This window comes from Perna viridis, chromosome 14, assembly GCF_037379345.1.
Source record: "Perna viridis isolate PV_CMFRI_1.1 ecotype Kerala chromosome 14, ASM3737934v1, whole genome shotgun sequence".
Classification (NCBI taxonomy): domain Eukaryota; kingdom Metazoa; phylum Mollusca; class Bivalvia; order Mytilida; family Mytilidae; genus Perna; species Perna viridis.
In genome coordinates this window covers 27,403,657-27,471,259 of record NC_142458.1, presented here as the reverse complement: position 1 = coordinate 27,471,259, position 67,603 = coordinate 27,403,657, and the positions used below count along the sequence as shown (strand labels likewise).

General features: G+C 33.8%; 3 protein-coding genes and 1 long non-coding RNA gene across 9 annotated transcripts in view; 1 reads left to right on the top strand and 3 right to left on the bottom strand.

The window, feature by feature from the left end:
• Positions 1–8,716, bottom strand: part of LOC148598849 (uncharacterized) — a 17,123-nt gene extending 8,407 nt beyond the window's left edge. For 3 of the 4 annotated variants that reach the window (XR_015918444.1, XR_015918447.1, XR_015918445.1), the window contains exons 1-3: positions 5,357–8,716; positions 3,061–3,247; positions 758–944 (exon numbers count right to left, since the gene is read on the bottom strand). This is a non-coding gene — a long non-coding RNA (uncharacterized LOC148598849). The remainder of the gene's footprint in view (positions 1–757; positions 945–3,060; positions 3,248–5,356) is intronic. The other variant, XR_015918446.1, reaches the window with a different exon arrangement.
• A 16,788-nt stretch (positions 8,717–25,504) lies between these two features.
• Positions 25,505–35,188, bottom strand: LOC148598848 (translin-like). The gene is made up of 6 exons (XM_088561713.1): positions 35,048–35,188; positions 31,937–32,030; positions 31,373–31,469; positions 29,172–29,287; positions 28,146–28,225; positions 25,505–25,757 (listed from the first exon to the last, which is right to left on the bottom strand). The coding sequence occupies exons 1-6, from the start codon at positions 35,114–35,116 to the stop codon at positions 25,521–25,523; spliced, it is 693 nt and encodes a 230-aa protein (XP_088417839.1). The 5' UTR covers positions 35,117–35,188; the 3' UTR covers positions 25,505–25,520.
• A 2,894-nt stretch (positions 35,189–38,082) lies between these two features.
• LOC148598847 (RING finger protein 32-like) lies at positions 38,083–53,539 on the top strand. Its single transcript, XM_088562425.1, has 8 exons — positions 38,083–38,232; positions 41,723–41,894; positions 45,686–45,763; positions 46,276–46,451; positions 48,047–48,171; positions 49,167–49,275; positions 52,209–52,373; positions 53,144–53,539. The coding sequence occupies exons 1-8, from the start codon at positions 38,203–38,205 to the stop codon at positions 53,492–53,494; spliced, it is 1,206 nt and encodes a 401-aa protein (XP_088418551.1). The 5' UTR covers positions 38,083–38,202; the 3' UTR covers positions 53,495–53,539.
• A 3,282-nt stretch (positions 53,540–56,821) lies between these two features.
• On the bottom strand, positions 56,822–64,214 carry LOC148598846 (uncharacterized). 3 transcript variants are annotated; one of them, XM_088562421.1, is made up of 3 exons: positions 64,056–64,214; positions 62,705–62,917; positions 56,822–59,322 (listed from the first exon to the last, which is right to left on the bottom strand). In XM_088562421.1, the coding sequence occupies exons 1-3, from the start codon at positions 64,107–64,109 to the stop codon at positions 58,033–58,035; spliced, it is 1,557 nt and encodes a 518-aa protein (XP_088418547.1). In that variant the 5' UTR covers positions 64,110–64,214; the 3' UTR covers positions 56,822–58,032. The 3 variants fall into 3 exon arrangements, with proteins under 3 accessions (XP_088418547.1, XP_088418549.1, XP_088418550.1); XM_088562423.1 differs by having other exon boundaries at positions 62,705–62,979; positions 64,056–64,211; XM_088562424.1 differs by having other exon boundaries at positions 62,705–62,976; positions 64,056–64,166.
• Between the last annotated feature and the right edge of the window lie 3,389 nt (positions 64,215–67,603).

Here is a 67,603-nt window from a genome sequence, read left to right as displayed (position 1 = left end):
TTTTTTTTTTTTTTTTTGTTTTTTTTTTATTTTTTGTTATCGTACCATGGAAGTAAAATCATTTTGCATCAATTGGCTATTTATACTCTGACTTCTATAAAATCACAGCTTTAAAATACTCTCCATTTTGTCTATTTAATGTCATTTAACAATGTGCTTTCTGCCCTCAGATTACTCTTTATTTGACATTTGGTATAGTCATCCATTTTCTTACATTTACATTTGACTTTGAGAAAAATGGATGCCTCTCTTCATGCCCAAGTGTAAAAATCACTACATCTTAGGTGACTGATGTTTATTGGAATCTGCATTTGGCATATTTCATGTGCACAGACATGGCATTTTATGCACACAGATCCTCATTTTGTCTTGTTCATAAGACATTCCTTTAAGATTAAGGTTGTACCACACAGTCGGAGATACTGGGTCCTATTTATATACCCCGGGGGTCCCACGGGGGGTTTTCAGAGTGTCCATGCAATATCAAGAGATACTTTCTCCATAAAATTCTGCCTAAAAGAAACAGATGCCACCAATTAATAAGTGCATCTTTACTGCAACACAAAAACATGCAGTCTTATGAAAAAGAAAAACATACAAATTATTTCTTAAAATGTTTTTCACACATCTTCTTCTTGAACTAAATTAATGTGTCAAGTTTCATTAAACTTCCATTATAAATGTAGGAGATCTAGCAACCACAAAATAATGTTGCTTCAAATTAAACAACATTCCATAGAAGTAATTTTGAACTTACTTCATGGTAAGGGTGTCATCCCAGGTTGAAAAAGAACCTCATCAGAACTGCACGTCGATGCTTGTTTATCCAGATGTTCATAGACATGCATAGTTCAGGCTTCAGCCATCTGTGTGGTAATAATGCAATCAACTTTTGCTTGTCTTCTCCCACATTTTAAAACACATTTAAAAAGTTGTTAAAAAACCTGAAAGTTAAAGCATTTCAAATAGCACGCACAATTCACGCCATTATTTAGTTACCGATCACGAGTAATAAATAAGTAGATCGAAACTACTTCTCCTTGATCTACGTTGCTAATTCAAGAATTCTACCCCTCGCGATACCTTTCCGACTCGGACGGATTGAAATGATATTAAAAATGAACTTTAACATTTTAAACAGATTTCATCACCATTCTGCTTTACAAGATTTTTTCCGTGGAAACTGGGGTTTGTTTGAGCAACGCATTGACTGTCATCTCCTGGGTGGTGAGTTATTTAGGAAAACAAAGTAGGCAGTTTTCAAATTTTGCTTTCAATGTACCGAGAGAGAAGATCATTTAGGCTAACACGATATATAGACACACGACGCAAAACTCGCTCGAAATTCTGAAGACGAAAAAGATAATTTAGTGATTTAAGCTTAAATGAAATTTTAGGTCAAAAACTTAAGAGGCATATGCACCTGTTTAATTGAGAAATTTTACAAGTTTTATAAAAATGAAATTTTCCTCCAAGCGGTAAATACGAAATGTTGTTTTGGAATAAAGTAACTATTTGTTTACTTGTGAGACATGATAAAGAAGAAAAAAACAGCCAAACATTTTGGAACATCTTACATCTCAACCCATTAAATACCAAATTAACAAAATGGAAGTAATTATGGGGCGGTACAGATATTGCACCATGGCAGCTCATGTATTAAAACTCTGCCAGACTTCACTTCATTTGACAATATTTTGGTACTTTACAAGTCGTACTGGTTTGTAAAGCCCTGGAATACATGTAAACATGTACATCACTCTGTCTTTCGGGTTTATAAGCTTGAACTGAAAATCAGTTCTGTACATAACATACAGTTGATATAATTTAGATTTCTAAATTATCTCAAAACAAAAAATACTATTTTCCAAAATTTCAACCCAAGGCATCCTCATATGGCCTTAAAATATTTGGAAGTGAAAATTTCCTAATCCATATTAACTAAATATGGACAAAGATATCAATTTCAAAAGAAAGTTTCAAGTTCTCATATAAGTTTACAGTTCACAGCCTTTTGAACTCTGTTTTTTTTTCTTCAAGAAAATAGAGTCATACACCAGTGCCAAATGCTGTGTAATCTATGAAAACAAAACAAAAACACATCCAGAAATCACTGAAGTTGGAAAAATGATTGCACTTGAGCAACACTGAACCCCACTTAAACCCTTTCTGTGATCTCAGATTTCCTAAAATAGTGAGCAAATACAAAAATTATTTTCCCAATAAAAACTATACATATTTTAACTGATGTAGCACAACCTGCAACAAATAATTGTGCTCCCATGGTTTTTTTTTTTTTTTTTTTTTTTTTTTTTTTTTCTTTTTTTTTTAATTTTTTGTTATCGTACCATGGAAGTAAAATCATTTTGCATCAATTGGCTATTTATACTCTGACTTCTATAAAATCACAGCTTTAAAATACTCTCCATTTTGTCTATTTAATGTCATTTAACAATGTGCTTTCTGCCCTCAGATTACTCTTTATTTGACATTTGGTATAGTCATCCATTTTCTTACATTTACATTTGACTTTGAGAAAAATGGATGCCTCTCTTCATGCCCAAGTGTAAAAATCACTACATCTTAGGTGACTGATGTTTATTGGAATCTGCATTTGGCATATTTCATGTGCACAGACATGGCATTTTATGCACACAGATCCTCATTTTGTCTTGTTCATAAGACATTCCTTTAAGATTAAGGTTGTACCACACAGTCGGAGATACTGGGTCCTATTTATATACCCCGGGGGTCCCACGGCGGGTTTTCAGAGTGTCCATGCAATATCAAGAGATACTTTCTCCATAAAATTCTGCCTAAAAGAAACAGATGCCACCAATTAATAAGTGCATCTTTACTGCAACACAAAAACATGCAGTCTTATGAAAAAGAAAAACATACAAATTATTTCTTAAAATGTTTTTCACACATCTTCTTCTTGAACTAAATTAATGTGTCAAGTTTCATTAAACTTCCATTATAAATGTAGGAGATCTAGCAACCACAAAATAATGTTGCTTCAAATTAAACAACATTCCATAGAAGTAATTTTGAACTTACTTCATGGTAAGGGTGTCATCCCAGGTTGAAAAAGAACCTCATCAGAACTGCACGTCGATGCTTGTTTATCCAGATGTTCATAGACATGCATAGTTCAGGCTTCAGCCATCTGTGTGGTAATAATGCAATCAACTTTTGCTTGTCTTCTCCCACATTTTAAAACACATTTAAAAAGTTGTTAAAAAACCTGAAAGTAAAAGCATTTCAAATAGCACGCACAATTCACGCCATTATTTAGTTACCGATCACGAGTAATAAATAAGTAGATCGAAACTACTTCTCCTTGATCTACGTTGCTAATTCAAGAATTCTACCCCTCGCGATACCTTTCCGACTCGGACGGATTGAAATGATATTAAAAATGAACTTTAACATTTTAAACAGATTTCATCACCATTCTGCTTTACAAGATTTTTTCCGTGGAAACTGGGGTTTGTTTGAGCAACGCATTGACTGTCATCTCCTGGGTGGTGAGTTATTTAGGAAAACAAAGTAGGCAGTTTTCAAATTTTGCTTTCAATGTACCGAGAGAGAAGATCATTTAGGCTAACACGATATATAGACACACGACGCAAAACTCGCTCGAAATTCTGAAGACGAAAAAGATAATTTAGTGATTTAAGCTTAAATGAAATTTTAGGTCAAAAACTTAAGAGGCATATGCATCTGTTTAATTGAGAAATTTTACAAGTTTTATAAAAATGAAATTTTCCTCCAAGCGGTAAATATGAAATGTTGTTTTGGAATAAAGTAACTATTTGTTTACTAGTGAGACATGATAAAGAAGAAAAAAACAGCCAAACATTTTGGAACATCTTACATCTCAACCCATTAAATACCAAATTAACAAAATGGAAGTAATTATGGGGCGGTACAGATATTGCACCATGGCAGCTCATGTATTAAAACTCTGCCAGACTTCACTTCATTTGACAATATTTTGGTACTTTACAAGTCGTACTGGTTTGTAAAGCCCTGGAATACATGTAAACATGTACATCACTCTGTCTTTCGGGTTTATAAGCTTGAACTGAAAATCAGTTCTGTACACAACATACAGTTGATATAATTTAGATTTCTAAATTATCTCAAAACAAAAAATACTATTTTCCAAAATTTCAACCCAAGGCATCCTCATATGGCCTTAAAATATTTGGAAGTGAAAATTTCTTAATCCATATTAACTAAATATGGACAAAGATATCAATTTCAAAAGAAAGTTTCAAGTTCTCATATAAGTTTACAGTTCACAGCCTTTTGAACTCTGTTTTTTTTTTCTTCAAGAAAATAGAGTCATACACCAGTGCCAAATGCTGTGTAATCTATGAAAACAAAACAAAAACACATCCAGAAATCACTGAAGTTGGAAAAATGATTGCACTTGAGCAACACTGAACCCCACTTAAACCCTTTCTGTGATCTCAGATTTCCTAAAATAGTGAGCAAATACAAAAATTATTTTCCCAATAAAAACTATACATATTTTAACTGATGTAGCACAACCTGCAACAAATAATTGTGCTCCCATGGATTTTTTTTTTTTTTTTTTTTTTTTTTTCTTTTTTTTTAATTTTTTGTTATCGTACCATGGAAGTAAAATCATTTTGCATCAATTGGCTATTTATACTCTGACTTCTATCAAATCAGCTTTAAAATACTCTCCATTTTGTCTATTTAATGTCATTTAACAATGTGCTTTCTGCCCTCAGATTACTCTTTATTCGACATTTGGTATAGTCATCCATTTTCTTACATTTACATTTGACTTTGAGAAAAATGGATGCCTCTCTTCATGCCCAAGTGTAAAAATCACTACATCTTAGGTGACTGATGTTTATTGGAATCTGCATTTGGCATATTTCATGTGCACAGACATGGCATTTTATGCACACAGATCCTCATTTTGTCTTGTTCATAAGACATTCCTTTAAGATTAAGGTTGTACCACACAGTCGGAGATACTGGGTCCTATTTATATACCCCGGGGGTCCCACGGCGGGTTTTCAGAGTGTCCATGCAATATCAAGAGATACTTTCTCCATAAAATTCTGCCTAAAAGAAACAGATGCCACCAATTAATAAGTGCATCTTTACTGCAACACAAAAACATGCAGTCTTATGAAAAAGAAAAACATACAAATTATTTCTTAAAATGTTTTTCACACATCTTCTTCTTGAACTAAATTAATGTGTCAAGTTTCATTAAACTTCCATTATAAATGTAGGAGATCTAGCAACCACAAAATAATGTTGCTTCAAATTAAACAACATTCCATAGAAGTAATTTTGAACTTACTTCATGGTAAGGGTGTCATCCCAGGTTGAAAAAGAACCTCATCAGAACTGCACGTCGATGCTTGTTTATCCAGATGTTCATAGACATGCATAGTTCAGGCTTCAGCCATCTGTGTGGTAATAATGCAATCAACTTTTGCTTGTCTTCTCCCACATTTTAAAACACATTTAAAAAGTTGTTAAAAAACCTGAAAGTAAAAGCATTTCAAATAGCACGCACAATTCACGCCATTATTTAGTTACCGATCACGAGTAATAAATAAGTAGATCGAAACTACTTCTCCTTGATCTACGTTGCTAATTCAAGAATTCTACCCCTCGCGATACCTTTCCGACTCGGACGGATTGAAATGATATTAAAAATGAACTTTAACATTTTAAACAGATTTCATCACCATTCTGCTTTACAAGATTTTTTCCGTGGAAACTGGGGTTTGTTTGAGCAACGCATTGACTGTCATCTCCTGGGTGGTGAGTTATTTAGGAAAACAAAGTAGGCAGTTTTCAAATTTTGCTTTCAATGTACCGAGAGAGAAGATCATTTAGGCTAACACGATATATAGACACACGACGCAAAACTCGCTCGAAATTCTGAAGACGAAAAAGATAATTTAGTGATTTAAGCTTAAATGAAATTTTAGGTCAAAAACTTAAGAGGCATATGCATCTGTTTAATTGAGAAATTTTACAAGTTTTATAAAAATGAAATTTTCCTCCAAGCGGTAAATATGAAATGTTGTTTTGGAATAAAGTAACTATTTGTTTACTTGTGAGACATGATAAAGAAGAAAAAAACAGCCAAACATTTTGGAACATCTTACATCTCAACCCATTAAATACCAAATTAACAAAATGGAAGTAATTATGGGGCGGTACAGATATTGCACCATGGCAGCTCATGTATTAAAACTCTGCCAGACTTCACTTCATTTGACAATATTTTGGTACTTTACAAGTCGTACTGGTTTGTAAAGCCCTGGAATACATGTAAACATGTACATCACTCTGTCTTTCGGGTTTATAAGCTTGAACTGAAAATCAGTTCTGTACACAACATACAGTTGATATAATTTAGATTTCTAAATTATCTCAAAACAAAAAATACTATTTTCCAAAATTTCAACCCAAGGCATCCTCATATGGCCTTAAAATATTTGGAAGTGAAAATTTCCTAATCCATATTAACTAAATATGGACAAAGATATCAATTTCAAAAGAAAGTTTCAAGTTCTCATATAAGTTTACAGTTCACAGCCTTTTGAACTCTGTTTTTTTTTTCCTCAAGAAAATAGAGTCATACACCAGTGCCAAATGCTGTGTAATCTATGAAAACAAAACAAAAACACATCCAGAAATCACTGAAGTTGGAAAAATGATTGCACTTGAGCAACACTGAACCCCACTTAAACCCTTTCTGTGATCTCAGAGTTCCAAAAAGAGTGAGCAAATACAAAAATTATTTTCCCAATAAAAACTATACATATTTTAACTGATGTAGCACAACCTGCAACAAATAATTGTGCTCCCATGTTTTTTTTTTTTTTTTTTTTTTTTTTTTTTTCTTTTTTTTTAATTTTTTGTTATCGTACCATGGAAGTAAAATCATTTTGCATCAATTGGCTATTTATACTCTGACTTCTATAAAATCACAGCTTTAAAATACTCTCCATTTTGTCTATTTAATGTCATTTAACAATGTGCTTTCTGCCCTCAGATTACTCTTTATTTGACATTTGGTATAGTCATCCATTTTCTTACATTTACATTTGACTTTGAGAAAAATGGATGCCTCTCTTCATGCCCAAGTGTAAAAATCACTACATCTTAGGTGACTGATGTTTATTGGAATCTGCATTTGGCATATTTCATGTGCACAGACATGGCATTTTATGCACACAGATCCTCATTTTGTCTTGTTCATAAGACATTCCTTTAAGATTAAGGTTGTACCACACAGTCGGAGATACTGGGTCCTATTTATATACCCCGGGGGTCCCACGGCGGGTTTTCAGAGTGTCCATGCAATATCAAGAGATACTTTCTCCATAAAATTCTGCCTAAAAGAAACAGATGCCACCAATTAATAAGTGCATCTTTACTGCAACACAAAAACATGCAGTCTTATGAAAAAGAAAAACATACAAATTATTTCTTAAAATGTTTTTCACACATCTTCTTCTTGAACTAAATTAATGTGTCAAATTTCATTAAACTTCCATTATAAATGTAGGAGATCTAGCAACCACAAAATAATGTTGCTTCAAATTAAACAACATTCCATAGAAGTAATTTTGAACTTACTTCATGGTAAGGGTGTCATCCCAGGTTGAAAAAGAACCTCATCAGAACTGCACGTCGATGCTTGTTTATCCAGATGTTCATAGACATGCATAGTTCAGGCTTCAGCCATCTGTGTGGTAATAATGCAATCAACTTTTGCTTGTCTTCTCCCACATTTTAAAACACATTTAAAAAGTTGTTAAAAAACCTGAAAGTTAAAGCATTTCAAATAGCACGCACAATTCACGCCATTATTTAGTTACCGATCACGAGTAATAAATAAGTAGATCGAAACTACTTCTCCTTGATCTACGTTGCTAATTCAAGAATTCTACCCCTCGCGATACCTTTCCGACTCGGACGGATTGAAATGATATTAAAAATGAACTTTAACATTTTAAACAGATTTCATCACCATTCTGCTTTACAAGATTTTTTCCATGGAAACTGGGGTTTGTTTGAGCAACGCATTGACTGTCATCTCCTGGGTGGTGAGTTATTTAGGAAAACAAAGTAGGCAGTTTTCAAATTTTGCTTTCAATGTACCGAGAGAGAAGATCATTTAGGCTAACACGATATATAGACACACGACGCAAAACTCGCTCGAAATTCTGAAGACGAAAAAGTTAATTTAGTGATTTAAGCTCGAATGAAATTTTAGGTCAAAAACTTAAGAGGCATATGCACCTGTTTAATTGAGAAATTTTACAAGTTTTATAAAAATGAAATTTTCCTCCAAGCGGTAAATACGAAATGTTGTTTTGGAATAAAGTAACTATTTGTTTACTTGTGAGACATGATAAAGAAGAAAAAAACAGCCAAACATTTTGGAACATCTTACATCTCAACCCATTAAATACCAAATTAACAAAATGGAAGTAATTATGGGGCGGTACAGATATTGCACCATGGCAGCTCATGTATTAAAACTCTGCCAGACTTCACTTCATTTGACAATATTTTGGTACTTTACAAGTCGTACTGGTTTGTAAAGCCCTGGAATACATGTAAACATGTACATCACTCTGTCTTTCGGGTTTATAAGCTTGAACTGAAAATCAGTTCTGTACATTACAGTTGATATAATTTAGATTTCTAAATTATCTCAAAACAAAAAATACTATTTTCCAAAATTTCAACCCAAGGCATCCTCATATGGCCTTAAAATATTTGGAAGTGAAAATTTCCTAATCCATATTAACTAAATATGGACAAAGATATCAATTTCAAAAGAAAGTTTCAAGTTCTCATATAAGTTTACAGTTCACAGCCTTTTGAACTCTGTTTTTTTTTCTTCAAGAAAATAGAGTCATACACCAGTGCCAAATGCTGTGTAATCTATGAAAACAAAACAAAAACACATCCAGAAATCACTGAAGTTGGAAAAATGATTGCACTTGAGCAACACTGAACCCCACTTAAACCCTTTCTGTGATCTCAGATTTCCTAAAATAGTGAGCAAATACAAAAATTATTTTCCCAATAAAAACTATACATATTTTAACTGATGTAGCACAACCTGCAACAAATAATTGTGCTCCCATGGATTTTTTTTTTTTTTTTTTTTTTTTCTTCTTTGTTATCATACCATGGAAGTAAAATCATTTTGCATCAATTGGCTATTTATACTCTGACTTCTATAAAACCACAGCTTTAAAATACTCTCCATTTTGTCTATTTAATGTCATTTAACAATGTGCTTTCTGCCCTCAGATTACTCTTTATTTGACATTTGGTATAGTCATCCATTTTCTTACATTTACATTTGACTGAGAAAAATGGATGCCTCTCTTCATGCCCAAGTGTAAAAATCACTACATCTTAGGTGACTGATGTTTATTTCATATGCACAGACATGGCATTTTATGTATACAGTTCCTCATTTTTTTTCTTGTTCAGAAGACAATCCTTAGAGAAAAGGTTGTACCACACAGTCTGAGATATTTATGTCTAGTTTAGTGCCAATTAACTGAAGCAATTTGGCCAGCATCTACATATAGTCTTGCTTTATGCATATATACACATAAAGGAAAGAAACCAAATCTCATTCTTTAAATTTCAACCAGTTTTTAAATGACTAAATTTAAAAAGATATACAATTTACTGGACTCTAATAGAATTTCAAACAATTGATGGCAAAGTACTATTTGGGGAACATGGCAGCTGATGACTACTACAGTCAACAGAAAAACACTGCCTGAGTTCACTTCACCTGACCCTTTTGATTATTGATGATGAAAAAAAGATTTTGTTACACCACACATTGGTGTGTGAGGCCTGGCCCTGGAACACATCTCTGGTAAGTTCAGCCGGACTCCTCCATATATACATTTTTGCATTATAATTTACCGGTAGATATCTTTTCCCTTTGTATTAGTATTATAATATGTAAACAGAATTTAACTGACATCTGTACTCATGTCTTACAGTTTCCAGAACTTGCATGGCATTCATAATTTTAAAATCTCGGTACAAATCTTGAAATGTTTTACATTCACATCCACATACAAATACTTAAGAAATACTGTAAGCAATCTCACAAAATTATATCCACCTCAGTGCCAATTGAACTCAAGCATTTTGGACTGTAAATTGGAAGATCTTCCTTTGCCAGTATCTACAGTAAATTATTAACCTACAGGAGGAGTTCAAGGCTAAAGGATGGTAAACATTGAAGTTGAATTATCGCCTTTGTATCTGTACACAGCACACAGTTCATATATGTTCTTTGTGATGAGGAAAAAGGATATTTTTACCATACAAAAAATTCAAAAACATTTTAACACAATACAACTTCATACAGCCTTAAAATATGTGAAATTGAAATTTTAAAATCCGTATAAATATTGACATACATTGTAAATATCAATTTCATACTCCTCCATACAACCCCATTTATTTACTTCAACACCATCTTTCTTTACTTGGATATGTAATTGATAATGCACATCTACATACTTATGAAGAACAGTGAGCAAACTCATAAAATGATACAAGCAGTTCCAAGTGAACTATATGACCTAAGGAGTTTGGCTGAGGAGGTGGAAAAATTTGATTTAGCCTCCTAAATGTATCATTCAATAGTGTAGTTTACTTGCTATATACACACCTAACACCTCTAACTAGCTCTTTTTTAAGATGCAGAAGTTGCATGTACTTTTAACTTACTTCATGGTTAGGGTATCATTTAAAGTTGTAAAAGAATATCATCAGAACTGCATGTGGATGCTTACAAATACATCAGTTTATTCATGCTTCAGTAATCTGTGTTGTACCATTACTATTCCTGTAATTAAAAATAACAATTAATACTATTTTATGTACCTCAATTTTGCCAGTCAACCCCAACAGCATGTTCTCCACTGCTGAGACAGAATAATGACCTGAACAAACTACTTAAAGCAAACATTTGGCCTTCTTGTACATACACTGTAGTTATTGATGGATTTTCTACTTCACAAATTTACAAGATGTTGCCATGTCAACAAACCTGGAAACGAGACGCACAGTACAATTTATCAAGAAAAAAGCAACAAACCAAATATAGAAGCATTCCCCAGAGTTCATTCGAGAAAGTTGCAAAAGGGCATCAGTGGCCCCTTTGACAGTAAAACAGTGGGTCATTTTCAGAAAAGAAGGGGGCCAATATGACTGTATGACGGGGTCATTTATAGATAACAGGAGAGTTTCAACCAACAAACAAAATGTTTGTATACACTTCATAATTTCATTGTAAGGTGAGAGACCTCCATTAATGAATAAACATATATTAGTAGATGTTGATTATTTATCATACATTCTGCTGATTCAAATTGTCATTTATTTTGATGTTGCAGCACCACTTACAATCTTTCTGATCTTATCAGGATTATATCCCACCCAGGCCCTCAGACATTCAGTTTTCAATTATACTCAAAATTCTCCAGATTTGCCAGCTGTGTCCATATTTATTGGTTGCTGTTGGGGGAAACAAGCATATTCCCTGCAAGACCGCCTGCAGTTTCTTAAAGTCATTTTGAACAGCATGCCAAAAAAGTTTTAAACTTTCGTTTTTCCTGTTTACTAAAGAACGGTCAAGGCCATTGGCGCTGTAAGGAACGGAAAAATGTCCTCACATGGAACCAATAAAAATGGAAAATTCAGAGATTGACCTTTGGAGTGCTGTGCGCCGAGAGGGCCCCATACTGCACCCTTTGTGTACCATACATAAAATATTTGCGCCAATGGCGCAAGGTCATGGTCTGGAATGAACACTGATTCCTTCTCGTATAAGATGAGAAATCTATTACAAATAATTCTGTTACACATCAACTATATACAATTGCACAGTATATAGGAAATAGGCCACAAACCTGACAGGGGGTGGCAGGGTCTGACAGGGGATGGCAGGGTCTGACAGGTCTGACAGGGGGTGGCAGGGTCTGACAGAGGGCGGCAGGGTCTGACAGGGGATGGCAGGGTACTAATGTTATCATCTTTAAGTACCGGTAACATCTGTTAGACTTAGTATTCCCTCTAAGAGAAGCTGAGAGATCTGTTATAAAAATTTCCATTATAGACAAAGTGATTGCAATATGGTACAAATCCAAATATTAAAAACAGAATCAGGATTATACTCTCCACACAGAGTTGTTTTTCATCTGGATCTCTTATGAACAATGAAAGTAAAATGTACCCATTGTATACCTTGAACACAGTTTATGATCACAATTAAATTTCACCAGTGCAAGAACTTTGTATGTGTATAGGGATTTCAACAAGTCAGAAAAAAACTGTTCAATCTTTGCTAAATGAATGAATGGTACAATATGTGTTAAATACCAAACAAAAGAAGCACATATCACAAGCTTTAAATCTTGGTGATAATAAACATAGCATTCAGCCAGAAGTGATCTAGATACATTGTATTATGCCTTCAGCAAAATAAAGAAAAAGATTATCTAGAACCAACAGAAACATCAATTTGAAATAAATTGATCAATGACATGAATAAAACTAAGAAAGAAAACAAATTACTAAATAAGGCAACAGAAGGACTCTGTACAGAAAATGAACAATTAGGAGATATCCACATAAACCTGTTCCTGCTAAACAGTGCTCATCACTAACATGTTTAGTAAACAAGTTCAAGAAAATTAACACTTGAAACAGAAAAAATGCATCATAAAATAAATTATCACAGAGATATGTCTCAGCTCTCCCACAATAGACCCTCCTATTCAAAACTTGATATTCCTAATTTCAATAGACTGTGACAGCAGGGCATAAACCACTAGTTGATACAGTGATGCTAGTTAAACTGCATACCAATTATAATTGATGAAGCATAAGTGGTTCATATCAAACTGACCTTATTAGGAAACTTTATATTAATATCTTAACATGAATGCCAATGTATGAAAAGTAATACCTTAGTTAAGTATTGCCTTTCACAACATTATTTACAGGCAAGACAAAATGATTACTTCTTTTCAGGTAAGCATTACACCATTACCTAATAAAGGATATCCTAACCAGCCAATGAATCAGTTATTGCAACAATCTTGTAGATTTAAAGAATTTCCATAAAAGGAATAATTTCATTTTTTTCCTATTGAATTTTGTACAAATGTTGCTGCTTTTTGTAATTAAAAAAATAGTGACTGATTAAAAAAAAAACCATAGTAAAATTATCATACTATGAAATCACTTTGTAATAAATATAAAATAGAGATATGTCTTACCTGTCGCATATGGTTGAAGATTTCTACATTTGAAAGTGGTTGCGGGGCATATGCATGAAACAGATAAGGAGTATTTTGTAGTGATGCTAACAAAACTATTTACTAAATACCATTGATTTACATTTAAGTATCATGCCAAGTATCCTAACACAAGGAACCAGAGTGACAGAACGAATGCTGAGCTGTTTGGAAAGACAGTTTCAAAGTCAATAAACTGTGACTGTGGGGATATCGTAACACATGAAACAGAATATGTTCTGTGTGGTTGAAAATATTTTTACCACGAAATTACGAAAATAAATATTAAGACCCCATAGTCCCAGAGACCTACTACAAGTCAGTAGTCCCCTTATTCATGTATACAATAGATAATCAAAAACCTTAAATTTGCCTCTCCAGACTAACTTTTGCCCCTAAGAAATATTGAAATTTCTAAGTTCAACTGTATACAAGTACCTCTAATTTCTGCAATATTTTACAAAAAAAAAAGCTCAGCCAACGTGGTGTGATACAGCCACAGCCAATTGCAGTGTTCGCCTTTAGCAATTAGTTTGAAGCCCAGGGCTAGTAAAAATTGATTCAGGTTAGTGAAATGGGTACTTTTCTTGTTTTCGGCTAGTTGAATCCTATACTGCCCTCTATTATTAGCGCATGTTGATTGAGAATTTTGAAGGAAAGGACTGTAGTGGAACTCTATTTACTATGGGCACCATTAGCATACATATGTACATGTAGGGACTAATAGTTTATTTGGTTTGGACACAATATACATGTACATGTAGCACGAAATTTTAAATTCAATTGACAAAGAAAAAAGTTCTGCTTTACAGATGCTTATCGAAAACCTTTACCTATAATCCCTAAAAGTAAACAAGAGATAACCGAGATCTGATTGAAAAATTCAGACTGAGATTTTCATAAGGCAAATAAACTCTGAATTAAAAACTTCGCAGAGCACAGCATTATAAGACAAACCCTGAACAACTGCGGTGATTGTAGACACAATTTTAGTTTTTGACACTTGAGCATAGAATTTTATAATTCATCACAACAGATTTGGTTACTCTATTACGCAAAATTTGGAATTCAATTACTTTTTCTTTTCAATTCGACCAAAAACAAAAAGTCAATATTTACAATTTTTTAGGTGTGGTCCCACTGACCCCTTATAACTGGATAACCGTAAAGTTATCTGAAATATGATTGAAAATGCAGGCAGGGATTTTCATAAGGAATCTAATAAAAAAATTTCAAATTAGACCAAAAAAGTCACTTTTTAGGAGTAGCGCCTTTGACGCCTTTTAACTCGAAAACAGTTCAAAATGCATTAAAGCTGCTGGTACATTTCTTTACCAGAAAAAAATGAGGAACATAATAAAAAGGAATAATCAAAATTGGTAGAAAAACAGATTCTACATGGGTTTCATTAAACATCTATTTTTACCCTTTATAGCCCTTTTTCTAAAATGGTAGGAGCTGTCTGACCTCTATGTTTTATTTTTAGTAACAACAGCCAGGTTTTTAAACAGATAAAAAATACAAACAGTCAGTTTGTGCAGGATACTCTATGAAAAAATCATATTAAGTTTCATCCAAATCCATTAAATAGTTTCAGAGGAGAAGATGTTTGAAGAGTCGTTAACGACGATGACAGACGCCAATTGATGGCAATAGCTCACATCGCCTATGGCCAGGTGAGCAAATAAATAAATAATATTAGGGTAATTACCATGAAAACTAATTATAAATGAATTCACTTATGTCCAAAAACTATACTGTTGACATTTAACTGTTTTTCAATGAATATATGTTACAGTGGATGAAAAAACAGGGTAGGCAGGTAAAATCAGTTAGTTTACATCAACACCTAGAGCTTATATAGTTACAAACTATAAAATGATAGTTTAGCAGCATCTCATGAAAAATACCAAGAAAAGGCAAAAAAAAAATGGGTAGGTAAGGTAATCTTACTGTTAAACAGACATTTCTCTCTTGGCCTTGTTAATTTTTAATTTAATAACTTATATATGTGTGTGTGTGTGTGTGTGTAGGACGCTGGACTTTGTGCAGGCGGTGTTGCCATAGATATCACAGCAGTACGAGTTCGAGTCCCGCAGATGGAACAACCAAAAATTTGTATCGCAAATTTGACAGTTCTAACATCATTGGGAATTGGGAATTTTTTATAGACTACTCGGCCAGCTGGGCTATATAACGACCAAAAATTTGCATCCCAAATTTGACAGTTCTAACGTTTACACATCTTCCCTGTATCAATTTGATCCGATGGAGCTGTGTAGCTAATAGAGTCACTTGTACCAAACAATTTTGTTTTGTTTCACATTTTGTTCTATTTTCACCACCTCACCTGAACAGGCTCAAAATAATGAGGCTCCCAGCAGCCTGAATTGCTCACCTGGTTAAATTTTTGCCTTTCAAGGGCTATAACTCTAACAAGGAGTTGTCCAACAATTTTGACTCCATGAAGACTTTGGTAGGACTTATCATAAGGATCATTTCATCAATTGCATGTTTCATTCTATCTATTATAGTTTTCAAGACTTGACTGAAACACTGAAAACTGCTAAAACGTAATGTTTTGCCTTTCAAAAAGCAAGGGGAATAGCTCTTAAATGGAGTTAACTGACAACTTTGATCCCTGGAGACTTTTGTAGGCCTTATAATTAGAATCATTTCAGAAACAGAAGTTTCTCTCATAATTTCCAAGATATTGGCTGAAAACTGCAAAAAAAAGAAGTCATTTTTCACCTCTTAAGGGCAATAACTTACATGGAGTCCTTTGACAACTTTGATCCCCTGGAGACTTTTGTAAGCCTTATAATAAGGAATATTTCAGCAATTGAAAGATAATGGCTAAACCTAACAGTTTTGGAGACATTAAAAAAAAACTACTGTCTGGCCACTATATTCTATTTTTAGTAACGACAGCCATGTTTTTTTAACTGATCAAAAATTCAAACGGTCATTTTATTAAGGATACCCTAGAAAACAAAAATACCAACTTTCATTGAATTCTGTATAGTACATGTAGTTACTGAGAAGATTTTTAAAAGTAATAACATCAAAAACAGCAAAACATGTCCAAATAGGGAAATTACTCCAACATGGGTAAACAGTTTTCCACCAAATTTTGGCCACAGATAGATCTCATCAAGCAAAATACCTTCATCACTGTCAGAATTTTGTTAAACCTAATGGATTTGGAGATATATGCAAAAATCTGCTGTCTGATCCCTATTTTCTATTTTTAGTAACAGTGGTCATGCTTTTTAACCAATCAAAAATCCAAATGCTCATTTTGAGTAGGATACCCTAAAAAAACACATTAAATTTCATTGAATTCAGTACAGTAGTTCTGAGGAGAAGATTTTTGAAATTAAAAACAGCAAAAAACGTCCAAAAAGGGCAATAACTCCAACATAGGTGAACACCTACAGCCAGGTAAGCTTAAAAGGGGTTGGCAGGCTTAATGTACATCCCATTCAAATTGTGAAAAATGAATTATTTTTGCATTAAATCTGGACTTTCCACAAATTCTACAGTCAAAATTTTCTTGCCTTGCCTTGTGCTTTTTTTTATTTACCCTCCCCCTTTTCTAACCTGAAAAGCTGGATCTGCCCCGGTGAAATCCTAGATCTACCCCTTTCCAACTATCTCATTTCATTTTAAGGAAAGAAACCGGGCAAAATGGAAGTACTCTTCCCATTAATTTGAAACACACACCGTTGACTTTAAAAATTATACTTTCCCGAAGTAAAAAAACATGCTAAAAGGAAACAAATGTATTGCTCCTTAAGCAGTTACGTGACATACCTTATCGATAACATTTGCTGTGACTGTGAGTATTCACTGGGTCAACTTCGAACGGCGCGAAAAACTGTTTCTATACTCGGACGTTTCCGCTACTTTAAATCAAGGTTCAACAGAGCACCAGTACAGGGATCACCTGATTCGTCTGAGGCATTGTTGTCCTATGATTCTAATACATGTATACATGTCACAGTAGAAAATAATAAGATTGGGTCTCGTAAATAAGTATGGCCACTGCTAAAAATGGAGCCGTCTAAGGATATATAATTGTATTCTTAAAGTAGATATTATGGTACTTTATTCACAAAACTGAATTGCAAATAAATTCGAGCTAAGTAATAAACTCTCAAACATAATAGGTGATAGTAACAATTCGTAACCTGGGATATTCAATAACATGCAATGCACGTAACATGCATAATCTATATATAAAGTATTTCCCGCAATGTGAACTAACTTGGTGACTATGAATTATGCAAATGTTCGAATCATAGTTTAATTAATATTCAATTTCCGAAGTTTAAATCTTTCTATTCAGAATATAGACGTTCTAGTCTCAATATACTAAAATCCAATTGCAACCTCTCTAAATTATTAACTAATAAACCAAAATGAATTTAACAAATAGGAAACTAAGGTAACTACCAGTTCAGACTGCAATGTAACTCCTCCGCCCTACATGTGACTAACTACTGGACAATGAATATTGTCCGATTCCATTTAAATACCAGTGAAGTGCGGGTGCTCGTGCAATTAGCTTAGCGCGCGAACGCATATACCGTTAAATATAGTCCGTTCATAAATTAAAGTCCGTTACTTCATACCGTCCCGTCAAATTCGTTAATATGAATGAATGAATGAATGAATGAATGAAAATCGAATGAATAAATAAATAAATGAATAAATGAATAAATGGATGGATGGATGGATGGATGTATGAATGAATTAATGATAAAAGGTTATCATGCAAATCAACCCGGTGACACACAACCCCTGAGTCAAAAAGAATGGGTTCGTGCCTGAACCCTTAAACAATTACATACAATGTATATTCAAAATGGACTAAAATATTCAGTCCACAGCATAGTGAAAAAAAAAATAGTTCACATAATATGAAATTTGTTCATCTTTCCATTGCATGCGGTAAGCACCAATATTCATAGAACAATGAGCAAACCTCGATAATGAGCATCTCAAATTGAAATGTAATATATACAGATATTAAAGGTTGGCTTCATTTTGCTCATACGGCATACGGTCTATCCAATCACTAGTCAAATCAGGACCGCAAATACCTGGACTTAACTAATGGCAAAGTGCGATCCCGACCCCGATGTCCAACGTCATCGTGAAGACCAACTATGGACAGCATGAGTTGGAATATCTTATCATCATTGATACAAACCTTCCGGTGACATACATGACGTGCTTCAAAACTCTGTAGAACACGGCTATGGTAAAAAAGTGATAGTGACACACATAACCAACATTACGTGCATCATATACACAACATCAATTAAAAAATATCAGACTAGTCATGTTATAATCGAAATAAAAATCCCGGAACCTCCATTGTTTTACAACGGACTGGCCATTTATGTCGTTGTTTAACACCGCCCTATCGCTCAGGTTAAAACAATGCAACATAATTTAATGCCCAGCCCTTGGCAAAACAATGAGAAAAAAATGAGTTTCCGTGATTTATTTCTGAAATAAAAGATATTAAAAAGGAGTAATCACTGTTATAGAATAGAAACTGGTCTCAAGGCCGGATACAGACTCTTTGAAATTGGGGTTACCAGCCGAGGTTCCTCGGAAAAAGGGGGTGCAAGGACATTATTTGCCATTTTTGTCAATTTTACAAATGAAAAATTTCAAGGAAAAGGGGGTTCCAACCCCCTGCACCCCCTCTGGATCCGCTGCGGTAGAAGTCAGTATTCTTAGCTGCAAGAGTATGTCAGAAATCTAGGTCACTAAAACAATATCCAAATTTATTCTTATAAGTTACAATTGATGAAGATTTTAGTTTGAATCAGGGGCCCGGAGTGTATATTAAGTCCCCATTTGAATGAATGAGGATTTGTAAGCAGTAATACTATTTGAGGGGGGTAATCCTTTAAATATCATGAAATCATTTTGTTTCCATATTTGAACTATTCTTTGTGTTCCCTGACATGTTAGCCTGTTATTCAAATTACAGATTTTCGTCTAGGAAATTAAATATTAGATTTTTTTGGTCGTTTCCGAGTTTTTTTTTTACTGATCTTAATCGACTCATAAAAGATCACCGACAAAGACTCTCAAAACATCACCGACAAAGACTCACAAATCTAAGACACTTACCTTTAAGACAACTCCAAGACTAGTTAGTCTCGCCACGATATCACATAAAGCCACTTATCTAGATAAATTTCCTGGACAAGTGAGTCTCACCACGAATTCACGATCCAATTGCAAGTCAAAGGTCTAGAGAAAACTGTAAGACCAATGAGTCTCGCCACAGACTCACAAAACCAGATACTAATATCGAGACAACTCCTACACAAGTGCATGAGTATAAAATACGCACTCTTAAAACAAAGCCACTATTCTAGATACAAATCTAGTATCACCATAGCTTCACGAAACTGAGCCACTGATCTACAGACAACTATATAACAAACTAGTCTCACCACGGATTCACAAAACCAAGACTATAATCTAAAGACAACTCCAAGACGAGTGAATCTCAACACAGACTCACCAAACCAAGACTCTAATCCGTAGACAACTCCAAGACAAGTAAGTTTCAACATGAACTCTAAACTAAACACAACCCTATGTTAAGACAAAAGAATCTCTCCAATGGCTGGTCACAGATCCAACCTTAAGCCACCAATATTGAAACAACATACAGAAGGATGAGAGAAAAAGACGCTAACTAAAGACAGAAAACTATGACCGCACTATGCCCCCATGGGAAGAAGGCCAAGGAAAATATGACATGTATCCTATTTTGGCATGCCTACCTAGCATGGTTGATACCCCGGGTTGAACTTCTGTTTACTGATTTTCTGCGATACCAACCAGTGCTGATAAAGGTATTGGACCTGTAATGTGTTACACCGGTGCTGGTCTTTTTATGTTCAGACTGCACTCATCATTGAATTCTAAGAGTCCTCTGTCATGTTTGACTGATACTGATACATTAAGTGTAAAGTCTTGTATCATGTTTGACCAATAATAGTTGACTGGCACTAACTTTTGAACTCTGACCTAACTTTGCTTTGATCATGTATTATCGGCACTGATTCTTGAAGTCTTGATTAGTCTTGTTTCATGTTTTGTCGGCACTGGTCGGTACTTCAAGTCTAAAGTCCTGTATTGTGTTTTGCCAGATATTATCTAATAGTGTTTGAAATGATGTAAGAACATATATTTTTAATTATTTCAAATGATTTTTTTTTCGTAAAAAATGAGTATGGTATAATTAAGAACATTATTATTTTTTTTATTTTTTTTAATATGGCAAGAAAAAGTGCTTGTTGACCCCCAATTATTGTTTTGAAATATGAGGGAATTTTATCTATCAGTTTTTTTTAGAACTGAACGAAATATTGAAAATTCCCAACATATTCCGTATGTAGTAAAATGGTTCAATTACTAGTATCAAAAATCAACTTCGGTGACCTGTGTTTCTTTTACATCAAAATTGTAAAGTATGTTAATACAGGGTCTTCTAAGTTGAGACTGTAAAAATTATCAACTAGAAATATTACGTATTATCTAATATAGATATTTAAAAAAATAACTGAAAATAGTGACAATAAGAAGGTGCATAAAAAGAATAAATTTACAAATATACACAATGTGTCTAGTAATAAGACCTGGGATCAGCTGTTTTTACCGATGACGCAGCATTTACATTTGTGAGTGGTAATGAATTCTATGAAACTTTGCACAGAGGAAAAAAAAATTTTTTTCTCTTTCGTTCTAATGTCGACCATATTGTGGATGGCTTACCAAGTCTGTTACACTGTGGTACTGGCTATGGGGAGGGCACTCCAATACTTCTTTAATAGGGGTACCGCTGGCATCCTGTAGCTCCACCCTATTCACATATTATGCTTTTGGAAAAATATAGACCTTTTCATATGTGTATATACGGAGTGTTACCTTAGTTATAATACACTGGGACATAGAATAACAATATTCATCATGTATTTATATTATTCTACAAATACGATGTATCATGTATTTCATGATAAGACAATGATGGTTTTAACTATCCATATAATTCGTAATGTAAACTTTATTGACATCATATATTCAAGTTTGTTTTTTTTCACCTATTCACATTTTTCAGGGGCGTAGCTGCCTACACGCAAATACGCAGTAACAAAAATAAAAACGCACATTTTGAAGATGAAATATAGGTTATTTATCACATATGCATACTATGAACGTAGTATAGGCTCTGAAAAACTGGCTCAAAAATCGTTAAAATTCAGGAGTTTCCCTGAGGGCTTGCCTTGCCGGACTCACTGGGGGCCTTGAGCGACCCCCCCCCCCAAGGACCCCTCGCCGTAATTATGCGTACAACTAAAACAGGCCTAGCTACGCCCCTGTTTTTGCAAGCTGGGAAATGGCACTTATTCCAGCGGCACGTCCTATCGCCTTCTATATCGAGGTAACTATATGTTGGTGACATGTCTTGCTACGGTTCAAACTTGTTCAATTTTTATTCTTACTTCCTATGTCTGAGGTGACCATATACTTAAGCAGTACTCTAGTTTGGATATTACCATTGGTTTGTGCGCTTTTTGTTTCAGTGTTTTGAATTTGCAGGCTTCTTTTTTTTAGCTATGATCTTAGCATCTAAGAGCCTAAGACTGGTTATGTGGTGTTTAACTGACATTGAATAAGAAATAATGACATGCATAAATCACCTCCAGTCTGATTTTTATAAAGTCTGATATCTAAAATATTTAGTACCTTTTAAGTTAATTAGTTGAATGTTTCTTTTAGCGTTGATATTGTTTAATCAACGTTAACAAAATTTAATGTTATAGGAGGTGAAAATTTGGTACAGAACTTGCTCTCCTTACCTACATCCACCATAGTTTCGAAAATCGACAAAAAACTGAAACAAGTTTTCTTGTATTGCTTGAATTCCCATAAAAGGAAAGTATGAAACATTGGATGTGTGTGAACTCATACTTTTGATGAGAAAGTATACTTGAACCAACTTGCACACATTCTTTTTTATTTTACAATCATTTTTTTCACTCATCCGTTTTATGAACTTTTAAAATATAATTTGCATGAGTTACGAGTTATGATTTTTTTCTCACATATAACAATGTTTCTATTCAAGTTGTAATTATTTTGCTTAAGAAAATAGTATATGAATGATTGATGTTACATTAATCCGGGCATTCTATGACCCCCTCCTCATAAGTCCGGGGATTTTATAATCCCCTTCTCATTAGTTCCAGCATTCTATGATCCTCTTCTCATTAGTCCGGGCATTCTGTTATCCTCTTCTCATTAGTCCGGGCATTCTGTGATCCCCTTCTCATTAGTCCGGGCATTCTGTGATCCCCTTCCCATTAGTACGGGCATTCTATGATCCTCTTCTCATTAGTCCGGGCATTCTGTGATCCTCTTCTCATTAGTCCGGGCATTCTGTTATCCTCTTCTCATTAGTCCGAGCATTCTGTGATCCCCTTCCCATTAGTCCGGGCATTCTATGATCCTCTTCTCATTAGTCCGAGCATTCTGTGATCCCCTTCCCATTAGTCCGGGCATTCTATGATCCTCTTCTCATTAGTCCGGGCATTCTGTGATCCTCTTCTCATTAGTCCGGGCATTCTGTTATCCTCTTCTCATTAGTCCGAGCATTCTGTGATCCCCTTCTCATTAGTCCGGGCATTCTGTTATCCTCTTCTCATTAGTCCGAGCATTCTGTGATCCCCTTCCCATTAGTCCGGGCATTCTATGATCCTCTTCTCATTAGTCCGGGCATTCCGTGATCCTCTTCTCATTAGTCCGGGCATTATATGATCCTCTTCTCTTTTTTGTTTGTGGATATTGATATACATGTAAAGCTACAAATCAATATCCAAATAAAAACGACGGTGGGTAATATCAGAACATGTGGACCAGATGGATTGGAATTAAAATTCATGTAAGTTTATTTTATTAGCAATCTAAAAAAATAGTTTTGGGGAAAAAAGTCAAAAGCACTTGAAATATAGCCATATTTGTGATATTTGAATTTTTTTTTTTGTAATGGAGTTATCTCCCCTTATCCATGCTTTTTCTTGAACTTTAGATCACCTATATTGAACAAGAGGCTCCCAGGAGCGTGAATCGTCCTGGTTATTTTTTTTTCTTTTTGTCTTTCAATGGCAATAACTCTATCAAGGAGCTGTCCGACAATTTTGACTCGATGAACATTTTGGTAGGACTTATCATAAGGATCATTTTCATCAGTTGAAAGTTTCATTCTATTTATTATGGTTTTCAAGATATTGGGTGAAAACTGCTAAAAACATATTTTTTTTCCTTTCAAGGGCAATAAGTCATCCAACAAGTTTGATTGACACTAACTTTTGTAGGTCGTATCATAAGGATCATTTCAGCAATTGAAGGTTTCATTGTATCTATCCTAGTTTTAAAGATATTGGCTGAAAACTGTAAAAAAAATCATTTTTCACCTCTCAAGAGCAATAACTCTTAAAAGGAGTCGCCTGACAACTTTGATCTGTGGAGACTTTTGTAAGCCTTATAATAAGGATCATTTCAGCAATAAAAAGAATTTGGCAAAACCAAACTGTGTTGGAGATACATATGCAAAGATCTATTGTCTGACCCTTATGTTCTAATTTTAGAAATGACGGCCATTTTCTTTTGGGGGGGAATAAAAAATCCCACAACAGTTTTATATAGGATACCCCAAGGAACATTCATAGCAAGTTTGGTTCCAGCTGGTCAAGTGGTATCAGAAAAGAAGATTTTTGAAAGAAATAACATTGAAGAAGGGCAATAACTCCAACATGGCTGAACAAATTAAATTTTTTACCTTAGATATATCTCATCATGCTGGACACTATCAGTGTCAGAATTTGGCTAAACATAATGGATTTGGAGATATATGCAAAAAAATACTGTCTGACCCCTGTTCTATTTTAAGAAATGGCAGAGGTTTTTCAACGAATCAAAAATCCCCACACCAGTTCTATGCAGGATATCCCAAGGAACATTCATACCAACTTTGGTTCCAGCTGGTCAAGTAGTGTCAGAGGAGAAGATTTTTGAAAGAAATAAAATTACAAAAAAAAAACCAAAAAAAAAACCCTAGAAAAAGTCCATAACACCAAAAAGGCTAAACAGATTAACACGAAAATTGACTATTGGTAGATCTCATTATGCTGCACACTTTTACCTAATGTCAGAATTTGACTAAACATAATTTTTTTATTAGATATATGCAAAAAAAACTACTGCCTGACCCTTATGTTCTATTTGTAATAATGGCGGCCATGTTTTTGGCGACAACTAAAAATCCTGACATTAATTTTATGCTGGATACTGAATTTAGACAACTTATAACCAAACTGAGGTAATTAATGGTAATGGAAACTGGTTGTTATAAGAATGTTCCAAGAGCAAATAGATTATGCTCTCAATCAAAGAAAATTGATGAGGAGTATTTATTGAATGTGAACAAAATGTAGCATTGAGAGATCAACTTTTTCCTATATAAGTAATATTGTAACATTATGTAGTACTGATCAACCATTCAATTTACTAAAAAACACTATTTAATCCAAAAATTGAACCTTTGTCTCAAATAGGAGACTATATAAAGCAATTTGTAGAAATGCCATTTTGAGGTGCATGTTGGTCAAGAGTTCTCTCCTATATTTAGAGGTATAGTTTAATCTTCTTTTTGTCATCTATTGTGTCTTTTTTGGTATTTGCTTGATCCATAGGGTTTAATTTTGCAAAAAAAAAATAAATAAAAAAATAAATTTCTAAATGGTTAGGATCATGACACAGAAAATCAGTCTTAACTTTCCAGTTACAGTATGGAACTTTCTGGTGAAATATTACTTAGATCCATCAACCAATACACAAGTTATTAACAAACTTCAGTGGGCATGAAGTATGATTGCTGCACACCATTAACCAATCCAAAAATATTTACATCACAGTAACTTCAGTGTAACATTATCATTGAAAATTGCTAATGTTTTTAGTATGTAGGCAGCAGCAAGAGATAGATATAGATAATATCAGACAATAGAGCAATGGAAAAATAATAAAGCTGCAGATAAATTATTTTTATTTCTCACATTCTTGTTCCATTGCCTCTACACGGTTAAGTCCCCTGATAGTCAGATCATAAACTATTTCTTCAACTTTCTTCAAGTCATATTTCAGAACATCAAATCTTTTTCTGAGGGAGTCATTTTTCAAATTTAAAAGTCTGAACCCAGCATCAAGTTCTGCTATAAATTTAGCTATACGTAATGGTCTACTGTAATCTCCTGCTGTGACAGAGTTAACTGCTAATCTTGCCTGAAATGACAATGATAGATACTTCAATTAGTTGCATTGATGTATTGGTAAAATTTATACATAGAACCATCATCAATATGAACTAATACAAATGGCTGTTTCAATATAAATGAAAGAACATATTAAATTAACATTTAGTATTACAACAACAAAAAAAAATATCCTAGATTCTTATCTCTTTACGACTCAATTTTTTCAGCCCCTCAAAAAAAATTTATTTTGATTTTTTTGTCTAATTTTTGTCAATTTCTTGAAAATTAAGACTTTTTCACTTAAATTGATAAAAATAAAAATTCAATTAGCCCAACCTATTCAAAGTTAGATGAGAATCTAGGAATTTTTTTTATTATGGCCTATAATGAATCAATACAGATAGTGATTTCATAGCTTGGGTTTCCAATATATTTCTTTAAATTATTTTCCATAATACTATGCTTAGATTGATTTTATGATTTATTTCATTGAAACATCTTATTTTTACCTGCAATATACATGATATCACATTTGATTAGTCACATTATCTAAGCAACATCCTATATATAAATGGAGTATGAAACATAAAGGGCTCCAAATTGTTCTGTCAGATGTGCTATTTAATTGGTAAGTGACTGATTGAACATTTTAAGGCAGGCCTAGAGTACATGTTCTCACACATTCCTGATGGTCAAGAAATCAAAGATAAGATCATGGAGGTACTTAACCAATAAAGTAATTATATCACATACAAACAGCTCCATCCCGCACCAGCAACAAAGTCTAAAATCATATCAAGACGAAGCTTAAGGTGCTACTTTAATTTCAGTGACCAGTTTCTAAAATTTTCCCAATAGTCAAATTATAAGGCAAGTTTGTATTGTGCTGGAAGTATACAAATGTAGCAAATTGACTTCCTTTGGTCTTATGACCAACTGACATCCTAAAAAGATTGTACATTTCTGATCCTACTATAAATCATACAACTAAGTTCTTTGCTGAATTTGTTTAAGCACACCATTTATACCAACTAATTTTACCAGCTAACAATAATTGTTCTTCATATAGTATGTGTGGTTTACCCTGCTACTACTTCCACATCTAAAGGTTAATATATGCTTAAATAGTAAAGACAGAGCTAATAACCAATGTAGTAGACATGTCATCCAGTAAGTCAGATAACCAGTTATAAGATTCAGAACCATTAAATCAGTCAGTAGTGACTTCAAATATAAGTTTAACTGATAATTTGAAACAAGTGTCAGTGTGACTTAGACCGTATAAGTACTAGTCCACATAAAATTCAGACACTGCCAATGGTTAAGTAATTCATGGTGTAGAAAACCCAACAAACAAACGACGGATTTTCAGTTTACATATTCTATACTTTCACATAATGATAATCATTTCTGCATTCAGATCTGCACTTTTTACAAAATCATACATTTATCTCCCAATACAATTAACCAAATAAAACCAAGTCTAGAACCATAACTCTGGCAAAGTGCAAATTACATGTACAATCTACATGTATATAATTTTGATTTCAAAAGCACAACAATCAAATGAAAAACTAAGACTGGTCATGTGATCAGTTACTGTTTCAGAACAAGAAATAAGACTGAATTTGGCAGGTTCTTGACATGCATTAATCACCTTGTGTCCAATTTATAGAAGGACTGCTACTCAACAATTGTGGCTTTAAAAACAGTAATGGTAATAGATAACAATCCATACTAAGTTTTATGCAAATGACCTTTAAAATCCTGAACTTTAAAGTGATTTTAATCTAGGTACTATGGAGAGAATCACAAACCACTGAGTCTAAAATTCGTAGAAACTACAGAGAACTTATATAAGTAAAATTGAAGAGCAGGTAATATCAAAATAAATAACAATATTCGATTGTTCAACTCCAATATTAAGACCATCCTGGCTGTGAGACTTGGAAAAATACCTCATAAATAAGTTTCAAGTCTTCAACTGCTTACGACAAATACTGAAGATCAAATAGCCCAAGAAACACAATTGTGGATCTATGGGAGAAGACCAAACAACTCTCTATAGAGTTACATGTAGAACTGAGGAAGTGGAAATGGCGCTGAATAGATCACACCTTACAAAATCCAGCAAACTCAATCACCAGACAAGTGTTGCAATGGAACCCTCAAGGAAAAAGAAGTGATGGATGGCCAAGAAACACATGGAGAAGAAATCTACAAGCTGAAATGATCGCAGAGGGTTAATGTTACAAGTGGCAAGACATGGTCAGACTAGCACATAACAGAACTGCCGGTAGATGGAGGAGTGTTGTTGGTGACCTATATGCACCCCGTTGGTAACAAAGGCATAAGCAAGTAAGCAAACATCTTTGTAATAAACCATAATAAGGACATCAATACTATCAATACTAACCAGTTCACTGGCTAACTGTAATACACCATGAAGATAATCATCTAAATCCATGTGGAAACCGTCCTCTCTTTTAACACATACTGTCAATTAGAGAAAAAAATACATGTTAACATTGGAATCAGTATAATGACAGGACAACCTGCATTGATCTCTCACAATTATCTTCACTCTCTTTTAACACATACTGTCAATTAGAGAAAAAAATACATGTTAACATTGGAATCAGTATAATGACAGGACAACCTGCATTGATCTCTCACAATTATCTTCACTCAGCAAATGGTTAACTTTGGATCCTCCACTTCGTAATATTGATTTGAACATGAAAATGTAGTAATGAAATATTACATAATGTATTTAACTCTAAACTAGAGGCTCTAGAGAGCCTGAATCGCTCACCTAATCAAAAATAGTCTTATTAGCTTTCTTAAGCTGTACTTTTAACCTTACCATATTATTGTCACAAGAATCATTTAATCAATAGGGAGCATCCTAGTTAAGCACCCGGTTTTCATGGTATAAAGTAAATCTCTAATAGTCATTTTTTGACTCTTAAAGGGCAACAACTCAAACATTGAGCATCAGATTTTTATGAAAATTTTGCATAGTGCCACCTCACCGTGCTGATCAATTTCTCCTGTGAAAATTTGGCTAAACCCATTGGTTTTTGAGTAATTTCAACAAATCCTCAATTTTGAGTATTGTTTTTGACAGATAAAAAATTGTAAAGGATATCCCAACACTATTTCATGTTATGTTTGGTTACACTGCATCCTACAAGTTGTCTCACAGGAGAAGATTTTCAGAGTTGGAAATGTAAAATTCAGGAAAAAAATCCATTTCAGGAACCGTAACTCATTCATCGGTCTAGGTCAAACTCATCACGCTGAAAAATTTTACCTCCTGCCAAGTACACCTTAAGATTTCACAGCAGTAAAAATCACATCTTCAAGGGAAAAAAATCAACAAAGCTACAATGGTACGTGCAACCAAATGATAAAAGGCCAGTTTTTGTTTTCACTATACCTCCCACTGTTTTTGCTGCCTCTTCTCTTGATATGAGCTCCTCTGTTTCAAGGTATTTCATAAATGCTGTCAAGAAGCTTAACCTCTGCATTACCATCTTCCAATGGTCATGGAACCTGCAATATAAATACGTAGTATGAGCTCGTAGGTTTATTAGGAAGGAAGTCGACATAAATGTAAAAGCAGTGGCTACCACCCATGCCAGTGGTAAAAAATCATACTTGTAGTGTCCTGAGAATATCAAAATGTGGAAGTTTTTTTAAATTGATTGAATCACTGATTGTAGTTTAATGTCCTATGGCAGATATTTCATGCATTTAGGATGAGAACAATTGACCAAATGAACAGACCTTGTTTTGTACTAGTCAAACACCATTAGCCCCAACTTTATCATGTTCAATTTTCTACCTCACAGCTTGCAGGTAGGCATGTCACCCCATTTAAATGTGTTATTACAATTCTAAAAAGTTGTCCTTCTAACTTTATTATACTTCCTGTCAATTTGCTGAATTTTCATTGGTTCAATACATGAATAATATTCTGCTCTATCACATGTCTCAGAGAGTGGTAGTCAGTTGTATGAAGGAGTCAATATGCACTATGTCAATATCAATAACTGATATAACACTGATTAATAGACATATTTATTTTTTTTGTTAAATAACTAAATACAAGTAAACTTAAAACAGAAAAAAAGGAAAACAAAAAATAACCATCTTTTTAATATTTCTGTTTGTGAGCAGGGAAAAGGTTAATCACCCATAAATTAAATAAAGGTCACAAAAAGGGGTATGATCCAGTTTATGTTTACAATTTCAAATAAATGCAAAGAAAATAAAACAATCTGAATGAAGAAAATAAAGACAAAAGACAAACATAAAATACTGATTGTTAATGCTTCCTTTGATAAAGAATGACAATGGAACATTCAGTATAATAAGATAAATAACTTATAGCTTAGAGGGTGATAGTTTGATATGCATCAGGAAGACAATGATTTTCTCAGGGTAACACTCTGCTCTATCACCCTCTTAGCTACATGAGACGCATAAGTGACTAAAGCTTTCAAAATTCTGAAAAAAACCTGCATGTTATTTATATGTTATTAGAAAGGGTCAACATAAAATTAAAAGCAGTGGCTACTAGTACCACCAACAAATATACATCTTTGCATTGGAATAATATACAGTTCAAAATTGCGATGGGATCATGAGCATTATCTTCAGTATGTTGCTTTTGCTTCAGAGAGGGAGCCATGATGCTAGGGGGGATTTTAGCAAGCTGCAACAATGTTAATTGACCAACTCACATTTGTCTTTTTTCTAATTTCTTACAATTTATTAATTGTTTATAAAGATGTCCACAACAATAAAAATTTATTTCACTAAGTTACCAGACAATAGAAAATAAGATCATATTTCAGCCAGTATCCCCCTTCCTGCCCTGTTGGATTGAACTTCCTATTGGCCATGTGATTCTCACACTGTTCAAAACAATTCATTTTTGTGAAAATAAGAAAATGGACATACTTTGCCCATTAGAGATTTTACTGTCAGAGCCAAACTAGATATTTTATGCTTAGAAAAATTAAATTCATGTTTAAAAGTTGTCATTTTCAGCATATTAAGTAAATTGCAAAAATGTAAGGTACCAAGAGAGATAACTCTAATTGAAACTCACCTGCTAAGCCTTGATCCAGTCATTATTAATCCACACAAATAATTCAGTAAAATTATTGGTACATATATTTGACATAAAAAATGATAAATATTCTGGACATTTTCATCCCAAAATTCTGAAAAATGTGAGGATATGGACCACCAGACATTAGGTCAGGAGACAATCAATTATCTGTAGGCAATTTTACTAGACATTTTCATTGGTCAGAAAGCATTTCGACTGTTACAATTAAATTGCCTTTTTCTTAATTTAAGTAAATACATTACACCATAGAAATGTTAGGTAACATGTATATGTAGTTGTAGTCAAAATTGAACCTCCCACAAGCTGCCTCCTGTTTACTGTTAAAAAAATAGGGAGCAAGTAGGAGAAAAAGGCAAAAAATCTTATTTCCTTTTAAATAGGTAAACAACTCAACAAAGTATTTATATTAATGGTCATTCATATATGGTTCAGCTTAATGGACTTGGTAAAAAAGAAATCAGCAATGTAGGGTTCTACTTTCTGTTACCATGAATTACCTGTAGTATTGGTTTGCTGGAATAATTGCTGCCAATTTTTTAATCTCCTCCACCACACAGGTAAATTCTGGTTTCAGTCTGTCGCATAATGCAGTGGCTGAAACAGAATCAGAATTTAAATACTACATGAAATTCACTACATCCACTGCTAATAAAAACCTAATACAAATACATGTACCATTATTTCAGATAACTGCAACATTTTTGGCATCCACAAGGTTTTAAACAGGTGAGAATTTATAGTAGTAGCTGTGCTATATAAAGGTGCTAAAGCAACTATTGCCATTGCCTCCAATAGACAGACAGACAGACAAGATGATGGAAAAATAGCTCAATTCTAACAAGTTGGGGTATAAATATTTTTTGTAGATTTTAAACAGTAAATTATCGATAAAAAATATGACAATAGACCACTTACTTGCTCTTTCCATTTTTAATCAAAAATAAACTTATTTTATAGATCTTGCACTAATGGTTTTTCTCTGTAAGTATTTACTATTATGTTGTATAGGTTACATGTATATGCTTGCGTGTTTGTTAAGAATCTTGAAGTGTAATACCCACTATTTCTTATCTGGTTTGTCTGATGGACTTGCTGAATCTGTGTGTGAATTTCTCTGGTTTTCTGTTCCACATCACGTACACATACACGGATTTCCTACAAAATGCATTTAAAATATGCTTGAAATATAATTCAGTTTACACAAAATGTATATGTGTATATGGCATGATAAAATAAAACAGCAAATTTTATAAAAATACTTGTGGGAAAGTGATTTAGAAACATGTAGTGTACTTATAATTAAAATAACAAATATGAAAATTTATTAATGAACTTTCTGCAACAGAGCATGGTACTGCACCATGACCTTTATACACTTTTTTATGTACAAATGTACCAGTAGCTGCATGTATTTATGAGAGCTTGGCAGGGGACGATTCTTGAGAGGGAAAAAAGACATTTTTTGCTGTTTTGGATTTAGATATGCACAAAATATAATAACCCTGCTGCTATAGAAAGTATGTTAATATTTTGTGTCAATTCATTATTAATACTAACATTATATTTTTCACAGAAATACTAAAGGAATTAAAAAAACTTTACTGTGAGCACAACTCAATAGGTGATATTCCCTGCTGCCATTCTGAGAAGCCATATGGATTTTATACAGATTCTGTAGGGACTTTTCACTATTTCGCTAACTATATATATATTTATTTAATAACTGGCCAAAATTGAATTTCTTTGAAAAATTGTATAAAGAACACTTATCCAACATTCTTTCTTATTTCAAAAAGAAAATTTGGGCTCATTTAACATTTTCCTTGTAATATCAAAAGAACTCAAATTTCCATTCCATACAAGTGTTTTAAGAATGAGGGTTAATTACGACAGGATGTAGTTAATGAAGGTGACACTTCTTAATTGGCTTGGGGTAATTTATTAACAAGAGTGGAAATCTTAAAGGGCCATTAAGATAATTGTAAATAGGCACTAAGGGGTACTCTATAGGGGCAGAGGGACACGGGTGTGATAGGGGCCGGGCGGGACACCCCTCCATTTTGCCCTAGCTAAGACACTGGGAAGTATCCTTTTGTTGTTTCATTCTTTCAAAAATGGTGTTCCTCTTTCGTCTATCCCGGACTTAACTTTTTATGAGAAACTAGTGTTTCTAGAAAAGCAGAGGACATTTACACTACCGGTGCACCTGTCCATGGTCCCAGAGTTGCTCATTTGCTATTCTTACTTTGTATTATTTTAGTTACTTTATGTTCTTTGTAGTGATTGTCCGTTTTCCATGTCTGGTCTTTGTCCCTGGATTACATTTTTTTTATTTCTACTAGAATCTTGGTTCCCTTGGTTAGTCTGTCCATAAAATTTTGATACATGTAGATCAAATCGGAATCCATTTTCTACTTGTCAATCATCTTAGGATAACCATGATCAGCTAATTGCTTTTCCATGATTATCAACGGTCATAAAATTTCTCCCTTACCTGTTTAGACAGCAATTAAGACCTTTTGTCAGATTTATGGCTTTTCAAATTAACATGAAAAGGAACAAGGGCATTTTGGGTCAAGTTAAAACTGCAGAAGGGTAGGGCCAAGGGCCAAGGGCAGAAGAGTGCAAACAAGTGCAAACAAGTGCAAGGAGGGAGCAACCAAGGGCAAGAAGGGCATGTGCCCTTCTAAATTGGGCTAACGAGACCATTGACATTTTATTGTAGTGGACAAATCCTTCTTTTGGAATCAGTATTTACACTTACAATGTGACACGAAGTGAATTTGGGTCAATGTCTACTGACATATTCATGTTTTGCTTGATGTCTATTGATATATTCGGTGCAATGTATCTATATATTCTAATTTGACAATAATTCTAATCATGAGATTCTTCATGCTAATAGCCGTTTTTGATTGCTCGAGAACGTCGTTGCCAGAAAGTTCATACATGCATGAACTTCGCCACATTATACATACATGCATGAACGCCAGTCAACTTGAAACCAATATGGCGGCCGTGTAGTTCGAAAGAGTGTGGCAACGCACTGAACGGCATAATATAGCTGTAAGAATACAGTTTTGTACATGCATATTGATTTTACCGAGTAATTTTCAGCTCGGGGAAAGAAACTTATAACTGGGTCTGACTGAACCCTTGAAAACACCTTGTAATTTTCCTTCTTCCTTCATGTATTTCCTTAATAATTATATTCCTGTTGAATTGTTTACATCTCGTATTTTTCAATGCCAACCATCACTTTGTCCATGCTGCCTTCACTGTTGTTGTGCAGCTGGTTATGTGTAAATATTTGTCCGCGCTCCCATGTATACAAATATACTCCTGTGTGCAAAGGAATGTGTGTGTATTGAAGCGTAAACATAAACACAGTGTATCAATATAACCGACTGAGGCTCTCATATTATAACTTTGACTGTTGGATAGAATTTTAAGGATTAAACAGCTATTTTCTGTCTTTCATGCATGTATGAACGGATCTCTCCACTCCCAAACATTACATGAACTGCCTTTGAGATTGGGAGCTCTGAGATCTGTTTATACATGCATGAACGACCGAAAATAGCTGTTCAATCCTATAATGAATTCCAAATAGACTCCCTTAGAGGCATAAACGTAAGATATAAAAAGTCAGATGTAACAAGCCTGTACTTGAATACTGGAAACTGGGTAATATTATAATATAATATTAACCGACCATTTCATGTAAAATTCTTGTTCTCATACAAGCAAGAAACACACATGGAACTCACATGTATATTATTATCTTGTTTGAAGCTAGAATTATGATGCTATGGCAGTAAACACAGCACAGATGAATCCCTTTTGGGAATCAGCGCTGGAGATATTTTTTGTTTTGTCTTTAGACCACCACAAATGACTGAAGCCCAAAAGGGATTAAGCACAGATCTGCAGCATAACTGGGAGTATTAATATATAACTATGCAAATCATATGCAATATAAAGTACTGAAATTACGAGTGCAAGAAGTCGCTAACAATATGCCAAAGTTAATAAAAAATTGGCCCTAAAAGTACATGTAGTTGGACCAGCTTGAGTTGTCACTTTACTCGAATAGAACACGCGTTTTTTCTGATTTAGAAATATTGACAGCACGTCTCATGCCGACACAAACATTAAATATGAATGTTCACCTCTCTAAGTTCTTGGTCAGCAGTTAAAAACTTCTGGAAATCTGCAAAAGCATTTGTGATGCTACTCATTGTTTTTTTTTTCTGGTTTTGAGACAATAATTTACAGTTACTTCCCCTTGAAATTTGGGTCTCACTAATTGCCGACAAGAAGCGTCAAGAAGCGAAAAGAAATTGATTTAGCGACAAGACGCGAACTTGGGTCATTGTCTACCCATATATTTATGTTTTGTTCGATGTCTATTGATGTGTTTAGTACAATATCTACTGATATATTGGTTTATGATCAGTGTCTACCGAAATGTTAAGGAGTAATCAAGGGAACCAAGGTTATAGGTCTCTTTCTACTTGCGCGTTCATACAGGACTCACTGTCCGATTCAGTCAAGTCATTGTGTAACCGTTCTCCTCCAATTTTTAGAGAGTATTCCATGTGGCTTATATTGGATGTTTCATTCATGGATTTCAGTGTGGTTTCAAATATTGTAGGACAGACCAATTTAGAGTTATTACAAGTGCCATTTAAAGGAGGAAATTCTTTCTCGCTTTCTATGCTTATGATAGATGTATCAGCACGTATTTTTACCAGTGGTATAAAATGGTCAGGTGTCCCATTAGTCCACATTACAACCAAAGGTTCCTTTGCTTTTCCCTTTAATGGATCAAAGATAACATTAACAGGCGCGTAGCTGAGGCAAAATTGAAGTGTAGGCAAAATTACGTCAGGGGTCTGGGAGCCGCTTAAGGTCCCCAGCAGGTCCAGGGCGAAGCCCCCCACCCCGAAGCTCCGCGGAGATAGCGTTTTAGAGCATCATTTATGCCTCTCCTGGATGTATTTTATCTCCAAAAAAAAGAAAATTGGAAAAATTAAGTGCAGGCAAAAGCTTTTTTGCCTAACGGCAGATACGCGCCTGATTAAGGATACCAACTGACTTATCCATGGACCCATTTTTAGGTGGATAGACTGACTGAATCGGACAGACAATAATTGTTGCTGCCCCTACGATGGCCCAGGCAGATGACCAGCTTTTGTTTGTGGCAGCACTTTTGCATGCCTGATCATATGTATTAGATACAAGTCTTATACGATCATATTTATGAGTGTCATGTTTTGCTTTATTGGTTACACTCAAGTTCAATGCAAGTTAAAACCCTGAGCCGACTTGCTAGATTTTCATTGCCCGTAATATCAACCGACAGTGCATTAAAGAGACAATTTCTATTGCTGCAGACATTGATAGGTTTTCTGTCAATGAAAGACATTTTGTGCTCATTCAGTATCTGTTTAGATACATTGTCTTCTACCAAAGCAGGTTGAGCTGAATAAGTTAAGTCAGTCTCATTATAATGCCTGTCAGAGCTTTGCCCCGCAATAAAACCTTTTCAACTTGCACTGCCTCCGTAAGCAAAAATTTCTACGCGCATATTTCTCTAACCGCGTTAGAGAGAGGTCGTAATCAAAGGTGCCATTTGAGTGACAACAGACGAAGTCTATACTTCTACAATGCGTTAAGATAGTGAACTGGTCTTTCTTTATTTTTTGACATTTATTGTGAAACCATGATTCACGTGATTCACAGTAAACACAAAGGTTTGTGCAATTTTTGCCATAATCTCCACAAAGAAACTTTGCCATTTTGATTCCCTGCCCAAGGGAAAACCCTGTACCAAAGGGTTTGTAATACCGATGGTATTATACAACTTCACTCCCTTGCCCAAGGGGAACCCTGTTCCTAAGGGTTTGGACTAACACCGTTGGTATTAATCTAATAAAATGTTTTTATTCCCTTACCCAAGGGGAAGCCCTGCTCCTGAGGGTATCTATTTATTAACACCGATGGTATTAATGTTAGTGTAACAAAGCGAAACCATATGCAAATACGTAGCAAAGACTCTTACAAACGCACAGAATCGCTCTTTTGCTAGAACCAGAGTGACTGCTTTGGGTCCGGTGTTTATGTTAAAGATGAGTAAAAAGTGTGCCTTCTTCAGCTTGGGTGTATTGAACGCATGTATAAGATGAGTTAAGTTTTGGCTTCAGCCAGTTTGGTAAAAAAAAACAAGTTCTGTACTAGTAACCCTTTGAACGTAAATGACTAATAAAACAGCCACGCTTAGAATCATCAACAGTGTTTTTACTTTACTTAGTTTTCTGGTCTATGGTTTCATAAATTATGATGCTAAAAAACTTATTACGCGCAACATTATTTTTAATTTTTACATCAAAAGAATCAGTGTGTTTGATTCTGAAGGTTACAACAACAATTGTAGCTATCAAAACTCCTGATTGTGAAATAAAAGGGTGTGTGGCTTCTTTTAGGTAATTGATATCATAACTACCTCAATTAATAATTTAACGATCCACGTGCCGGGGAAAGCCCACGAGCCACCATAAGTCAGTAATTAAAACCTTGTTGACTGGTGCGTGGATGAATGTCATAACTTAATTAATCCGATTGGCGGTATGCGTAAATATATCGGAATTTAGAATGATCTTGCATCCTGACATACCTGCATTCTTTAAGAATGATTTCAAATATTTTTTGTAAAAATGAAAACAGCTTATAACATCAAAGAAAGAGATAACATATATATTAATCTTTTGATAAAAACAGCATTTTTAAACTAAAATCTTTGCAAATTACGTTATTTTTCACCCTTTTCATCAATTTATTTCTTTATTATATTTTAAAATGTCATTTAAAATGATATACTTGATTAATGTTAGTTTCTAGAAATTTTAAACCTTATATGGCAATTTTTTACGAAAGACATTAATGTGTATTAATGTCTCTGTTTTTATCAACTTTGCACGTACTTTTTTTTAAAAATATAACCAGGGATTTATAACTTCTTTCAATTATTTCTATTTTTTCATATTTTTATAATTCAGACAGCAAATAAATATAGTCTCTCCTCTAGTCGGTATTTTTTAGTTTCTTGTCGCTAATTCAAACTTCTTGTCGCTTCTTGACTCTTATTGTTGGTAATTACTGAGACCGGAAAATTTTGTCCAATTAAAATTTAGAGTGACTGCGGACCTGTTCTGCATCAAAGATGGAGGACAGCAACACAAATTGGTTATATATATATATATGAAAAAAATAGTTGAAAAAACTCACTTTCTTTTTATTTGAATATTTTTCATTGAAATAAATCATGGCAACTGGCTTCAGAACGAACAAAAAGGTAACTTAATTTCATGATTCATACACAGGCCGAACTTGAAATACAGAGTAACACTAACACTAACAGATGTTTATATTGTATTATTGATATGAATGATTGGTAATGAATCCCAATATTATCGCACCATTTGCTTTGTCAGAACAAATCTTCAATTTTGGTACTTCACGGTCATAAGTGTTTGTTATGTCCTTATTTAAAATATATATGTAAAAATACTGAAAAAAATGCATTTTTACAAAATGTGTTACTATCCAACATTTGATTTTTTAAGTAAAAATCTCCTACATTATAGAAACAGTGTCAGTGGGAGAGAATCTCCCATATGAAATATTTCGAAGGTAAACAGAACTGCTCCCTAGTAATCTTCATAAAAAACACATTGTTGATATTGATGCTTTGTACATGTCTTAAAAGCATAACTATTTGCCCCGTGCAGGTCCGGGTGTTAAAAAAATAGGCCTGCAGCAGCGCTAAGCTTGTTGTATAAGGCGACTAAATAGTGCTCAGAAACCTACCAGGGGGCTAGGCGCTCTGCCCACAGAGCAACTGGGATGTGTGCCCCTGGTGGTGGAATGGGGTACCCCTGGCGTGTTACATGTTGGGGTTGTCAGGCTATAATACAGAAAACCTGACCGCAAACCATAGTGGTGCACCGTGTTGGGAAAGATGCCATGTTCCTCGCACGTTAAAGAACCCTGCTGTGGTATTCGATAGGAGTAGGAACCTTTGCGCTTCGCCACAGGAGGCTAAATTGCCCAACCTTACCCATCCCCCCTTTTTCCAGTGGCAATCAAAATTTGTCGACCCTATTATCCTTGTGACCCATACTTTTTTTTTCATTTCATGTTCATTTTATCATCCATTTCATGTTCATCGTCTGAATATAGCTGAAATATTGCTGCTCGGACGTTAAACCCCAACAAACAAACAAAACAATAAAAGATTTATTTAAAGTCGGTTTTACATATAAGTTATAACAATACAACATAAGCTCTATAGCACTTTTATCTGACCTATGTCTTACTCTGACTTACACAAAGTATAGAGACAGTTGCAATGTAAAACCTGAAATGTTTCTGAAGAGACATAAAATAAATTCATACTATCTTTCAATTTATTAGCACTGTTATTTAATATGAGGAAGGCAGTGCTCTTTAGTGTGAGCAAAGTCCAAAGCAAAATTATCAGGTTCCCTTTTCAACAAATCAGAATATATGTCATTTATCATTTTGCCAAGTTTTTTTTAAACTTATCATCAGTATATACATGTACGTGTATGTGGGAGATTGCAAATATTCATTAAATTATTGGAAGAACTGTTTCAGGTTCGGCGTAGATTGCAGGGGTTGATCTTAAACGGGAAGTATAACATGGATGTCTTGAATGTTTTGTCTAGGCTGTATTTTTACTATTTCTTAATTAATGTATCCAGATATAATGTTTTGCTTGGACAAAAGTTTCTCAAATGTCAGCATGATGAATTTTTAGATTAATTTCTATATTTCAAGAGTGAGCTTTGCCTGCATACTATTAAAGCTCGCTTATTATTCTTTTAACCTTCCAAAAGGTGATTTTACTTCCATTCCAGAAAAGTTAAATTGAGGTCAATTGGGTCAAGGATCTGGTGACATCACAATGGGAGCAAAGGGAACAGAAACTTTATTCAATTACAACAAGAATTTTTAAATGATACATTATATTATAGAAGCATTTCAGATATTTTATTTTCGGAGACATTATTTCCATATTACTATTACTGTTCTTGCACTCGCCTTCAAATTCTTTATCCTTTTTTTTTGTCTAGTATAAAATCATAAACCAGCTTCCACCAGATTTGACGTAAATTGCAAATGTGAAAGCTCTCTATTCAGTTTAAACCTTCCTGTTTGACCTTGACACCCTTGTAATATTATGGTCCTCAGTGTCCTTAGGCCAAATTGACATGCACTTAGAAAGCTGATTAGATCTTTTTTGTATATTTGGTACTGTTGACTGTTTTGGCTATCCCTATCTTGGAGAAAGCTTTGATTTGATTAGTGTTTATTCATTGAAGCTTTCCAAGACTGGTTTGGATCTCAGTCGCATTTACGTATACAATCATCCCTCAATCACATATGAAAATGGAGTTGCCATGATGTTATTTTTAATTTCCCGAATGAATTTTTAAGGTACAAACGGAATATTGATGCTTTTTTCTGGACTTACATTTGTAAGTACATTGGACTCGGTTTATAATACAACCATTTAATCCTTCTGGAGTGTATTACCCATGGGTCGATTTGTCTACTTTTCTTTTGAATGTTCATCATACCTAATAATTATGCATGGCTTGCACAATGAAATATTGATGGATGACTCTATTGTTTGTAGCTGCATGTAAGTTCTTTTACCCTTTTAAAACATGCAACTACATTGTATCTACATTTAAATTATTTTACTTTTTTCAGAAATTTTTATATAGTGACTGTTGGCTTGTATAAGTTAATTTTACAGGCCCATCTCCATTTTGACAAGCCTTGGGCCTTGGTCAACTGCTTAATAGTAAAGATTGCTGTGACTTTTTAACCAACTGTTAGTGATCAAATTTCTGTGAGAGTTAATTACACTGCCTTTTTTCAGTCTCCGTACAATCAAGTTTTCATGGCAGATATCATGGGAGAAAACAATTCTCCTTCAGTCTACTCTTGATTTAATATGTCTCCACTCTCTCTGGTTAAATTAAAATTTTAACATGCTCACTAAAACTCACATGTTGAAATCTTAATTAAACCATCTCAAGTGGAGAAAAATTATAAACTGCACATTACTGAAGGGTAACCTACATGTATAGTGTATATTATGAATACTTGCAGTAAAATATTTTTTCCATTATCTACATGTATATTGTGACATGCAACCCTGCAAACATAATTTTTCTGTTTGATGAAAGTGTCCTTTATTGGCAATACACTTCATTTAATGGCACTATATAAAATACCGCTAAAATAACAATTTGTATCTTAGAAAATCATAAACATGGCTCAGAAGCTTAATACAAGAATAAATCTTGGCTTTTCACAAAAAAAATCAAACTTCTTTTTTAGAATGTAAACAGGTTGATCAACATGATAAATCTAGAAATTCCATTAACATAATTAATAGTAGATTGGGAAGTTGCTGAACAAATTAATCGGGGCAAGAACAAATGTAGCCATTTTTTACAGATCTAATGTTTATTAATTGATAAGTTCCTGTTTTTTTCTTCATTTTGCAATACATTGTTAAATAAAAGGGAATATTGATTTATTGAATATTTGTGGTCTCTTCAAGGCTGATCATGTGAAAATGTTGTGGGGCTAAAATTTGGATTTTTTTATACCAGCCCCTTCATCTTCACTGATAAAATGCTTGATGTAGTATGTGGGTAAGTACATATGGTGCATTGTATTTTTGTTCAAAAAATTTTCATACCTGGTCATTAAAGATTTATTAGAGTATAATTTTTTTACAGGAAGGAAGTTCCTCAACAGTTTTAGCAGCTGTAGCCCTACAAGATCATTTGGTAAAAAACCTGAACCTTAGTGGTCTAGGGAGAATGGGACCAAGACAGGTTGGATTAGGACCTGCAGCTAAAGCTAAACAGAAAAAACAAATCAGATCAGTAGTTGACACAGGCAGGTCAGGTAGGGATATTAAATAACTCCATCTTAGAATCATGCTGAGGATGATTCAATGCCTACATTGAATAATATGTAATATTTAATAGTCAAAAGGTATTTGATTGACCCTTATAAGGAATATCCCCACAATGTGTGATTCCACAGGACAATCTCCTCCACAGATAACTGCTTCCTGTTTTACTGTGCATTACTCAGATACCTTATGATAGGGTAGGAAACTGATTCAAATTCTAGCCAGTCCTGAATACAATTTTCCAATATATTTACTATATGGCTGTATAAATTTTTTCTAAAATTAGCCAGCCCTGCCAGAAAATAGCCAGTCTCGGGCTGGTGGGCAGGCTACTATTTCAAACTCTGCTTATAAACTCTGCTGTACAGGAAAACGTTCATGGGGCATGAGCACTATTCATTACAAATCTGTGAAGATGTGTTAAAAAAATTGTTTCAGGAGTGTACTGTACTAATTTGCATAAAGGGGTGGGGTTTATTGAGTGTGGCAGATACGTAAAGCTTTTAATATGCCCTCTTTGCAGGAGATGCTTTATTTCATAAGAAAATTTTGTAGTGCTATAGTTTAATAGTTATTGTGCAAAATATTGAAGTATTTGTGGAAAATGTTCCTGTACTTTATCATATTAGAACTCCATTAGAATCAAGTTGTAAAATATTTACTAAACCCAGCATTGGATGGGACTTCCCATGTTGATAACCTTGTCTATCACTTAGCCATCTGAATGGTTTCAAGTCTATATATTGTTGTGTAAAAGATGCATAAATTATTTATTGTTATCTTCTGTATGATTCTTAGATGGAACTGTACTTATATGTATTATAGACTTGAATTTTTACAAACAATGAAGTTTGTAAAACTATGAAATACAAAATGTATTTAAAAATATGTTTGTTACATGCATGCTCCTTTAAAAGAGGTGTGGTATTATGTGATTCCCACTGAATAGGTTGTATGTCTGTCCCTTATGGTTTCCAGATAATTACTAGAGGACAGATCAATGAATATTTTTTAAACTTTGCACAGTTGTTAAGAAGCATAAAATAAAGGTTAATTTGAATTTTTAAATTTCAAAATATAGTTATGGATTTAGGCCATTTAAAAAAATTTGCCGTCACCCCTTTTTTAGCTCACCTGGCCACTGGCATAAAACTGATGTGGGGATTTTTCTGTCGAAAAATATGGCCGCTGTTACTAAAAATAGAACATAGGGGTCAGACAGTAGTTTTTCACATTTATCTCCAAAAATGTTGGGTTTAGCCAAATTCTATCTGTGGTCAAATTTTGGTGAAAATCTGTTGACCCTTGTTGGAGTTATTGCCCTTTTTGGACGTTTTTTTGCTGTTTTTAATGTTATTATTGTAAAAAAATCTTCTCCTCCTTTTTTGACTTTTTTTTGCTATTTTGAATGTTATTTCTTTAAAAAATCTTCTCCTCTGACACCACTTGACCAATTGGAACTAAACTTGGTATGAATGTTCCTTGAATAATCATGCATTGAATTGTTGTGGGGATTTTTGATCCGCCGAAAAACATGGCCGCCATTACTAAAAATAGAACATAGGGGTCAGACAGTAGTTTTTCACATATATCTCCTAAACCGTTAGGTTTAGCCAAATTTTGACAGGGTAAAAGTATTCAGCATGATGAGATCTGTCTGTGGTCAAAATGTGGTGAAAATCTGTTGACCCGTGTTGGAGTTATTGCCCTTTTTGGATGTTTTTTTGCTGTTTTTAATGTTATTATTGTAAAAAATCTTCTCCTCAGAAACTACTTTACAGAATTTAATGAAAGTTGGTATTTTTGTTTTAAAGGGTATCCTTAACAAAATGACTGTTTGGATTTTTGATCTGTTATAAAGCATGGCCACTGTTAGAACATAGAACATAGGGGTCAGACAGCAGATATCTGCATATATCTCCGAAATGGTTAGATTTAACCAAATTCTGACTGTGGTCAATTTATTCAGCATGAAGAGATCTATATGTGGTCAAATTTTGGTGAAAATATGTTGATCCATGTTGGATTTATTGCCCTTTTTGGATGTTTTTTTTTTCATTTTTGTTTTATAGGGTATCCTTAACGAAATGACGGATTTTTGATCGCTGAAAAAACATGGCTGCCATTTCTAAAAATAGAACAATGGGTCAGACAGCAGATTTTTTCATACATCTCCAAATCTGTTAGGTTTAGCCAATAGCTTTCAATTGCTGAAATGATCCTATTATAAGGCTTACAAATGTGTGTAATGAATCAAATGGAGTCAAAATTGTATGAAAACTCCTTGTTAGAGTTATTGCCCTTAAAAGGCAAAAATTTAACAAGGTGAGTGATTCAGGCTCCTGGGAGCCTCTTGTTAAATAATATTTTTGAAGGAGAAACAAATTTGTATTTTCAATGGTAATTAAGGTGTAAGGCAACTTATCAAAGCAGGTACATGTAAGTTGTTGGAAAGTAAATCTGGACATAAATTGTTTAAATTCCAACTTCTTTAAAGGTACATGTAAACAGAATTTTTAATGAAAAAATACACATGTGATACACATGTGATCACTTTAACAATGAAATACATATGCAATGACACTTTCATTGTTGAATGGAAAAAAAATCACAAATTAAGTCTGGAACTTCGAAGAAAAGGACTAACTTTATTTTTAAGTTACTTGAGTATAAAGGGCAACTCTTTTGCTGTACCTGTGTATAATGACGTTTTGGGGCCAGCTACAGTCTGCCCTGTGGTATGAGGGTTCTCATTATTCATTGAAGACCATTGGGTGGCCTTGGGCTGAAATTTTCATCCCAGTGGGGTTGTTGTCTCTCACATAAACACCATACCTATTATTGTTATAAGTCACATTTTTCTGATTAAGGGCACAATTAATCTTTTTTATTGCAATTTACTATAACTCACACATAGTATAACATTATTGCCAAAATCTTTAAGAAAAGTAAAGAAATATAAGCATTCCAATGCTTCACAATCATCAATTTGGGTTCTAGAATGTTGAGGGACAAACTTTTCATTGCCTCTTTGTTAACATACTATAGAATTGTCAATCTCATTCAAGTCGGAGATCTGATTTAATGAGATTGTTGAATTGTTGGTAGTTAAGAGAAAAACATTCCATTGATAGACCAATTGGGAGATAGACATCCCATTTGCTCTCAAACTTTAAATACCAGTCCACATAAAATTCATTTACTGCCAATTGTAAAGTAATTCATGGTGAATAAAAACGATGCTTTTTCAATCTAGCTATACTTTCATATAATGATAAGCTTTACTGCATTCAAATCTGCACTTTTTAGAAAATCATACATTCGTGCCCCCTAAAATGTAGCCAAAGCAAGAACAATAACTCTTGCAAAGTGCAAATTTTCCTCAAAAGTGCAACAACCTAACAAAAAACTAGAACTGGTTATGTGGTCTATAGCTGTTTCTGAACAAGAAAAAAATGTTAATGTGGTGGGTTTTTTGACAATGTCAATGACATGCATGAATCATCTCCTGTCTGATTTTCATATAGACTGCTTTTTATAAATAAACATTCCATTGAAAGATTAATTGGAAAATAAACATTCCATTGAAAGATTAATTGGAAAATAAACATTCTATTTGAAGAACTTCAAGAAAAGTCAACAGGAAAGTGATAAATGTTCCATTAATACCATTGGTCAAATACATGTACATGTCCATTGAATTTATTATGTTTTATACATGTACTTGTATTGTACATTCCTGTAATGTCATTAAAACTTCATTCATTTTGATATATTTCAGGAAATGGGAGACTTAAGAAAGACACAATTAAAGAAGAAGAGTATGTGTTGGACCCCAAACCAGCTCCTCTTACATTAGGTAAAACTATAGTTAGTCATTAGATACCAAGCCAACAATCTTTTTCTAATTATTTTTCAGTACCTAATACATGTACATAAGTGCACATACAATTACATGTAGGTACCGGTACTTATACTGTAAACTGACTTACTATTGAGAGTGATTTATTTGTTCTAATTTGGGAAATTAAGAAAAAAGTGTGGAAAGCTATCGCAGGAAATAAGTCTCTTTATAAAGCTATCACAGGAAATAAGTCTTTTCAGGAAATAAGTCTCTTTATAATACAGAATACATCTTTGGGAGAGTATTAGATGCAAAATCAAATATACTTTTTGTAATTGTATTCTAAATTGCAAAAATAAGTAACCATGGAAATAAATTGGTGAACAGCTAATAATTGGAAAAGCAACAATTTTCATGCAGGTGAAAATACATATCTTTTTACACATTTGCAAGAAAAAAAGGTTTATGCTGTTTGTAAGAAGTATGATCAACCTTAAAAGAACAGTTTGGATGTCTTTATTTTGTAGCTCAGAAGCTAGGGTTGATTGAGGCTCCAGACCAGCCTTTGACAGAAACAGACTGGTTGAGAGCAAAGGAAAGATCTAACAAGCGTGATGATTCTATCATGCCATGTGTTATCTGTAAAGAAGATTTTGGACTCAAAGAACAAGTGCTGCTGTCTTGTACACATGTATTCCATAGGGTTAGTGTGTTCAAATCATATAAGGCCAACAAAAAATTCTGTGTTTCTGGTAACCTGACCGACCCTATTTTTTCCCTTCCTACCCTAATTTTTTTATGGTGTCAAAAAAAGAAATATGGATTTTCAGCATTTCCTTCATCGATTTCTTACTTGAATTGCCTTGCTCTCCGATGTTGAGGTTCAAAATTTCTATAAAAAAAAATAAAATGAGACAACATGGTTGTGGCTGCTACAAGTTCAGTATTCAGCAGTGTCATAATAGAGACAGCTCAGATGTCCTGCTAATCTAAAAAAAATTAAAGAAAAAACCTTACCTACCAACCCTATTCTTGAAGGAGATATTACCCGAAACATAGACTTTTTTTAGGCCTAATGGCACAAAATATTGATGCAGGTCATACAAATGGAGAATATTGTCTTCAATGGACTCAACCGATTCTTGTAGAGACAATCATGGGAAGACAAGTTTATACAAATGTCATCCAACAGACATATTTACACTGGTGGATGCCATTTCCTGTTGTTTTCTTATTAAATTATTCTTCAGTTAAAAGATCAATGATGTCACAATTATAAAATTACATTTTTTTATTGACGTCAAAAAGTTAGTATAGGGTAAAATACTTACACAGGTAAAAAAAAAAACGTATGGTAATTACATTCTTCAAAATTAAACTTCTAAATGCTGATAAATGTAAAGAATCATCATCTCTCTTAATGTCTTTTTTTGGCAGAAATAATTTCATTAAACTCGTTTAATGGAGAAACAAATACTTCTTCTGAGATTTTTAAGCTCATTGGTGCAACTTTAAACACTGTTCTCTTTAAAATACCGCTAAGTAAGAATTTAACAACTCAATCATTCATTTTGGTTCAATTATTCATAGCATTGATACATACACATATCTATCCATCTGTCTTTGTTTCACATAATAGTCCTTAGAGGCATTGAATATTAAAATATGTTTTGTACAATATGCTTGTTACTCAGAAGTAGAGGGGATATACTGTTTTACACTTGTCCTTGTTTCCGTTTGTCTATAGTAATTTTTTCTTGTACAGTTTTCTTAGCCACTACTTATTATAGCGACTTGAACTTTTAAGACATTCTTCTTATAGGTAAGCCATATTGTGGGATCCATTTTTGGAAAAATTTTACTACAACTTTTGTTTACCAAGGATTTGTTTATTTTTTTTGACAGTTGATATTTTCATTGCACTTTTTGCAGCACTTTTCTCAGCTTGAAATTTTAATACATTCTTCCTGTAGATATGCCATACGATGGGATTCATTTTAAAAAAAATGTCAACAACTTTCTGTTTATTGAAGACTTTGTTTATTTGCCTCATATATTGTGATCGAAAGCAGGGTGACAGGTATCACTAGCAGGGAATCCCTCACAGATTTCTTGTTCTTGTTACCTTTTATTTTTCATTGTTTTGGGATTTTTTGGCTCAGAGTTAAAGACTTTTTTTATCATAGTTCATCAATTTGTTAATGATGTGTTGTGCCTGCATGAAACAGTGTGCAAGTTTTCATATTCTCCAGCATTAATCTCTCATTATTGTTTTTTTTTGTGTTTATTTCCTCATAGGCATGTTTACAAGCCTTTGAGAGGTTTACAGGTAAGAAGACCTGCCCGATGTGTAGAAAGGAGCAGTATCAGACACGAGTCATTCATGAAGGATCAAAACAGTTCAGAATTAAGTGTGCCTCTAGGTAAATTAGATGTACATGTACTTAATTTAGCAAGGCTAGGTCTTAAAAAAAGATAAGTATGAGAGTATTCTCAACTTTCTTGTAACTCCAAATGCTTGAGATTTTGTAACATCAAGGTCAGTTATTCTCAGACTTAAGTCTTTTTCAGATTTATAGTGTCAAGGCTTGGCTTTAAAGTCGGCAGTAAAAATAGGAAATAATAGCATGCACCTCTTTATTGTACATGGCAAAATGACCAGGGGTAGAGAATTTGACTAAAGAAAATGTAAAGTTTTTATTCTTTATATGTAATTCACAAGATGAAATAACCTCGAATCTATATGTAAAGCAATTTCCAAAATCTCTATACCTTCTATCAAATACCTTCCTGGTAGTTCACAGGAAGTGGCATGGTATATTGTCATACCCTTGAAAAGTTACATGCCTGTTTGTGCATGTGTTCTTGGATGTTTCCTGATAATGACTTTAGATGATATTTAAAGATCTTTTTACAAACTTTGTATGATTATTGAATATTATGAAGTACAGTTCAAGATCAAATCTCAGTCTGATTGGATTATTAAAATGAAAGTAACAGCCATTTTAAGTTGTTTTTAAGTTTTTTTTTTGTTTTTTTTTTGCTCAATTTGAGTTATTCTTTCTTTTGATATTAAAGAATTGTGAAAATTAGTTCATTTTGGGTATTATGGAGTCTAGATAATGTTTAAATTTCATTTTCTGTTATTTTTCCCTGCAATTTTTTTTCTTGATCTTGATATTAAGTACAATTCAATGTGGTGGGGTAATATTTAGTGCCCCATTATTTTACCAAATAAAAGGACTTTTTTAAAGCAGTTTCCATATATTTTAAGTTTCTTTTGCTTCAGAAATTGCATCAGTTGTATAAAGTTAGCCTTTTTACCAGTTTAATGATAAAGTTCAGAATAAATAATTTGCATTACTATTTCTACTTTGTCTTTGCTCATATTGATAATTAAATGTTTTTTTTTTTTCAGAATACAAGCTGCTTGGAGAGGTTATGTTGTTAGATGTTGGTATAAAAAGTTTAGAGAAGCAGTGCCTCCTAAAGATCCTATACTCAGGAAAAAATTCTACCAAGAAAAGGTATGTGATAAGCTTATTATGCCAAGTTATTAAATTGGAGATATAATTACCTTTTCAGTCACTTTGTTTATTGATTTATAAGGGTTCTGTCAAATGGAATGATTTTTTTATTTGTTTTTTTTTAATCCAGACATCACCTCTGAAGTCACCTAAAGGTACTTCAGTATATACTCAATATATCATAATTCTCTGATAAAAAAACCCCCAAATTTTGTCCTGAAATACAGACACAGCCATCATTGTTTATGTATGAAGAGTTGTGGATAGGTTGGAATTACAGAGACATAGACCATTAGCTTTAATATTATACAGCAATACACTTTACGTCTACCGTATTTTCCGGACTATAAGTCAATATTTTTTTTCATCAAAGTGTCAGCCTCGACTTATCGTCCACTTCGACTTATCTAAGAATTTTTCAAGAAAAATGTTAATCAACAATGCTTTTTGTTAGATTTGTTTAGGTCACTTTCGATTGCCTTCAAAATATATGGTAAACTGCAATCAACGGAAATCGTCACTCAGTCAAACCAGCGATTGAATCCGAATCTTACTGATCATTGCTCCTATCTTTTGGAATTAATATGATGATGTTTATAAAAACTCTGAGACTTTGAAACCGTTAAAATAAATAAATAAACTCTAGAAGATATGTTAACAAAACTCTTTTTTTAACTTGGAAAACATTATCGAGTGTTTTGAAGGTATTGGCCCTTTAATATGCAAATTTATACACATTTACGGTATGTTGTAACATATTTGCACGTGGCTCAAATTATAATTCAATTAAGGTGTTATCTAAATGGCTAATTGCAACCAAATTTGCAGGTAACAATTATTTTTTATTGTATTTCATAATACTAGGTAATATTGTTTATTAATTACCGCTTGTAATTATGACCAATTCATCAAACAAATTTCCGGCTTATTTAACACATGGCTGCCCATGTTTGACATGTTTACGATTTCGTACTCATGATGATCTATGGCTTCAGAGCCATTGACACGCCATTCAATAAAAATAATTGAACTCGTGGACAAAGAGCACTTTAACAAAAACACAGATATTTATTTAATTCAGAAATCTTATACTTAGTAACATTGCTGGAATAATATGCTGTTGTCGAAAACCACTCAATTCGGATCTCTGCTGACACGCACACGTCTTATCTGCCGAATTTGACTTATCTATGTTTTTTTCATCGATATTGATCAAAATTAGGTAATTCGACTTATACTCCACATTGACTTATAATCCAAAAAATAAGGTATTTAATATATTACAGCTGTACACTCCACATCTATTGAATAGACTGCAGCTGTACACTCTACATTTATTCAATATACTACAGCTGTACACTCCACATCTATCAAATATACTACAGCTGTACACTCTACATTTATTCAATATACTACAGCTGTATACTCCACATCTTTTGAATAAACTGCAGCTGTACACTCCACATCTATTGAATAGACTGCAGCTGTACACTCCACATCTATTGAATATACTGCGACTGTACACTCCACATCTATTGAATAGACTGTAGCTGTACACTCCACATCTGTTCAGTATACTGCAACTGTACACTCCACTTCTATTCAATATACTACAGCTGTACACTCCACATCTATTGAATAGACTGCAGCTGCAACTGTACACTCCAAATCTATTGAACATTCTACAGCTGCGCACTCCTGATCTATTGAATAAATTGTGTCTGTACAATCCACATCTATTGAATATACTGCGACTGTACACTCCACATCTGTTCAGTATACTGCAACTGTACACTCCACATCTATTGAATAGACTGCAGCTGTACACTCCACATCTGTTCAGTATACTGCGACTGTACACTCCACATCTATTGAATAGACTGCAGTTATACACTCTACATCTATTGAATAGACTGCGACTGTACACTCCACATCTATTGAATAGACTGCAGCTGTACACTCCACATCTATTGAATATACTGCAGCTATACACTCCACATCTACTCAGTATAATCCAGCTATACACTCCACATCTACTCAGTATAATCCAGCTGTACACTCCACATCTACTCAGTATAATCCAGCTGTACACTCCACATCTATTCAATATACTGCAGCTGTACACTCTGTAAACAATTTGAAAATGAGTATATTTAAAGGATGTTCACTGTTCTGTTTAAAAATAAAGATTTTAATGGGTTGTGAAATCTTTAAGATCTTTTATGCTAGAACAATATGAAAAAAATTATGGGTCATTGTGCTCATTTTTGGGGTATAAGCATTTGCAATTATTGCGGGTAAAGGATTTTTTTTTATTTTCCATAGGTTTTGTCTTAGTAGGTTTTATTTTATTAAGGCATCGACCATTTTTACACTGAGCAGAGGCCTGGGAATTTTTTTATGAAAATAAAGTTGTTCCAAATTTGAGCAAAAAAATTTATTTTACTCAATCGTGGACTGAAAAAAAAAAGATTATAATTTATTCCTCCTATTACTTAATGTAGATTTTCAACTAAAAATTTTAACTCCAACGGCTGCTAACACAAAAAAAAAAAAAAAAACAATTATTTACACCCTTGCATGAAAAAAAAAATTCTAGAGACGTTGTCTGTGCCTTAAAAACCCCAAGGAATAACATGGATTTCATAAAAACTTCTCAAAAAACATTTTAAGGTGTGTTTAATGAAATTATAAAAAGAAAAGTGGGTGTCAATGGACAAATAATAAATTTTTGCTATGAAATGAATAAAACCAGAGGAATCTTACCAAAGTGTCAGAACATGAGCAGCAATCATCCTTAATTAGGGTTACCTACTATCTGTCAAGGTTGTAATTTTTCAGTGTACTATCTGTTGACTTATATTTATAAAAAGGGAGAAAATTCAACTTAAAAAATCTTTTTTGTCATCTCATTTGTTGCTTTCTATTTTTAGATGTCAACTATAACAGATAGAATTGTAAGGTCATGTGACTTTAATGTAAACAGCTTCCTTTCTGAGATAGACCAGAGTTTAGAAGCTAGCCGTAATATCTTCCGTAACTTTGAGACATCATTTCGTGGTATTTCTGATGATGAATGGGATCAGATACAATTAAAGGTAAATACAAAGGATCATTTTGGAGGGAGTCATGTGCCCAATCCTCAATGAAAATTGAAAAATACATCAAAAAGTTGATTGCCCATTAAATAAATATTTATCATTAATCTGTGCTTCCAATGCAGTTCTAAGGCTTCTTACAAAACAAAAAACAAAAAACTGCCTTATATACTATGAAAACCCTTAGGTTATTATTCACAGGAATGATTTTTCATCATTTGAAGACTTTTTGATTTGTTATGTTTTAAAATCTCAGTTTTCATTAAACAACTCTTATTTTGTAAATAATATTTTCAAAAGAATTTGAATTTAATTGTGGTTTCAGTCCAGTATCAAAGTGAAACTTGTGGAAATTTATTATTGCATATATGTTAACCGTCTCTTGTTAGAGGGAGACTCCCACAAATTGAAGGAAAACATTAGAATTTCTCATATAAAAATGTAAGATGTGTGGGAAGTTTAGGGTCGAAATTACTTTATATTTTCTGTAAAAAATAATAAATAAGTGAATTTTTTACATTAAAAATTTGTTTTTATATGAAAATCCTCCACTTGAGACAATGTTAACGGGGGAGGGGGGAATCTTCCACATGAACTGTTTTAAAGGTCCAAAGGTTAATTAACAGGTATACGTTATCATTTGTTTAATACCTTGGGCTGACATTTTCATCCTGATGAGGTTTTTTTCTCTTTGACACATACACTATACCTATTCTTGTTATATTATATTTATAGAAATACTTGATTTCTCTGTTATTATTTGTTTGTAGGCAGTAGAGAGAGGAAAGATGGAGTGTCCTATTTGTTTGACTGGTCTGTCTCTCCCTAGTGACATTACAGTGTCTAAAGACACCAAGGTAAAATCTGTCTTTCATTTGACCTCTGTTGACAATGTCAAAAAGAATAAACAAACCTCCACACAGAAAAGTACATCACCAGAAGGGAACAGTGTAAATGGAGGGGGTGATAAGGCAGCTCGGGTAACTGTGTTACTGTCTTGTTCACATGTTTACCATTCCACATGCCTTAACATGTTTGAGGAATTGACTGTTGCTGATAGAAACAGACATTTGTGTCCTGTATGTAGGGCAGCTTATCAGAAGAAGGTCATTAGTGTATGATGGTTTTTGTTATTTGAATTAAAAATATATTTGTGTTGTCTTAAATCTTTGACTCCTCGATTTACATAGAAAAATGATCAGGATGATTTTATCAAACAGTTAAGCTTTTTCGGTAAAAAAGCTTATCTGTTTGATAAAATCATCCTAACACTAAGTTTTGGGAGTATATGTATTAAAATTACCATCCAACAAAAAAGGTTTGAGAAGCATATATTGGAATTACCATGCATGTTTATTTGTTCTACTGATTGTGCTAGCCACAGTCTGTCCACATTCATCTCATAAATGCAATAATGAATTCCTTCTTGACCTTCATGGATTTTGATGAAACTTGAAATGAAGGTTTGACACTTTAATGATGCGCAGCACTTAACATGTTCAGAGTCCTTAACCAGATTTTGTTTGATGAAGCTTCATATGAAATATAGACATTATCTGTAGATGTACATTTCAAGCTTGGTCAATAATTCTTATTGTTTGAAAAAGGAAATAATCTAGCTTTATGTGAACTTATAACAGCTTTTCTACTTAAACCATTCAATGGATCTTAATGATCCTGTTTATGAGTTATCTCCCTTAATTTTGAATTCTACTGTACATTCTATATAATTTTTATCTCCTATGGAAAAGGGTTATATGAAAAGCCTATGTAACCTTCTGTTTACTATGACATTTTAAACAAAATATCAAAAATAAAAATATGTAGGCTTTCCAACCATGAATTACATTTTACATGATTCTTATGTGGAGTGCTACTTAAAATTTAATTTGAACCCCTATTGATGAAGGCAATCATTGAAAGAGATGTAGAATTATAGATTTCATAATGAGTGAAAGTTGAATGTCACAATATATCAGCTCCCTTTATTAATTTCAACATCATAACAAAAAGGCTAAATAATCCACAACAATCAACCACATATCACTGTATCATTATCAGGGGCAGATCCAGGCACTTTGAGAATGAGGAGTGCCAGCTGGGGTTCCTAAAAATGGGGGTGCTATGACATTATTTACCATTTTTTTTGTCAATTTTACACATGAAAATGACACATTTTCCAATAAAAAGGAGGGGTACCCCCAACCCAGGTTCTGCCACTGAATACCGCATATCACATTAAGTACCTGCCTTGTATTGCATATTCCTGAGCTGGTCATAACATGGGGATATATAATAAAGTGTACTTTCTTTTGGCTTTCCTATTTTTTTTAATGATTAAAATTTCCATCCAAAGTTCATGGTAAATATCAAACTATGACATTAAAAACTGTATTTTAATGAAAATTGATGCTTCAGAAACCGCCGATTTTATTATCTCAAAGTAATAGTTAAAGCAGAGACATCTATTTCTAGTTCAATAGTTTTGGTGTTCCAAAGTCTCCGCTTTTTTTTTCTTAAATTCACGAAAAATTTTTTCTCAAAAGTTTCTTTATAGAAATACATTAGTAAAAGATAGATTGAAAGCCTTGTCTGTTTTTAAAAAAAAAAATCTGAAAATTAAAGGTTTACTTTAAAACAATACAAGACGAAGACCAGTGCCTTTCACACATATTGATTCATTCAGAAGTAGATAAAATGCCACATCATTGGAAAGAACTATTCATCTATGTATCAGTCTGATTGTTTATAAGATATTTTTTTCTGTAAGCTAGTCTGTGATATTTAATGTTTGGTGAACATAAATAAAATGTTAATCACAAATGTTTTTATGTCAAAAAATCGATGTTTGTTTTTTGGGGTTTAACGTCCGAGCAGCAATATTTCAGCTATATTCAGACGATGAACATGAAAGGATGATGAAATGAAAAAGGGATGGGACACAAGGACAATGCGGTCGACAAATTTTGATTGCCACTGGAAATTGGGAGAGGTGGGTAGGGTCGGGCAATTTAGCCTCATGTGGCGGAGCCCTATGGTTCTTACTCCGGGAGAATACCACAGTAGGGTTCTTTAACGTGCGAGGAACGTGGCATCTTTCCCAAAACGGTGCACCACTATGGTTTGCGGTCAGGTTTTCCGTATTATAGCCTGACAACCCCAGCATGTAACACGCCAGGGGTACCCCATTCCACCACCTGGGGCACACATCCCAGTTGCTCTGTGGGATCTGAGCACTATTTAGTCGCCTTTTACGACAAGCTTAGCGCTGCTGCAGGCCTATTCTTTGAACTCCCGGACCTGCACGGGATAAAAAAATATATAAAATAATGGTTAAATGTTAACGCTTTTAATGGTGTTAAATGTTAAATATTATCTTAACGGTATGACTGTTACAAATGTCTAATTTCGTTTTTATTTCGTTTTAAGGGGTAAAATTTTCGTCTAAAGTTGCAATGTGAAGTGACCAAATGTGTCATAATAGTTTACGCGTTAACTTGCTTGATTTACACAACCAAAAAAAAGCATACTTGTTTTAACGCGTTAAAACCGAATTTATGACTACACCTTATAACTAAATTTACCGCGTTAATGTTAACGTGTTTTTATGGGTTAAACCCATTTTTAACAGGTTGAATATCAATTCAATTCTATCAGGCAATGATAAAAATTTTACGCGTTACGTTATGCATATGGCCAGTAACACTTGAATTTTAACGTGATAAATTTAATATTTCACTTACGGGTTCGAAATTTAGCTTGACATGGCAAATTTTATTGCGTTAAATATCTTTGTGTTAAGCGAGGAAATTGTTATTTACCGAGTTAAAATTGTTTTTTTTTAAGGTTATCGCGTTTTTGACATAACCGACCAGTAGTTCATCTTTGAACAATCACACTAAGCATGAGTTCTTGCATTTGTGTGTTTTGTAGTTGCTGCTATCGTTTATTTTAGCATAATTTCTTCTAGATGACGACAAGGCTTTTTTACTACATGTATCACTATCAGGCTATGGTACACGCCATCTTTATTTTTTAGATTTATCTGAAGAAGTGTTATCGTTCTGTTACCGTAAGTTTTATTACTTGTCGAAGCTTTCAGAGGTTTTACACTTGTGGGAAGACATATTGAAACTCTGAAACTATTTAAATGTTTTTTATTTAGGTAATAAGCTGGTGCATTTTCACACGCCTTTTCTTGCTTTAAAATGTAAATCATGATCAGTCATGACTTAGTCTAGGAATCGGCCTGTGAGTTCGTCCGATAATTTGTTATTCCACGTATATTTTTTCAGTGCCATATGGACATTGGGCAAAAGTATCCTTACTGCTCCTGTAATGTCAGCTAAAGTCTATTAAGAGTCTCAAAAATAATTTCAAAACAATTATGTGAGAAGCGAAATCTCTATATGCATGCGTACAAAACAGGCGTAAATAGATACAAGAGGTCGGTAAAAAATGATTTACTGTTATTATTAGCAATACATGTACAAGAATGATATTTTAGTATCATGAAATATACGACAAGCAAGAATATTAATGAAAGCACCGAATAAATGTATAATACACGTGTACTTTATATAAAAAAATAAAATTTTAAAATGGTAATGAACATTTTTTGCACCACCTAATCTGATGCGTTGATTTTTGTGACAGAAAAGTGTCCATTTCTTCGACTGTGATTATCACATTTTTTAAATTTACACAGTAATGCCCTAATTACAGTCACGCAATATCAAATGAAAAGAAACAATAAACAATCGTAAAACACACACAGTAGATCACATGCTTTGTCACATTTAAGTGATGAGCCTTCCATGAGGTGGAAATGTTCCATAAAAATGATGGACTGTGAAAACTGTACTTGTAACGTCGAAATTCAAAAAGGATTCTATAAGGTGTTCCGGATTGAAATATTCACCTTTTCCTTCTGTTCATGCGAATTTCACATCTGAGCACAGTCCATGTGAAATTAAAATAATGTTCACAATAAAAAATAGTATCAGAAGAATTCATATGAAGTCAAATTTAATTTGAAATGTCTCCCTTTGAAATAAAACACTAAACTGCCATTTACAGCTGCCATAGAAGGGACACTACCTTATGTCATTTAGGAACGAAAGAAGCGAACTACCGTACTACATTCAATATACTACGGTATAAAGAAAGACGTTATCTTGAGCCGTTTAGACACAGTTCCATCGTGATGGAATGATTTACAAGTTGTTAATTAATATGATGTTGAAAAATCAACTAATCCTTCACCAGCTTTACTCAAACCAATAAAAAAGCAGACGGAACTAAACTTTAAAGAACATTTCAATATGATATTGATGTAGCACGACTATTCACAATTTAGTTCTTAATCTGACGAAATTATAGAATTGTATGCTGCTATTTATTTAGTTTTTATCCCCGTCCTTTATGTACAGTCCGTGTAGGAGACGATGTTAAAATAAAAATGTTGACATGTATATGTTAAAACATTGATAAATGTCTTCAGAATCCCTTTAGAATTCAAATTTACCATGTCTTACTGACCATTTATAATGAACTCAGTATCTAGCCGTATTTGAATACCGTGACATTGTTAAATATCACTAAAAGTTTTGATGAAACAGTTGTCCAAGTTTGAAACGAACTAAGATGGCCGCCATCGTCAAACATCCTCGTTTGTCAGTATAAATGTTAAGAAAGGACATTTTTCTTGTGTTGACGTGGAGTCTGATGAACTGTTCGATCGCTTTGTACAATATATTGTATCTTTAGGGATGCATTCTATGGCGCTGATAGATCGTGATAAACATGGTTTCTTCTCCCTCTTATCAACCTTCAGTAATCCGACAACAACATCTGTCATATTCTCTGTCGGAGTACACACATTAGGGTTGATACTATCTACTTCCATTGATACATCAGAGTTAGCCCCGTAAACATTGCAGGGCAAGTTTTTTGACTCTGTGTTATTCCCATTTGAATTTACATCACTGCCATTTGATATTACGTCATTATTACGCACAATAGTAACGTTTCCTTGTGTACTATCTATACTCTGCTCACAATATGCATTTGATTGGTTAAATCCAACAGAATCATTTGTTCGGTCGGCGAGTGAGTTCTCTTCTGGAATATCTAATAAATATTGTAAACATTCTTCAACAGTTTTACCTCCGACATGCTGGTTACAGCTTCCTTGTGAACTATGTGATGAAACACTCTCAACAGAATTTGGAGGTCTACAATCTGCTTTGCCTTGTAATTCTAGAATATAATTCACAATAGCGGAGTTATCATCAGACACGCTTTCCGTGGATATAGAAACGTCTGAACAAGGCGTGATACACCTTGGATCTGTCGTAGGTGTGGCTGGAGCCGTCACCGACCTACTTGAATCGGGAGAGTTCGAGCTACACGTACTTGAGCAATTTTGTTTACTTTGAGGAAGAGAGAAACATAATGAGTTTAAATCTATATTACCAATCTGAGATTCAGTCTCCATCAATTCAGCAAGATCAGAGGATGAGCTTTGCTGTGATTCGAATGGGAATTTCATCTCAAGAAGATTCAACCCCAGTGTGTTGAGATCACCTGAAGTATTCTCCCCTTGCACTCCTCTTGGTGATATACGTTTTTCTTGATTGATAATCCACTCATTGTTAGTTCTATCTAATGTCTTGTGTAAACTCTGCGTTCCTGTAGCAGTCAGTAAAGAGTAGAGTTTTGATTTAGATGAAAATTGAGTTTGAACTTCTGTAGGTTTCATAACTTTGTTAATATGTCTATCATTAGAATCTTTCAATCTGGACTTTTTCGATTTTATTTTCGATGTTTCACTATTACAGTCCAATTCAACAAATTTCGAGTTCTCCACTTCTATTCGAAAAAGGTTTCCCATTTTCAGAAGTCCCGTCCTTTTTCCTTCGTCGAATTCTTTGCACAGTTTTCGCATCTTGAAAAAAGATAAAATGATAAATAATAACGGTTGGTGTTTCTGACCCGTTTAAGAGTATGGCAGTGGCGAAAATTTGAAGGGGTTAAATGAGCAGAATAAACGCATACTAAATCAACTCGTATTCATTAAAGCACTTGATTTTGACGAAATTTAGTAGGCGACAAACAAATTTCTGGTGATAATTTTGGCCAAAAAATAATGGCTGAAAAAAAGAATTCTGGCCCACATTTTGTTCATGGAAAATAATGAATTTCTAAATTTTTCTTGTATTAATGATATGGAAAACATCTGGTCCGCATTGACCTCTCCTCGGGAGAACCAGACAGTCTGTGCTTTATAATGGAAAACTTCGATACAACACCACTATCTTTTAAAACTCCATTTTGGTCTATTTTTAGAGACAAGACGATTCGCCTCATGATTAAGTTATACATGTAGGCCTATTTATAAAAAAGTTTTCCTGAACCGTGGGCACCCAATGATAATAAATTTGCAAATGATTCCAACAGTTTTTATTTTTATCATCTTGTTTTCAAAGGGAACCTTCAAGTATATTTTACCAGGTACATGTAAGAAAACGCATATAACTATATAATGCTTGTTCCTATATGAACACTGTTGAAGAGTATATACAAAATGATTTTTAAGTACAAGTCTTGTAAAGAATGAGGCAAGACACTCAAAATCGCAACACCTTCAGTTTTAAAATAGTTTTATATTTTCACTCAAGTAAGTCGTCTTTATTTCATGTATTCAATCAATTTTTTTTGCAAGATCGGAGAAAACTGAAAAAGAATCTACTTGTTTTTGTTCTTTGTCTATTCAATGAAATTATTTGAAAAAAAAAGGAATTTAAGGTTTAATCTTAGTTCTAATAATGCAAAAAAGATAGTAAGTATATAGTGACTGGTTTATTGTACTGTATTTTTTTAAATTTTAATTTCACACGTAATTTGCATTGGAAAACGTCGATAACGTTTAAACGTATTTTGAATTCGCATCAATCCGCATTTTCAGAATACGCTTTTGGTTCACACGCGTTAAAACATTTAATTTGCATTGAATTTTGATGAAAACGTCCGTTCACATGACATTTGAATGCAAATCATTAAATTTACATTATCTAAAACGTATACACAGTCAAAGCGAATTCAATAATGCGCATTGTTTTAATTCGCATTAACTCGCGTTGGAAAATTTTTGCGTGTGAAAGCATAACTGAAGAATTCGTATTGAGTGCTCATTATTTGACCTATGAACTCACCATTGTCCTTAAAAAAACGTACAGTAAGTATTGGATGTTGTGTAGTTGAGGAATTAAGTTAGAAACGTGAATTCGAATAAAACATACCATAGGTTGGCGATTTTACTGAGTGAAGGGTGGATCAATTTCGGATGGACGGACGGACGGCCGAATTCTATACTCCACCGCTTTCGCAAAAGGCGGGGGACAAAAAGGGTGTTCCAAGCTATCATTTGCTCATTCATATCAACATTTTCCAATAAAAGAGGGATTGAACATTCCATGCCCGGCCCGGATCATCGCCATGGTTGACGTGTCAGTGACTGGTATGCAAGCCAGGTTTCTAGCGGTGATCGAAAGAATGTAATCCAGGGACAAAACCAGACATGGAAAACAGCAATTTAAATTTTAAACCATGACCCGGAATGCATAACAATCCAAAGACATATCGAATTTAATTGCTACTTCCGATTTCTGATTAAAAAGTTTGCCCTTCACTCTAAACTTGCATCCGGGTGGGTTTTTTTTTCGATTCGAACAAGTATTTGTACCCGAAGAAATGACGCCACGATGACCCCTTGCAAAATATGTAGGAGAAATAGGTAAGGGCACTAATGTCCCAGAAGTGAGCTCAACTTTCTGATCGGCATATGTGAATCCAGAACCTTTATATTACGTGATAAAGAAATACGACATGGAGATTGATTCCTATACTTGGTACATCATATACAGCGAATTTCTCGGGGTATTCTACTCGACGAGGCTCGTGCATATCTACTACATGTACGTCAAAATCCAGGAACAATCGTCTGTGTATTGAGTAGTGTGTATGATATAAGATACGAATCACGCACGAATCTGACAACGTGAACATATAATGTAGACGAATTGACAGTTGTTCGACTAAGGGAGCAACCATTTGATTTTTTAATGAAAGGGGACAGGATTCTGCCATTTTATTTTGAAAAAAGGACCTGGGCCATTTTCCCCAGGATTCTATGGTTCCATAAGTAGGTCCAATTTGATAAGTGTACAGGTTCCAAATTGTCATTGGAGTCTTTAGAAAAAAAAACTTACTGATTCCAAAAATGCATTGAATTATGTGAAAATTTGGATGGATGAAAAGTAAAAAATTTGCGACAGAAATCGTTGAAAATGTATTTTTGACGGTCAAAATAGAACATTTTGTGTCGGGGAAATCACATAGAATTACATCTGCAACCATCACAGTGTATGATTTTTTGCGTAGAATGATTGCAGAAAAACACGTTTTCTACAAGCACAAGATGGTTGGTAATGTGCTTTTAGGTGAAAAAGTGACTTTATCGCTAAAAATATCAAACACTGAAACAGTAAACGTAGTGTAGCTTATTATGGCCATTATTAAAATGTAGTGTCCGTACCTAATGGGATTAATAGTCGTTCACTGCATTTGTTAACAAGCGAAGTTTTTGGTTTGAGTCTGACCCGGGAATATTTTTTTAATGTTAGAAATTAAAATTATATTATTAAAATGCCATTTTTTTACTTCCGATAATCGATTCAACATATTTTATCACATAAAAATTCATTTTTTTTTAAGTTGACGTTGTTACACCTATTTTCCAGATGTTTCCCAATCAACCAAATATATCATCGATTCGTGACGTATTTAAATGTCTAATTATATCAATTACTTGTTAGTACGTTTCAATGGACAAAATACCGGAAAAGTTGGCCCAAGTCCTTTAGGCCCTGCCGTTTTTTCTTTGGAGTTATAAGCGCCGATTTTTTCATTATAAACAAAAAAAAATAAGTTGGGGCAATAACAAATCCTGCTTTTTCTTATAACCTGTCCTGGCTTTTCATTTCTTAAAAATTTTAAACTGCCTTTTATTTCTAATTTGATCCAAGCCCCCATAAAAAATTTAATGGTAGTTCCCTGAGAAGAGCCAGAGGATGCAGATATAGAAGCGAGTTCAAAGTTTCTGTAGAATGGTATGGGGAAATGATTTATCTCCCTTTGATTATATCATTTAATTTATACCTCGAAGAACATGTAAATGTGTGTTAATTTTACCCTTATTCCACTGCCTGATTCTTACAGAATATAGCACTTAATAGCACAAACTGACATTTACTTATTATCATGCTTACCTCCTCAAATTCTCTTCTTAGTTTAAATATGGCACTCTCTTTACATCTCACAAGGTCCTCTAGGTATTGGTACCTGATCTTTTTCCTTGCCCTACATTCTCTTGCGCTTTGTCTACTTCGCTCAACCCTGACTTTAGCGTCCAAGTTTAACGGCTTTCTCCCCGGTCTTTTACGCTGTGTTTTCTTCGGGACTACTACAGACATAATATTCTCCTGGAAAGTCAAGCCTAAGGTTAGTGTAGTTCAAAACTTCAACACACACCAGATGACTTCTACTGTAAAGTAATAAATTGTATGTAAGAGCTGTTTTTGTTTTGTTTTAGGGGGTTGGAGTGCTAGTAGCATACGATCTTAGTTATCAGATGGTCGGTGTGAAATGGAACATAGTCTTGACAATACCCTCATTGTATATGGCCTTCCACTTGTGTCTGGATAAAAGAAATGATTGTGGACCTATACAAGCGCGGATGCTGATTTATAACACAGGTTGGAAGGGCAGTTGGTGTGATGACTACCACGAAGTTTGGGAACCACTGGCTTATCACTTAATCCAACCATACCGTTCTTAAACCGGTGGCAGAGAAAAGGGGACAAGCGCGGTTCGCCGGTCCTCCGACCTTTTAACAATAGTGATTCAGTGTACAAAATATTTCATGTACGTCACTCAACATCCAAAAAAAGCGTACACGTATCTCTTTCACAATGAAATAAATTTGCTTATTAGCTTGTCGTGTTCAAAATGACACGGATGGAAGAAGTTTAATACTGCATCCCGTCACATCCAATCCCGTCTTCCATCTTTGCGTAACCTATTTTTCCATGCACTTGTTTGCTTTAAGATTTCCAACTTGTTAACATGTATACTAGTCTTTGCGTATAGAAGTTTTTGAAATTTTATGTTGCCCAGTGTAACCCGCTCGGTTTGTAGCATTAATATATTATAAAAATTCACCGACATAAAAGAAATCCAAATTAACGTTTGTTGTTCACCCCCCCCCCTAATAATGGCTCCTCCCAATAAGATATGCACCATACCTGGACCTTATTGTTAATATTGACACTCGTTGAGGTTTAAGTGGCTTCGTTTATATTACCCTTGTTGTGGGGGCAAATACACGCAATTTTGATTTAAATATAGTTTTTTTTTTTTTACTTTCGAAAAATTAATATCGGTAAAATTTCGTTTTTACGTTATGCATATGAGAAGCCAAACTCCTTCGTTATACATGTAATTACAATCTGGTCTAACATGTTTTCTAACAAGTACCCCCCCCCTTTTTAGTCGATGACTGCATGAACAGTAAGTCTTCAAATAATACATCAACATTTTAATTTTATATATATGTCTTACCTTGTTAAAAACGCTGTAACCTCCGAATCTTAATCCAAACTTTGCTTCAACCATTTGTAATTTTTAGCATATCTTTTAACTCCAACTTCCCACAAAATTATTTACTGAGTTTTACTTTTGTGTTTTATTTATAATTCATTCTCGCAATCTGATTGGCTTAGAAGGACAACGCCGGTTAAAAATACTAATTATAGTAACATACTGGAAAAATATAGAATTATTTCTATTTATAACTGAATAAATAAATAGTAAACAACATTAACGTAAGCTCTTCATGACAACTGTCACGTCCTTGAAAATACATCACGTTTGTCAGGTAGTTCAGACCACAACATTTCATAAACGGTGAACACAAGGCTATTATATGTTTCCTTACTATTTTTTAGTAAATATATTCAGGAAGGATACTTAAAAGTGAGCGGAGCTAGTAGTAATTCGTATAGCCTTTAAATAGGTCAATGTCAAAGTCAAGTTCATCTTGTTTACTACAAACTGCAAATAAGCAAATCGTAAACCTGTACAATTAATGTGAATCAGGTGCATTTAATTAATCAATACAAACTGTTCGAATTAAAAGATTGTCACCGTTTAAGCATTTGCATAGGAACATCTGGTTAATATAAAAAAGGGGGGGGTAAAAGAATCCGACGTTCATGAGCACTTGTTTAGGGGACAACATTTGATTCTGAGGGGAGGGCTGGCAAATTTTGAGGGGTCAGAATATTTATTTCCGAAATTTTGCGGATCAGAATTATATAGCCAATGGTTAAACATGACGTCTAAACAACTGGCAAAACACAGGAAGCAAATCCAGACATACGAAAGCAAATATTGTATTTAATCTTAACTGAGTTTTTACTTTGGGCCAACATTGGCCCAACGTTGAAACACAAACAAATATATATCATTTTACTTTAAAAAAAAAGTTTTGTTGGATTTTTTCACAAATTCTGTTATAAGTGCATGTTTAATATTTATGTAACAAGTATTCGCATTTAATAATTAGAACTTAATAATGTATAACCAAATCTAAATTGTGATAAGGCCTCACTAACCACTTCCGGGTCAAATTGCGACTCCCCCTATGTAGTACCAAAAACACACTGAACCTGGACCTATGCATTGTAAGTGCATTTGTGTGTATTCTGATTAAAAGTAGTCAAAATAAAGCTGACAATTTGTACTTTAAAATCATATATGTAATTTACTACAAAAGTGTATGAATATTGTTTACATGTGTGAGTAATTTGCCTCCATGATGTCAGTTAGCAGATGTAAATTCTACTTAAACACATAAAAGTGACAAGCATTATCATTTTTCTATCAAATGCGAAATTTTGCAAATTTTCAATATCTAATATACCAATGCGTGTAAGATATCAGCGAATTTTTTTTTTATAATAGATTTTCTTTGTTTTAATCTATTACCGCCCTTGCGAGACCCGACAAGGTCGTCAAGGACATTAAAAACCCATTAGTTTTACTCTCGTTCAGTTTACAAGATTAAATGATGATGATTGAGGGTTTTTTATATTAACTGGAAAGAATTTATATGAAAATATAAGTGGAAACTAGCACTTTCTTTTAAAGAGCGCAGAGCATCGGTGCTCTGGGACATAACAATTTATTAAAAAAAAAATAATATCATCAAGTATGCCAACGTCGGTCCACTTGGTTGGGTTAACGTTGGTCTTATGTTGGGTCAACATTGGACATTCCTTGGGTCAATGACAATGTTGGCATTACGTTGGACCAACGTTGGCCAAACTATTGTTTGCCTCCGTTGGCTCTCTTTGCACTTACAACGTTGGGCACCCTACGTTGGCCCAGCGTAAATGACTCCGTTGAACCAACGTAGGAATGCTGTTTGGGTTATTCCATTTCACTGTATGAAGTACCAGAACTGAGGTCAGAATATTTATTTAATTTCTAGGAAGTGTAGGCCAGAAAATTTATTTTAAACTTTTTCAGGACCAGAATATTTATTTCGAAAATCAGCCATGCCCCCACCCTAGAATCAAATGATTGTCCCCTTAGGGAGGCACCAAGCAAAATTATATTCAACCGCCTAATACGGCACATTTTCGGTTTAAGAGAAATATAGACGGTGCCAAAATATGTTAAGCATATCGATATGAGGAAAAATAATATAATACACTTAGTCCATGTACTGGAAGTGTCCTCCGTGCCCCTCCAACTCATCGACTTCATGATGATTTTTACGTACCTTATACCTCCAATTACCGGATCAATGTGTCGCCATAGAATATCCTTGGATTCTTTTTCAGTATAAGTTTTGTGCCCAACTGGGTCAATAAGCCAAGATTTTTGTGCCTCAATTGTTCGAGCGTTTCAATCTTCCTGAGACATCACATATCACGAAACTAAATATATATATATAGGTGTCATCAAGTATAGTCCAGTGTCAAATGGTAAAAATATATCAATTTAAGCGAATTTTTTTTTCGGTGGAGTAGGGGTACATATTTTGCATTTTGTTAAAAACCCTTAGTGTTGCCGCAACGTTTTGGTACCATTTTAAAGCTGAGATTTTTGGCTGCATGATGATGCATATACTCTATATACTCTATTATTGTGTTATGGCCGACTGTAGGAACTTCTTATTTTTAATAATTTCAGCTTTAAATTTTGTAGACAGACAAAAATAAACATAGAATATTGTTGTATGGACCGTTTCTCATCTTAAGTTTGGAGCAAGGCTGTTTTTGATAAAACCATACACAACTGCCATAATTGCCAAAAGTAATTTTGGAATCGCCGTAAATTTTTTTATCTGTATTTAAAGAAGATATGGTTCTAATTTATGATATTGTACCAACCGATTCATGAATTAGCGATATTTCTTTTATGATAAGCCTTTTTTAATGATACATTCTGGGACCAAAATTCAGATGCTTGAACAAATGCAGCGTTACTTTGTTCGTTTCATTCTTGGCTTTGATAGACAATCACCGACAGATTCGTGTATCTGCAATATTGGATTGTGGTCAATCGAAGGACTTATTGACAAGTTTAAATTACTTTTATTTGGTAGATTGTGCAGAGCCAATCACAATACAACTCACAAACAATTATTCTGTATCCGTTTAAGCCAGATTTTTACTGGAGATTTTAATGAAAACTCAATGACATGATATAATAAAAATTCTTTTTAAATACGACATGTTATCTATCCTGGAGTGTTTTCTTGAGGATAATTTTATTCCTGACAAACGACTTTGGTAAAAATCATTAAACAGACAATAAACATTCAGGAAGAAACTCGATGGAAATCGTCCATACAAAATCGGCCGGAACTTGATAGGTTTTACTGCATTCACAACACGTTAAGGTTACAGACCACCAATTCAACCAATGAGCATTTGGAACGTACGCAAAAATAGTCCTACGCAGAAATTACCCCTGTTCCTCATAGTGCTGTGAAAAAAGTTCTCATCTTATTTTAAAAATTTAAACAGTTTCTGAAAGGAAAAACATTTCTGTACATTTTATAGGTGCATTTTGCTTCTTGTGATGTGAAGCCTAAT

Bases quoted from the DNA above. Each gene is read 5' to 3' on its own strand.
- LOC148598848 (XM_088561713.1), bottom strand. From the start codon at position 35,116: ATGAGTAGCATCACAAATGCTTTTGCAGATTTCCAGAAGTTTTTAACT. The intron at 29,288-31,372 runs GTAATTCATGGT...TTTATATTGCAG, and splicing joins CCAGCAAACCAATACTACAG to GTTCCATGACCATTGGAAGA. The intron at 25,758-28,145 runs GTTAGTATTGAT...TTGTCATTTCAG, and splicing joins TACAGTTAGCCAGTGAACTG to GCAAGATTAGCAGTTAACTC.
- LOC148598846 (XM_088562421.1), bottom strand. From the start codon at position 64,109: ATGGTTGAAGCAAAGTTTGGATTAAGATTCGGAGGTTACAGCGTTTTT. The intron at 62,918-64,055 runs GTAAGACATATA...TTGACTTTCCAG, and splicing joins GTTACAGCGTTTTTAACAAG to GAGAATATTATGTCTGTAGT. The intron at 59,323-62,704 runs GTAAGCATGATA...TCTTTTTTCAAG, and splicing joins TAAGAAGAGAATTTGAGGAG to ATGCGAAAACTGTGCAAAGA.
- LOC148598847 (XM_088562425.1), top strand. From the start codon at position 38,203: ATGGCAACTGGCTTCAGAACGAACAAAAAG. The intron at 41,895-45,685 runs GTAGGGATATTA...GATATATTTCAG, and splicing joins AGTTGACACAGGCAGGTCAG to GAAATGGGAGACTTAAGAAA. The intron at 48,172-49,166 runs GTAAATTAGATG...TTTTTTTTTCAG, and splicing joins AGAATTAAGTGTGCCTCTAG to AATACAAGCTGCTTGGAGAG.